Below are 72,089 nucleotides of genomic sequence, written 5' to 3' on the forward strand. Positions count from 1 at the left end.
CCGGGTCATCAGGTGTGAGGTGCTCTCAGGGCTGCTGCACTTGGCGCAGGTGTGGCCCGTCCCCCACTCCAACAGCTCGGAAATCACCCGAGCTGTCTTCAGATTCGTCTGGGGATCCAAGATAGAGCGGGTGAGACGGACCGTCATGCACAAGTCCCTGGACAATGGGGGCAAGAACGTCCCCAATGTCGCCCTCACCCTAATGGCCAGCTTCGTATGTGTGTAGACTACAGGTATGTGGGCACCAGGTTGTGTGTAGAACCCAGGTATGTGGGCACCAAGTACCACTATGTGCCCAGGCTCTACCTGTCGCCCTGGCTACGAAGGATGGGTCTGGCCCCACTCCTACGCAACGCCCCAGTCAGCTGGTCGTTGCTGGCATACCTGTCCTACGTAGCAAAGTTCTTCCAGGAGAACGCCTTTGACCACGGGGCCATCAGGCAGTGGTCGGCACGTAATGTCCTGCAGGCACTGCAGGAGAAGGACGTGATGGACACAGTGGTGTGGTTCCCTAAGCAGACCGTCCAGTTCATCTGGCAAAATGCCTCATCGCCAGATCTCACCAACAGGCACCAAGACCTCGCCTGGCTGGCGGTGAGAGGGACCCTCCCAGTCAGAGCCCTCCTATATGCCCGGAACGTCGTCTCCGCACCCCACTGCCCACGGGAGGACTGCAGTGAGGAGGAGTCTGTGACAGTTCGCAGAGAGGGTGTGGAGGAGGATGGACGGGCTAGTGTCACGTTTCATCCCCAGCAGCTGCGTAACAGAGGACTCTCTGATCTACGGGCTGTTCCCGGGGACGCACAGGGAGACCAACATCCGGTGCTGCTGGCAGATCATCAACTCGGTGAAAGACGCTCTTTGGTCGGCCCGAAACTTGATGATCTACCAGCACATGGAGATGTCCGTGGGAGAATGCTGTCGACTGACACATTCTCGGCTGCAGGAGTACGTGCTGAGGGACGCACTGAAACTCAGTGCAGCCACCGCAAGGGCCGGGTGGGGAAGGACCACAGTATAGAGTTCTTCTCCCGTGGGAGTGGGAGGGGCCGGGTGGCGGGGAGTATACCCCTCAACAATGATACGGTAAGGTGAACAACTGGAGTGCCACGTGGGTGGCCATAAATGTGGATATGTACAGACTATAACGGAAACGTATGTAAAGGATGGGAAGTTATTGAATGGTTTATTGTATATATTTATTTTTGAATATAGTATATTTTGAAACATAAAAAAAACCCTGCACTTTCAGGCATTGGATCTGGTGTTTTATAAGGAATAGGATGGGAGGTAGAAAATAGCATTACTGGTCAGGGATAGTATCACAGCTGTAGGAAGGGAGGATGCTGCAGAGGGAGTGTCCACTGAGTCGGTGTGGCTGGAAGTCAGGAATAGGAAGGGATCAATCACTGTGCTGGGAGTAGTCTATAGGCCCCCAAATAGCCCTCGGGACACCGAGGAGCAGATAAATTCCATATCATCCAGGAGTTGGATGGGTGATAGATATGTCACGAAGAGAGGTGATTTAAACCAAAATGCAGGACATAAGAAACTGGGTGACAGTCAGGTAGGGGAATGAGGTTAAATAGCCATTGCAGAGTACTCCTGTGGCCATCCCACACAACAACAGGTAGACCACTTTAGACACAGTTATGGAGGATTACCTAGCAGAGGAATGTCAAAGGGTTGATAGGGGATTTGTTAGTTAGGGAATTAAAACTAGCAGAGGTCTAATATCCTAGTGGTAAGGCTTGCTGGTGCTGGTGTGTGCTGGGGTGGGTGGGGAGGTTAAACTCAAGTTGCAGGGGGGATTGGAGTCAGAATGCCAGAAAAGGCAGGAAGGAGGTCCCAGTGCAGGTAGTTACATTAGACAGCCTGAATGTTTTTTCACCATTGACTAGGTGGGCCCCTGTTTCTGTACTGAACTTCTCCAAGTTTGGGTACTGTTGATGGGGACGACCTGCCAGGGACAAGTTGTAGTGGTCGCGTCTCTGGCACTGAGACCGGACCCTTACCTCAGAAAGGAAGGAGTGAAAAGAGGAGAGCAGTAGTGATAGGGGATTTGATGCTATGGCATGAGTTGGTGAGGAAGGACAGGCAGGGGACAAAACATAAATGTAGCCAGTTAAAGGGGTTGAAGTGTGTCTATTTCAACAGTAGGAGTGTTAGGAATAAAGGGGATGAACTTGGAGCATGGATCAGTACATGGAACGATGACGTTGTGGCTGTTACTGAAACTTGGCTGGAGGAAGGGCAGGATTGGCTGATGCAGGTGTTTTATAAGGAATAGGATGGGAGGTAGAAAAGCGGGGGAGTAGCATTACTGGTCAGGGATAGTATCACGGCTATAGAAAGGGAGGATGCTGCAGAGGGAGTGTCCACTGAGTCGGTGTGGGTGGAAGTCAGAAATAGGAAGGGATCAATCACTGTGCTGGGAGTAGTCTATAGCCCCCAAATAGCCCTCAGGACACCGAGGAGCAGATAAGCAGACAGAGTTTAGAATGGTGCAGATTTGTAGTTATGGGTGATTTCCACTTCCCTCGTATTGACTGGCACCTCTTGACTGCAAGGGGGAGAGGTGGGGCTGAATTTGTCAGGTGCATTCAAGAAGGATTCCTGACACAGTACGTGGACTGGCTGATGAGAGGAGAGGCCATACTGGATCTAGTTCTGGGTAATGAACCTGTTCAGGTGGTAGACCTCTTGGTGGGGGAGCATTTTGGTGAGAGTGACCACAACTCCCTTAGCTTCAGCATAGCTATGGAAAAGGATAAAAACAGACAAAATGGGAAAGTGCTTAACTGGGGAAGGGCTAACTATGAAGGGATGAGGCAGGAACTAGCGAGAGTAAATTGGAAACAGATGTTCAAGGGTGAAAGCACAGAAGTAATGTGGAGGAAATTTAGGGACCACTTGTGCTGGGTTCAGGATAGGTTTTGTCCCTCTGAGACAAGGAAAAAATGGTAGGAAAAGGGAATCGTGGCTGACGAAACACGTGATTCAACTTGTCAAGAGGAAGAAGGAAGCATATGTTAGATATAAGAAGCAGGAAGCAGGAGGGGCTTATGAGAAATATAGGGTAGCCAGGAAGGAGCTTAAGGACTTAGGAGAGCTCGAAGGGGGCATGATGAGAAGGCCTTGGCATGTAGGATTAAGGAGAACCCCAAGGCGTTCTATGCGAATGTGAAGAACAGAAGGATGGCAAGAATGAAGGTGGGGCTGCTCAAGGATGAAGAAGACAACATGTGCCTGGAGGTGGGGGAGGTTGGGGAGGTCCTAAATGAATACTTTGCTTCAGTATTTACAATTGAAAAGGATCTTGATCAGGGTGAGGTCAAGTTAGAACAGGCCTGTGTGCTGGACAATGTGGAGTTTAAGGAAGAGGGAGTGTTGGATCTTCTTAAAAAAAAAAGTAAAGAGCTTTTCCAAATGTTCCCGTTAAATTTTCACTTCCCCACTTATCCATGACCTCTGGTTGTCATCCCACCCAACCTCAGTGGAAAAAGCTGCTTGCATTTACCCTATCTATACCCTTATAATTTTGTATACTTCTCACAAATCCTCAATGCAATGTATAATTTCCTTGTTTATGTTTAAAGCCATTTTTAGGTGTATAAGATGATGAGGGGCATTGATCGTGTGGATAGCCAGAGGTTTCTTCCCAGGGCTGAAGTGGCTAACACAAGGGGGCAGAGTTTTAAGGAACTTGGAAATAGATACTGAGGGGAAGTCAGGGGTAAGTTTTTTACACAGAGAGTGCTGGGTGCGTGGAATGCACTGCCAGCTATTTGTGTGAGAGTGTTTCAGTTACTGTGGGGCCAGGCACCCATGCAGCTCAATGGGAACAGGGAATAATACCAATGGAGAGAGTCAAACTGAGCCAGGTCACAGATTGGCAGAAGTGCCCCATTCTTATACAGACAGGAAGAGCATCAGAATTTGATGGTCATTCCAGATACCAGCACAGTGCCCAGTTAGAAGATGATTTCTCTCTCCAACTTGGGTTGAACTTCACTGTAACAGTGTGATGGCAGATCACACCTTGACAAATCAAGTGATCTCATCTGAAATGTTGTCCTACACCCATTGATGGATTTTGTAAATCTTTTTACAGGTTAAAAATGACAAGGAATTTGTCTGCGGGAATCTCGAACACAACACGCCAGTTTTGCTGTCTCTGTCCAGATATTTAAGAAGTGGAGCAAGGGATTCACTCGATCATCCTTCCTGCTCAGACAGTGGGAATGGATTCAGTCGGTCATTTCAACTGAAGGTACATCAGCAAGTTCACACTGGGAAAGGCCATTCGTCTATTCTGTGTGTGAGAAGGGATTCAGTCAGTCTTCCCACCCGTGGACACCAGAGGCTGGTCATCTGCTGAATTTGTGGGGTAGGATTCACTTGGTCATCTGACCTAATGGCTCACCAGCAAATTCACACCGGGGAGCGGCCGTTCACCTGCTCAGACTGTGGGAAGGGATTCTCTCGGTCATCTTACCTAATGGTACACCAGCGAATTCACACTGGAGAGTGGCCGTTCTCCTGCTCGGATTGTGGGAAGGGATTCACTTGGTCATCTCAACTGAAGGTACATCAGCGACTTCACACTGGCGAGAGGCCGTTCACCTGCTCAGACTGTGGGAAGGGATTCACTTCGTCATCTCAACTGAAGGTTCATCAGCGAGGTCACACTGGAGAGAGGCCATTCACCTGCTCAGCCTGTGGGAAGGGATTCACTCAGTCATCTGACCTAATGGCTCACCAGCGAGTTCACACCGGGGAGAGGCCATTCACCTGCTCGGACTGTGGGAAGGGATTCACTTGCTCATCTCACCTGAAAGTACATCAGCGAGTTCACACCGGGGAGCGGCCATTCACCTGCTCAGACTGCGGGAAGAGATTCACTATGTCATCTGATCTACTAAAACACCAGTCAGTTCACACCAGAGAGAGGCCATTCACCTGCTCAGACTGTGGGAAGGGATTCACTCGGTCATCTTACCTGATAGTACACCAGCGAATTCACACTGGAGAGTGGCCGTTCTCCTGCTCGGATTGTGGGAAGGGATTCACTTGGTCATCTCAACTGAAGGTACATCAGCGACTTCACACTGGCGAGAGGCCATTCACCTGCTCAGACTGTGGGAAGGGATTCACTCTGTCATCTCATCTGAAGGAACATCAGCGAGTTCATACTGGAGAGAGGCCATTCACCTGCTCAGACTGTGGGAAGGGATTTGCTTCGTCATCTCCACTGAAGGTACATCAGCGACTTCACACTGGCGAGAGGCCATTCACCTGCTCAGTGTGTGGGAAGAGATTCACTTTGTCAACTGATCTACTGAGACACCAGTCAGTTCACACCAGAGAGTGGCCATTTGCCTGCTCAGACTGTGGGAAGGGATTCACTTCGTCATCTAAACTGAAGGTACACCAGCGAGTTCACACTGGGGAGAGGCATTTTTATGCTCAGACTGTGAGAAGGGATTCACATCGTCATCTAAAGTGAAGGTACATCAGAGAGTTCACACTGGGGAGAGGCCTTTCACCTGCTCAGACTTTGATAAGAGATTCTCTCAGCCAAATCAACCAAATGTGCATCATTGAGTTCACACTGGGGAGAGGCCGTTCACCTGCTGTGAATGCGGGAAGGGATTCACTCAGTCATCTATCCTTGTGTAAATCCCGTTTTGGCTAGCAGCTTAATATAGGGGGTGATAGCCCCCCAGCCTGGGAAAACTTAAGAAATCTCATTTGGTTGAATGCTGCGTGATGTGTCCCCTGTTACAAATCAGTACCCCGAAATAACAAAAACAGTACAGAGTATGTGATTATACGATTGAGCTTTATAATTCTTACTTTGACTATAGGGTCAGGAAGGAAAACCAAAAAAAGAAAAGGGGCCCACTCTCTCCATTCGTGTCTTCTCATTTCTCCCCGGCAAAAGACTGGGAAAATCTCTCTTCCAGACTCACATGAAAGAACAACATTTCTCTCACTGGATAACCCCGCATTCCAAAATCCTGTTATCTGTAGTCATAACCTAAACATTGCTGCTACAGAGAAACCATTACCTCAGCAGTGAAACATTACAGAGAGGCCATTACATTAGCAGTGAAACTTACAGCTTATTCAGCATATTACACTTGTGACACACTGCCGGGTTCACACTGGGGAGAAAGTTTCAATCGGCTACATGCTGGATATTTGTCCATCACCATTGCTGAATGCAATTTCGAGGGTGACTGTTGGTGCTGAACTCTGTAATTATTGCTGCTGGTCACCACACCCAGTTCTGCACCCTGGTCACTGGGTACGGGGGGACTTTCTTCTGCTGCATATTCACCTTTAATGGGACTGGAGTTTAATATTCTGGATCTGAGACATATAAATCAGTTCTATTTTAAACTCTGTCTCTGGTACTTAGTGAATTTATGACACACCTAGTGTACAGTAGGGAGTCAACTCAGGCCGGCTGGACCCGGCCAGTGATTCTGTTCCACGACAGTCCTTTTAAATCCACCCCTGTTGTTCATCTCTCGCTCTCCCTGTGGGATGGGTTCCAAACAGTCACCACTCTGTGGGTGAAGAGGTTTTGCTTGAATTTTCTGCAGACTGAACAAGTCGAGCTGACTGCAGTTCTGTCTGAGATGTTCTTTGCCCCTCAAATCTCTGGGCTGAGGAAGAATGTCATTGGGAGTTAACCTCTTTATTCAGGGTTCATTCCCACATTATGGGTCATTTTCTCTGCTTCTGAAGGGTTGTAAGGAAATACCACTGTCCTCTAAAGACTGAAATCAGAATGGGAAACCATCAGTTGGATGCTCAACAGAACAGGGTCAGAAACCAGAGGCGGGTCTGCACAGGGCAGAGTTTGGGGCTCTGGACGATGGTCGGGGTAAGAACGTATGATGAGGAGAAGGAAATCAGCAGCGGGGCATGGCAACGAATGACAGAGCAACAACATTTGGAAGCTGATTGACAGAGAAAATAATTTGTTTGTCTGACTGGTGACACAAACAATGCCCGTGGTGAGGTGCTCCACTGGTCGAGGAACATGTGTGTGTTGGGAATGGTTTTATCTATTGAGGGAGTTGTTCCTGCTTGTTTATCCTGTAATATTATATCCGGATGGTTATTATGGGTTGTCTTATCTGTAATAATGTATTGATTATCATATAATTTGTAAGATTTGGACTCTAAAACTGGATCAGGCTTGAATTTATGGTGCCTTTATGAAGTGATGAAGGGCATTCATGAGTTTGTATTTTACAGCAAGATTTTGGTGAATGATATTTACCACTTGATTGTACCTTTGTAATTAATCAGATTGAGTTAAACTGCTGCAGGATCCTGGAATGTGTTGGATTGTGTCTCGTTTCTCTTGGCATTTTCTACACTTGCTGCCTTGTTTGTTTGTATTTCCTGTATTTTTGATTTTTTTCCCCCCTTTTGTTAACCAGCTTGTCCTGTATTTCTGGAAGGACTCCCTCTGTTTCTGGGAAGAGGTCTCCAACTCTCAGTCAGGTGCTCGATGCTTCCTTGTCACCATCCCGTCTGCTTAGATCGTTGGGATGTCTCCCATGGAGGGTCATACTCATTCCACTGGTTAATGTTTTCTTCCATAGTGATGATTCATTTTTCTGAGTTGGCCTCTCATTGAAGTTTTCTGGTCTGTATTCCTTATCACGATGGCATAGACACACCTGGAGTGCTGAATCCTGTTCATTTTTGATGAAAGTGTATACTTAGAAGTTTTATCTGACTGTTGTGTGATTTTTTCATGTGTGTTAATTCTCTTCCTCCTTCTGTCCAAGGTAGTGTTAATCTAAATGGGTTTGAGTGTAAATAGTCTTTTCTAAAGTTGTCATTTATCTTTGTAAATTTTACTGATTGAAATGGGACTAAGGTATTTTTATATTAAAAAAAGTTAATGTCGGTTTTGATGAAAGTATTTATTGCCTTTGTTGTATTTGTTAACAATTGAGCTCTGGTTGGCAGGTTTTTTTAAGCTTTGAACTAAATTTTGTCAAAGGTTTTCCCTATTTCACACTACTTTCTATTTTCCTTGCTTGTTGATATTCCAGATACGTGGGTATCGAGAGTCCCAATGAATGGTCTTGGCCCGAAATGTTGATTCCCATCTATAGATGCTGCCGGACATGTTGAGCTCCTCCAGCACTTTGTGTGTAGTTCTATAGATTTCTAGCATCTGCAGGTCCTCTTGTTTCCCAGATACTTATACATTTCTTGAAAGAACAAGCTGGTAGTGGGGTTGTGTGGGTCTGTCTTTAAAATATTAAATAAAATCATTAGAAAGAGCTGGCATAGGATTGGAAGGTGTAGAATCTGTGGGTAGAATTAAGGAACCGCAAAGGTAAAAAAAATCCTTGACGGGAATTGTATAGAGACCTCCAAATTACAATCCACAAATTACAAATTACAATGGGAGATAGAAAATGCGTGCCAAAAGGGCAATGTTACAATAGTCATGGGGGATTGTCATGCAGGTGACTAGGAAAATTAGGACAGTGTTGGTCTCAAGAGGAGGAATTCCTAGAATGCTTACAAGATGCTTTTTTAGAGCAGTTCATGGTTGAGCCCGCTTGGGGATCAGCTATTCTGGATTGGGTGTTGTAATGAACCGGAATTAATTAGGTCACTTAAGTTCAAAGAACCCTTAGGGGCAGTGATCTTAATATGATCAAATTCACCCTGACATTAGAGAAGGAGAAGCTAAAGTCCGATGTGGAATAAAGAGAATTACAGTGGCATGAGAGCAGAATTGGTCAAAATTGATTTGAAAAGAACACGGGCAGGGATGAAAACAGAACAGCAATGGCAGGAATTTCTGGAAGCAATTTGAAAGGCACAGGATATACAAATCACAAAGAGGAAGCAGTATTCTAAAGGTAAGGTGACAAAACCGTGGCTGATCAGAGAAACCAAAGACAACATATAAACCAAAGAGAGAGCATGGAGCAAAAATTACTAGGAAGTTAGAGGATTAGGAAGGTTTTAAAAACCAACAGAATGCAACTAAAATAATTAAGTATGAAACGATGGGATACAGTGGTGAGCTAACCAGTAATATTAAAGAGAACGCCATTTTTTCTTCAGGTTCATTTAGTGTACAAGAGAGGTGGAAGTGGATATCAAACCACTGGGAAATGATGCTGGAGAGATATTAATGGGGTGGGGGTGCAAGGTGATGGCAGGTGAACTGAATAAGTATTGTACATCACTCTTATCTGTCGGAGACACTGGCAGGAATATGAAAGTCCCAGATGTCAGTGGTCAGAATGTGTAAAGTTAGGTTACTCGGGAGAAGGTTCTTGGGAAACAGAGATGGTCTGAAGGTAAATAGATCACCTGGACCAGATGGTGAACACCCCAGAGATCTGAAAGAGGTGGCTGAAGGGATGTGGAGGCATTAGCAACGATCTTTCGAGATCTTACCCCCGCTATCCGAAATCTCCTCTCCTCACCCACCCTCCCAACTCCAGTCCTGTCCCCGCTTGCAGGGCAACAGTCTGCCGGTGTTTGCCCCCAATGTGGTGAATCGCCACCACCGTGGGCTCAGACATTTCCACAGATGAGCCCCTCCTGTCCCCACCGGGACAAACATCCTGTCCGCCCCCTCTCTCACCGTCTTCATCCTCTCCCTCCCCGGGGAACCGGCATCAAACCGACGGGCCGAGCGGTCTCCTCCTACCTCTCAGCGATACATCAGATTCCGGCCGCAGGAGACGCTTCACAAACGCCCCAACTTCCCTCGGAGGGAAATGGAAATAAATTAAAAAATGGGACATTTACTTTGGGATTTGTTCCGCTCGAACAGTGAGTCCGCCGTCGGCGTGGAATACGATTTCATCAGGGGTAACGCCCTCTCGACTGGTCCGCCTCTGCTATTGGGTGCAAACACTGATCGACATTCCTGTCCACCAATGGGAATAGAGCAGCTCCTGAAGCGTTGGTTTTCAGCGGTGCAGGAGGGCGTGGTTACGCGATTAGCAGCTCAGCCGTTAAACCGATAAAGCTCGAGCTCACCAGCGCGTGGGTGATTTAAGACACAGCGCACGTGAGGGCAGATCCTGGTGTGGGGAGCCCATGTGTGATGTTAGGCGCGTGGGTGCGCCTATGTGACGTCACCTGTGGGGGGATTGATCGTATTTAAAAGCACCTTAATGGACGTTTCTTATGATTTCAGTGGGACAACATTAATCATGGGTTTCATCACTGAATCCAGTGTTGTGAGATGTAAAATCCCCTGTTATGTGTCCGGCTGTGCCGTGTTGTTGGTGGAGTGGGCAGCGTGGTGTTTGTCTCGATTCGGGTCACAACACCAGAATTGCCAGCGGGGTCCACACACAGTGTATTAGTGACCAGAAAACCTCCCGTCCCTGCAGTCTTTGTCTCCTGGTAAACTCAACACCCTGACAATGTGGACCATAGATACCCCTTCCTCTCAGAGTCAGGGGATCATTCAGACAGTGATCGCTGAGAGGAATTATATTTAGCTCCTCCGCAGTTGTGCGGGGTAGGGTTGTTTTTTTTGGGGGGGGTCAATATTAATTGTTGCGTTTTGTGCGGTGAGACGGATTTTTTTGAAGGTGAACCATTGGGATGCCGTTATTTTTTTCATGCTGGGGAAGCTTGATGTTTCTCTCTGAACGACTTTCATGTTCTTTGTTTCGTGGCTCTCTGGAGAAGAACAAAAACTCAGAGTTGTATATGGATACCTGCTTTGATAATAAGTTAACCTTTGAACTATCTGCTCCGAGCGGGACTTCCCGGTGTATAAACATTTTCACTCCGATTCCCATTCCGGTTGCGACGTGTCAACCCATCGCCTCCTCTTGTGCCAAGATGAGGCCACCCTCAGGGTCCAGGATCAGCACCTTATATTCCGTCTGAGTACCCTCCAACCTGATGGCATGAATATCGATTTCTCCTTCCGATGAACAAATCTCCCCCTCACCCCTCCCTCTCTTCCTCTCTGACTTTTCACGTCCTGTCACCTGCTGATCACTTCTCTCCGGGTCCACTGCTCCCTCCCTTTCTCCTATTCTCCACTCTCCTCTCCTATTAGATTCTATTTTCTTCTGCTCTTGAGCTTTCCCACCTACCTGGCTTCACCTATCACCTTCCAGCTCGGCATTTCCTCGCCCGTCCCGATTTTATTCAGATTTTTCCCCCATTCCATCTCCGTCCTGAAGGAGGGTTCAACTGGAAACGTCGGCTGTTCATAGATGCTGCCCAACCTGCTGAGTTCCGCCAGCATTTTATGTGTGCTGCTCTGTATTTCCAGCATCTGCAGACTTTGTCCTGTTTGTGATTTACCTCTCCGTCGTCCATCCCGCCTCCGGCCGCCGGTGGCGCCGCATGGACCTCCGGCCACTGGCGGCGCTGCATAGACCTCCGGCTACTGGTGGCGCTGCATGGACCTCCGGCCACCGGTGGCGCCGCATGGACCTCCGGCTACTGGTGGCGCTGCATAGACCTCCGGTCACTGGTGGGATGAGCAGACCTCTGGCCACCGGTGGTGCTGCGGAGAACCTCCTGCTATACGCATGCGCAGTGCCGACAGCAGCTATAGCCGGTGTGTGCTGTTTGGGCGACGGTGAGTTGGATACCCTCAGGGTTGTGTAAATCTGGGTTAGGGCATTGGGAAATCAGCGCTAGCTCTGCCGGACGGCCGGAGCAGGGGTGCCGTGGCAATTTTTTGGTGCCGGAGTTGTACGAGGGGTGATTGATAAGTTCGTGGCCTAAGTTGGAAGGCCTAAAGTTATACAGCTCTCGTTACATGCACGTGTAGTTCAACTCTTTGAGTGATTATGCAGAAAGTTTGGAGTTAATAACTTTTGTGGTATTTCTGTTTCAGATAATTGGAAAATGCTAGTTTTTCTGAAATTGGCTCCTTCCACCTCAGGTCACGAACTTACCAATCACCACATGGCATTTCAGCAATGATCAGCTTTATGTATGAGGAGCATTTGATGGTTCTGGACCTGTGCTCAATGGAGTTCAGAGGGACGGTGGGGGTGGTGGGGGGGATGTATAGTTAAGTAAACCTACCGAATGCTGAAAAGCCTGGATACAGTGGACGTGGAGAGGATGTTTCCATTAGATAGAGAGTCTGTGATCTGACAGCAGAGTCTCAGAATAAAGATGCTTACCTTAAAAACTGAGATGAGAAATTTTTTCTGGCGAAAGTATGTCTGATCTGTGGAAGTTGTTGCCACAGAGGTTGGGTGAGGCTGTCATTTGGGTATATTTATGACAGATTAATATATTCATGATTGCTAATTAGCTTCAGGGTTACAGGAGGAAGGCAGGGTCTTCTCTCAGACCCAGTTGCAATCATTCCAGGTCTGGTAATGTGCTTCCAGCAGCCCAGCCCTTTAAAACCACTCCCATTCTGTGGAAGTCGAATCCGGATAAAGTCACTCAGAGACCATATAAGTACAAACTCTTTATCCCAAGCACCCAGGGCTTACTCAGTCCAGGACTGTTCCTGCCCAATCCACCAACTGACTAACAATTCCCCTTATGCCACAGGTGTATCCATCCAGATACCCCACACACAAGACAGGCTGGAGCTAAAGTTATTTACTACATGACAGCCCCTAAAGACAAATTACAAAGTAGTCATAATGGCTTACACACACAGAACAGACTGAAGCTGTCCTATCTCTATGCATGAGTGCACAGGGAGATAAGCATCCTGAAACCCCAGCTAGCTACCCTGAAGAAGAAATATGGCTCAGCATGGCTCAGCACATCTGTTGATCATCAGCAGTTTCTTTCAGAAAAACAGGCTGCTATTGTTTAACGAAGTGTTAACCCTTTTACATACTTTATCATTCCCTCCTTTTCATCATTACATCATCAACAAAGCAATATTTTTTTTACAGAGAAAGCAACCGAGTACGGCATTGATTTATCAGAGGGTAAAAACAACTATTAGGCCATAATGCAATATCTCGTCCCACATATTACCGAACAGACCTCTGAAGACCACCATTTCGACCCTTTGGTGAACCCGTGTAAATCCTGCCCTACTTCCTTGATGCTGTCAATCTCCTTGGCAGTGTGCAGTCGACTCATCAGGGATATAGGTGCAGCATTCTGTGTCAATAATAGCACAGGTTCCCCCTTTCTCAGCTAGGATAGAATCTAAAGCCATATGATTCTGTGGGATTGTTCACCAGATTGCAATCATTTCAGTGGATATTTCTGTTACTTGGGCCTGTGTTTCTGTCAGGGCCCCTGCAGTATTATTGGCCAGCTCCTCAAGTGCTGTAGCCAAATTGATTATCTCTCGTGAATTCCTGGCTACTCCATCAGAGAGAAAAGCGATCATCCAAAATCGCTCAGTCTCAGTTATTCCTCTCCGCTGCTGGGCACTTGCAAGTATGGCCAGGATGCATGTCTCCCAGTATAGGAAGTTCCGTTTGGTGGGGGCCTGAGATACCATCCCTCAAGACACTGACAGCCACAGTCATCTCTGACTGGACCACAGTTCCACACCTCTCTTCCCCGGGTGTTATTTGAGAAAGCCCAGGCTGAGAGTTCCTCACTCTGGTTGAGTGGGATTACTGACATTGGAACCATAGTTTTACCATGCTGGGGAATTTCGGCACAAACCCAGCAGGCCCCTAGTTCCACCTGTTTGGCACAGGTGTGACAGAAAGGTGTTAACATGGGGGCCCCCGGATGCTGGGGTGAGCCCTCTCAAAGACATAAACACGAACACCACTATCAACCAATACATTTTCCTTTAGTCGAGAGAGTCCTTCTACTCAGTTCCTTCAGTAACACGTTTGTTGTCTGTTCGATGTATCCACCGAGATTGCCCCTTCAGTTTCACAGCCGTGGGAGTGGTCAGTAACACCTGATATGGTCCTCTCCACCGAGGTCTGAGTTTCCCTCGATCCCAGTTCTTGATCAGGACAAAATTCCCAGGTTTTATGGTGGGATAGTCACTCCTGTCTGTGGGGTAGTTCTCTTCCTTGTAAGCCTGTTGTACCTGTGAATGTAATGCTTGGAGAATTTTGGTTAGTTGGCATATATATTTCCCCGTCTCTTCCCCTAGGGTATGCATATCCAATTTTGCTGGTAGACTTTCTGGGAGCAATGGTTGACAAGATCTTGGTCCCCAGGGTGTCCTCATGGACCGTCCATAAATGATTTCAGCTGGTGACAACCCTGTTTTCCCCTGTGGGGTAACCCTCATGTGGATTAGGGCTAGCTTCAACCAAGTGAGTCCAGTCTCCGCTGTTAGTTTGGCCAATTCACTCTTCAGAGTGCCATTGGCTCTCTCCACTATGCCAGCGGCCTGTGGGTGGTGTACACAGTGGAATTGTTGCTTGATAGCTAGTTTGTTACAAACCCCTTTGTTTACTTTCGCCACTAAGTGTGGCCCATTGTCAGAGCTCAGCATCTCTGGCAGGCCGTACTTGGGAATTATTTCCTGTAATATACCTTCACAACAGTCATAGCAGTATTATTGGTAGTTGGAACAATCAAACATGGGCTGATCCAATTCTTCCAGTATCCCCACTCCCCTGCCTTCACCCCATACACTTTGATGCCCTGGCTAATCAAGAACCTATCTATCTTTGCCTTAAATACACCCAATGACTTGGCCTCCACAGCCACTGGTGGCAACAATATCTACAGATTTACCACCCTCTGACTAAAGTAATTTCTCTGCATCTCTGTTCTAAATGGATGTCCTTCAATCCTGAAGTCGTGCCCTCTTGTCCTAGAATCCCCTACCATGGGAAATAACTTTGCCATATCTAATCTGTTCAGGCCTTTTAACATTCAGAATGTTTCCATGAGATCCCCTTTCATTCTCCTGAACTCCAGAGAATACAGCCCAACAGCTGCCAGACGATCCTCATACGGTAACCCTTTCATTCCTGGAATCATTCTTGTGAATCTTCTCTGAACCCTCTCCAAAGTCAGTATATCCTTTCTAAAACAAGGGGCCCAAAACTGCACACAATACTCAAAGTGTGGTCTCACCAGTCCGTTATAGAGTTTCAACATCACATCCCTGCTCTTATATTCTATAGCTCTAGAAGTGAATGCCAACATTGCATTTGCCTTCTTCACAACTGACTCAACCTGGAAGCTAACTTTTAGGGTATCCTGCACAAGGACTTCCAAGTCTCTTTGCATCTCTGCATTTTGAATTCTCTCCCCATCTAAATAATAGTCTGCCTGTTTATTTCTTCCACCAAAGTGCATGACCATACGCTGTCCAACATTGTATTTCATTTGCCACTTCTTTGCCTGTTCCCCTAAACTATCTAAGTCTCTCTGCAGGCTCTCTGTTTCCTCAACACTACCCGCTCCTCCACCTATCTTTGTATCATTGGCAAATTTAGCCACAAATCCATTGATCCCATAGTCCAAATCATTGACATACATTGTAAAAAGCAGCAGTCCCAACACTGACCCCTGTGGAACTCCACCGGTAACTGGCAATCAGCCAGAGTAGGATCCCTTTATTCCCACTCTCTGTTTTCTGCCAACCAGCCAATGCTCCACCCATGCTAGTAACTCCCCTGTAATTCCATGGGCTCTTATCTTGCTAAGCAGCCTCATGTTGGCACCTTGTCAAAGGCCTTCTGAAAATCCAAGTACACCACATCCACTGCATCTCCTTTGTCTACCCTCCTCATAACTTCCTCAAAGAATTGCAGTAGGTTTGTCAGCAGGGCTTTCCTTTCAGGAAACCGTGCTAACTTTGGCCTATCTTGCCATGTGCCTTCAGGTATTCCGTATTCTCGTCCCTAACAATTGATTCCAACAACTTCCCAACCACTGATATCAGGCTAACAGGTCTATAGTTTCCTTTCTGCTGCCTCCCAGCCTTCTTAAATAGTGGAGTAACATTTGCAATTTTCCAGTATTCCGGTACAAAGCCAGAATCTATCGATTCTTGAAAGATCATCATTAATGCCTCCGCAATCTCTCCAGCTACTTCCTTCAGAACCCGAGGGTGCATTCCATCAGGTCCAGGAGATTTATCCACCCTCAGACCATTAAGCTTCCTAAGCATCTTTTCAGTTGTAATTTTCACTACACACTTCACTTCCCTGACACTCTTGAAAGTCCGGTATACTGTAGGCGTCTTCCACTGTGAAGACTGATGCAAAATATGTATGCAGTTCCTCTGCCATCTCTGCATCTCTCATTACAATATCTCCAATGTTATTTTGTATTGGTCCTACAGTATATCTACCCTCAACTCTCTTTTCCCCTTTATATACTTAAAAAAACTTTTGGTATCTTCTTTGATATTAGTCACTAGCTTCCTTTTATAATTCATCTTTTCCTTCCTAATGATCTTCTTAGTTTCCTTCTGCAATTTTTAAAAGCTTCCAATCCTCTATCTTCCCACTAGCTCTGGCTTCCTTGTGTGCCCTCTCCTTTGCTTTTACTTTGGCTCTGACTTCACTTGTCAGCCACAGTAGGGTCCTTCTTCCCTTTGAAAATTTCTTCTTATTTGGAATATATTTGTCTTGCACTTCCCTCATTTTTCACAGAAACTCCAGCCATTTCTGCTCTGCTGTCCTTCCTGCTAATGTCCCATTCCAGTCAACTTCAGTCAGTTCCTCTCTCATGCCATTGTAATTTCCTTTATTCCACTGAAATACCAATACATTAGATTTAATTTTCGACCCTCTCAAATTTCAATGTGAACTTGATCATATTGTGATCATTGTTCCCTAGGGGCTCCTTAACCTTAAGCTCTCTTATCACCTCCGGATCATCGCACAACATCCAATCCAGCACAGCTGATCCCCTAGTGGGCTCAACAAAAGCTGTTCTAAAAAGCCATCCCCTAGACTTTCTACAAATTCTCTCTCTTGAGGTCCAGTACTGACCTAGTTTTCCCAATCCACTTTCATGTTAAAATCCCCAACGATTATCATGACCTTGCCTTTCTTACACGCCTTTTCTATCTCCTGCTGTAATTTGTAATCCACATCCCGGCTGCTGTTTGGAGGCCTGTATACAACTGCCATTAGGATCCTTTTACCCTTGCCATTTCTTAACTCAACCCATAGAGACTCTATATCTTCTAATCCTATGTCATCTTTTTCTAATGACTTAATATTATTTCTTATACACAGACCCACACCACCCCCTCTGCTTACTACCCTATCTTTCCAATACTCCATATATCCTTGAACGTTCAGCTCCTAATGGCAGCCATCCTTTAGCCAAGTTTCAGAGATGGCCACAACATCATATTTGCCAATCTGTAGCTGAATTTCAAGATCATCCATTTTATTCCTTATGCTGCGTGCATTCAAATACAACACTTTCAGTCCAGTATTTGTTGCTTTCTGTTTTAACTGCACCATGCCTCTATTGCCCTGTAACTCATGTCACTGGCTGTGATTAAGTCTCATCTCCTGCCTGTTCTTTCTTTAATCTCTGTTGCACACTATCTTTAATTTATTTCTGCTTTCCTTTTCCTCAACCCTATCACTTTGGTTCCCATCCCCCTGCTAAATTAGTTTAAACCCTCCCTAACAGTTCTATTAAATATGCCTGCTAGGATATTGGACCCCTTTGGGTTCAGGTGTAACCTGTCCTTTTTGTACAGTCCAAAAAAAAACACTTGAACTCCTTTGTAATTTAGGACTTACATTGTGCGATGATAAAATAGTTCTTGGAAATCTAACATTAATTTTTCTCAGGGTGTATTGACTTAGCAAACATTTCGAAGTGAATTGTGAGACAGGAACAAGAACTTCCGTTTGAGATCGACATTGTCACATCCAGTTTTATCCCAGTATAAGATACGTAACTAATGGCATCCGTGACTTCTTCAGATTTGATGGGCCAAATGGGTTAATTCTACTACTTGGTTCTCTCTCCCCAATTGCCCTCATGAACCCATCAACCTGATTATCTTGTTTACCCAAGGAAGTTTGAGCTCCCTTTGTCCTGTCCATTTCTATCTCCCTCCCTACCAGCAACATAATACAGTGGATTCCAGTTAATTTGGCCATCAGTTAATTAGGGCAGGCGCTCATTTGGGACAACTCTTAAAAAGCAAAAACAAATTGAGAGAATGGTTCTGTTCATTTATCTGGGACACTTTGCCACTTAGTGAGGACAGGAGACTGTTGCCAAACAGTTTCTGACTAGCAACAGTTGTTGGCACTTGCGTGCTGACGGACATTACACTGTGCTTAGAGTGAAGCTTTTAAATAGCATCTCATGCGTGTGTTTGTGTTCAAAAAGCAGTGAGTTTTATCACTGGTAGTTGGTGAGTATTAAGCAGTAAGACAATTCTGAATTGCTTTGCCTTCTGCAGCTTCAAGCATTCAGGCTTGAAGATGCCAGAAATGGCCAGGGTTGAAAATGAAATGATTTCACTACTTCAACAAGTTAGGCACTATGAAGAATTTGAAGGTATTGACAATCATCTTGAATGTTACAGTGAACTTGAGGGTTTGCGGGATGCAATAGGAAGGCAGTCTTTTATCTGCTCTTGGCATCTACACTGATTTACGGTCAATTTACCATCAATCAAAAGAACGTGGCATCACACCTCCGTCAATAACTACTAAGACCTAATATACACTTTTTAGTAATGTAGTAGTTTTAGTACTGTACTAACTTGTTCTGTATTTCATTTAAATGTATAATTTGTTATTCAGTTAAATGGTAGTTTTAAAATAAAATCTTTTTAACTATATCCATGAAACTTCAGCTAATTGGGACAGTTGCTTAATTGGGCCAAAATATACTGGTCTCGATGAGTCCCAATTAACCAAATCCACTGTACTAATTTAGTTTCTTTCCTTCCTTCCTAGTTCTGACCAAGGATCTTCACCTCTTTATCTCTTTCTGCCTGACCTGCGGAGTTCTTCGTTGACAATCAACACTAGTGCACCTCAGGGTGCTCTACTCCCTGTATACACATGACTGTGTGGCTAGGCAAATCACAAATACCATCTACAAATTTTCTGACGATACAACCATTGTTGGTAGAATGGTGGTAATGACAGGGCGTACAGGAGTGAGATATGCCAACTCAGCAGGTGCCGCAGCAACAACCTGGCATTCAACATCAGTAAGACAAAACAGCTGATTGTGGACTTCAGGACGGGTAAGACGAAGGAACACATACCAGTCCTGGTAGAGGGATCAGAAGTGGATAGAGTGTACAGCTTCAGGTTCCTGGGTGTCAAGATCTCTGAGGGTCTAACCTGGTCCCAACATATTGATGCAGTCATGAAGAAGGCAAGACTGCGGCTATACTTTATTGAGTTTGAAGCGATTTGGCATGTCAACAAATACACTCAAAAACTTCTATAGTTGTACTGTGGAGAGCATTCTGACAGGCTGCATCACCGTCTGGTATGGAGGGGCTACTGCACAGGACCGAAAGAAGCTGCAGAAGGTTGTAAATCTAGTCAGCTCCATCTTGGGCACTAGCCTACAAAGTACCCAAGACACATTTAGGAAGCGGTGTCTCAGAAAGGCAGCATCCATTATTAAAGACCTCCAGCACTCAGGGTATGCCCTTTTCTCACGGTTACCATCAGGTAGAAGATACAGAAGCCTGAAGGCACACACTCAGCGATTCAGGAACAGCTTCTTCCCCTCTGCCATCCGATTCCTAAATGGACTTTGAAGCTTTGGACACTACCTTACTTTTTTAATATACAGTATTTCTTTTGCACATTTTTTGATAATCTATTCAATATATGTATTTGATTTACTTGTTTATTTATTATGCTTTATTTCACTTATTATTATTATTATTTTTTTCTCTCTGCTAGATTATGCATTGCATTGAACTGCTGCTGCTAAATTAACAAATTTCACGTCACATGCCAGTGACAATAAACCTGATTCTGATTCTTCAAACATTTTCTGTTTCTATTTCTCTATTTCAGATTTCCAGCATCTGCACCATGCTTGACTTTCTCGAAGCACAGACCTGTTGTGTGAGAAATGATGAGAAGGTGCATGACAGACTAAAAATTAACTTCGTGGAGGGAGGAAGCAACATCAATACTAAAAAAAGTTTCTATAATCTAAGCATTAACCACTAAGGACCAATGAAAACTTCAGGAAAATGTTTTGTTTGTTTACAAAATATTAATTTCTGAGTATTTCTTAAGATTCTACCATTTCCTACAGCCCACCTTCCAATTTCCCTGAATAATAATTCAGTAACATGTTCAGTGCTATTACATAATTAGAAAGAAATTCAGGGGAGTTCAGTATTGCTGCAATCAATAAGCAATTTATTGCTCCAGTTCCTTCGGTTGACTAGTCACAACTTTACTGGAATGATATCCCAAAGCACAGTTTTTCCAGTAACTTACTACATCACAGAGACAAAACCAGCTTCATTAGCAGTTGGGAAGAAACGATGCACTTTTGATTAGCCATCAAGCAACGAGCATGAAATGCAAGTAGAGCTGCTTTTGCACCATCTGCATGGATTCCAGGTAATTTGCATTCAGTAAAAGCATGATTCAGTCCTAGAAAATTCATATGGGAGTAGCTGCAGTTCAAGTTAGGATGAGCAACTGCTATATATTAAGTAAGTGATTTTATATAACCTTTAAAATCAACATTCTTGGTCACTGCTTGAAGACCACCCTCGTTTCTCAATAGCCAATGATAACTAACAGTGTTGACTGGTGAGAGGTTATTTTCTTGCTGTCATTGGTCATTTTCAGCTTGGGAAATGTTTCCTGCATCAAGATATCTAAGGGAGCTTGTCATTATCATATTTTCCCCTCCTATCTGATAGATGAAAAAGATTAGATCAGTCCAATCTATGGAATGCTCTGCCACAGACTGCAGTGGAGCCAAGTCCGTGGGTACATTTAAGGTGGAAGTTGATTGTTTCTTAATCAGTCAGGGCATAAAAGAATATGGTGAGAAGGCAGGTGTATGTGGTTGAGTGGGATCTGGGATCAGCCATGATAGAAAGGTGGAGCAGACTTGATGGGCTGAACAGCCAAATTCTGCTCCTATGTTTTATGGTCTTATATAGATGAGCGAATCTCATGCCATTGGTAGGGAAGTTACCAGTAAGAATTCTAAGGGATAGGATTTCTGAGCATTTGAAAAACCATGACCTAATTAAGGCCATGGATTTGTGTGTGCCAAGTTGTGTCTTGCTAACTTGATTGACTTACTTGATGAGGTGATGAGGGTGACTGATGAAGGTAGAGCAGTGGATCTCCTCTACATAGATTTTAGTAAGCTGTTTGACAAGATCCCTCATGGGAGGCTCATCCAGAAGATTAAAATGCATGGGATCAATGGTGAATTGGCCATTCTGATTCAACTGGTCTGCCTGTAGAAGACAGAAGGTAGTGGTTGAAGGAACTTATTCCAACTGGAGGTTTGTGATTAGTGATTTCTGAAGGGATCTGTACTGGGACCTCCGCTGTTTGTAATGTATATAAATGACCTGGTGATTTAGTAAGTTTGCAGATGATATGAAGATTGGTGGTGCTGTGGATAGTGTAGAATGCTGGTAAAGCGTACAGTGGGATATAGATCAATTGCTGATATGGGCAGAGAAACGGCAAATGAAGTTTAACCCAGCGTTACAGCCTGGTAAGTCAAATGTAAACAGACAATATGCTGTTAAGAGCAAGACCCTCAATAGTGTTGATGAGCAGAGGGATCTTGGGGTCCAAGTCTTAGCTCCCTGAAATGACTACAGAGTTTGATAGGGTGGTTAAGAAGGCATATGGTATGCTTGTCTTTATTATTTGAGATAATTGAGTTCAAAAGTCAGCAACTTTATAAAACCTTAGTTAGGCCACATCTGGAGTATTACATACAGTTCTGGTTGCCCGATTGTAGGAAGGATGCTGAGTCTGTAGAGAGGGTGCAGAAGAGGTTTACCTGGATGCTGCCTGGATTAGAGCCAAGTGCTATAACAAGAGGTTGCACAAACTTGCGTTGTTTTCTTGAGAGTGGCAGAGGCTGTGGGGAGATCTAATAGAGCTTTATAAGATTATGAGAGACATAGATACAGTGTCTTTCTCCCAGGGTTGAAATGTCTAATAGCAAAGGGCATGCATTTAAGATGAGAAGGGTTCATCTCAAAGTAGATGTGAGAGGCAAGTTTTTTTTTTTACACAGGGAGTGGTGGGTGCCTGGAATGCACTACCTGGGGTGGTGGTAGAGGCAGATAAACTGAGACTTTTAAGAGACATTTGGATAGAATGTGAGAAAAATGGAAGGATACGGACAGATATGTGTAGGCACAAGGGATTAGTTTAGTTGGCCATCTGATTCCTAATTTATTTGGCTCGGCACAACATTGTGGGCTGCAGGGCCTGTTCCTGTGCTGTACTGTTCTATGTTCTGAACATCTCTTCATGATATACCACCCCCCCACCAACCTCAAATGAAAGGGCAATGGGCACATAGGAATCGACAGACACCTGCAGCTTCCCTTCCAATTCAGACACCATCCTGATATGGAAATAAAGCTCCATTCTATGTCACTCATTCCAAATCCTGGAACCCCACTAGCTACATTATGGCAGAAACGTCAGCCAAAGGATTATAACAGTTCAAGAGGCTGAATCAGCATTTTCTAGAGGAAGTATCCATTGATAATAAATGCTGTCCATACCAGCAATTGCTATAACTTGCAGATCAGTGTAAATTTAACAAGAGAAGGAGTCAACATTCTTCAGTAAGCTGTCCTGTCTTCCTGTTACATTATGAAGATTTGCAGCCATTTGAGTCATTGTTTTATACATGCTCATTCTAACCCAGAAGCCAAATATATCAAGCATCTACCTGGCATATTTATGATTTGCCAGTAGCTTGGATATATTGGTCTAATTGGTCTTACCAAATTGGCACCCAGCTTATCGGGCCACTGTAATGATTAAGCAGTCCAACAACTCATTAAGACAAAGTGTTATTCACAAGCGGCATCCCTCGAACATTAGTCTCACACAAAGATCAGCTCAACTCAACCACTTCGTGACTTTGCAACACACACAAAACTCAGTGGACCAGGCAGTATCTATGGCAAAGAGTACAGTCAACGTTTCGGGCCAAGACCCTTCGGCAAGACTCTTTGCACATGATGAAGGCAGTACTTAGTAGTGCAGGCAGCTTCTTAATAAAGAGATTTAGGTCTCTACAATGTCATGCAACTCACCTGCACCACTGCACACACACCTCTCCCCCTCCCCATTAAAAAGTAATTGAAATTATCAAGTTTCATTTCTGCTGGTAACAAATTGTTGCTAGAGATTTAAAGGAAATTAAATTACAAAAAGTTAAACTCTCCTGGTTCTCCTCACTCCTTCTCAGCCTAATCTACCTTTTCCTTTCAATTTTTTTTTCTGTAGTTGATTTGACACTAATTCAACTTACTTCTTTCTTCATTATTTCTTTTATTTCCATCACAATTAATGGTACAATATGAAGATCTCCAGAAGAACGAAGTGTACAGTACATCCACAACTCCATGAAGTAAGCATGCAGCAGATAGGGTGGTTAAGGTGGCATTTGGGGTAACAGTGTTAATGGGCTATAGCATGTAAGACGAGTAGGCCAAAGAAATTTAGCCTGTTCCTGTCGACTTTTACACTTTTCACCAATGCATTCCTTCTGGATACATAATAGTGTGGTATGGCAACTGCTCTGTCTGTAAACCAAAGAGCCTGTAAAGAGTTATTGACACAACTCAGCACATTATGGAAACCAGCCTCCTCTCTGTGACTGTGACTATACCTCTCGCTGCCTCAGTAAGCAGCCCACATAATCAAGCACCCCACCCACCAGATATTCTGTCCTCTCCCTTCTCCCATCGAGCAGAAACAAAAGCACGAAAGCACATACCATTGGGCTCAGGTACAGATTCTATCCCAGTGTCCTCAGACTCTTGGATGGACCTCTTGTACATTGAAATTGACTCTTGACCTCATAAACTACCATGCTATGGTCGTGCATTTTATTGCTTACCTGCACTGCACTTTTACACTTTATTCTGCATTTTCCATTGTTCTACCTCAATACACTATGTTACGATTTGATTTGTATGAATAGGATACAAGACAAGCTTTTCACTGAATCTCGGTACATGGTGACAGTAATAAACCAATACCAATACATGTTGGATGTTGTCAGTTCCGCCGGGCTTAGTAGCTAAGCCATATGAGAAGGCCAGAAGCTGGACTTTGGTATCAGAGGATATTTGAGGCACAAACCAATACCAATACATGTTGGGTGTACACAAAACAATGGTTAAACCACAGCTGGATTGCTGTGTACAGGTGTGATCACCACTTTGCAGGAAAGATGTGATAGGACCTGAGAGGGTTCAAGAAGACTAATGAAAATTTAACCAGTTTTGAAAGTTGAGTTTAAGGAGAAATTGGCTAGACTAGATTGCTTTCTTTGGAACAAAAGTAATTCAGAGGACATTTTATTGACATGTATAAAATTAGGAGAAGCCTTGACAGAAGCCTTATTTCTATTTTTGCAGAGATTTCATCAACTAAGAAACATATACTTAAGCCATTTGCTGAATGGAGGTAGTTTGATAGAGGCAGGTTTTACTGAGGAAAAAGAATTCAACCCAATGTTTGTGATGATTTGGAGCTCACTGCATGAAAAGAGATTAAATCTGGAATGCCCATCACATTTACAAATTCCTGTTATGAACTCAAAATTCCAAAATGTGCACAATTGCTAGACAAGAACTGGAAAGCGGAATGAACTCAAATAGCTATTAATGTCAGCTATGATTCTAATATGAAACTATAAAACTATATGATTGTAACTTTGAAATAATGCTGTTTAGAGATCACATTTTTGGAGTTAAGCCCAATTCCAGAACAAGATGGTGAACAGTGGAATTTCTCATCTTAAAAGAATGTTTAAGATGTTTAAAAAGCACAAGTATTCCTTTTATTTCACTACGGCTTCAGAAGATGAAACCCTTTGTCTATTATACTATCATACAAGACTATCTGGCAGTTGGAGGTCTGCTGCTACTCAATCATCCATTTTCCTGTACATCACATCCATGTTGTCCAATATTCAACACAAAATCCCAAATAATTAATCAAAATTAAGTGTGGGTTCAGAAACTTCAAATCAAATGGATTGAAATTTAAATCTTTTCTGCCAAATAAATGATTGAACCAATGCCAACGAAATTTATTGACAGCTGGTTGAAACATTGTCAGTGCAAATCAGTAATATCTCTTCATTGACAACCACCTCAAAGATGTGTGCTTAGCTGACTAATCTACTCTCTCTGTGCTCAATACTATGTGGCTAAGAAGCATATCAAATGCCATCAATACATTCACCAATGACAAACAACCTCACACTCAGCATCAACAAGACCAAGGAACTGACTGTGACTTCATAAAGTAGAAATTAGACCATAAGTCTATAAGACATAGGAGCAGAAATAGGCCATTGGCCCTACAGCTACTCAATGAGTAAACAACAAACGTTGCTTCGGAGTTTTTTGGAAGAGGTGGTAGGGGACAGAAAAGGCCTAGCGATGATGATAACGCAGAGACAGCTGAGGCCGAGACTACAAAAAAAAAGAAAGCTTCCTGCAACAGAAAATACGACAAGTCGTACATAAAACACGGATTTATTGCGACCGGTGACTTGCACACTCCAAGCCCCCTGTGTGTGGTATGTGGAGACAAGCTGTCTAATGAGGCAATGAAGCCCTCAAAACTGCTTCGGCACCTTGAGACCAAGCACCCTGCACTTAAAGACAAACCCGTTGAGTTTTTTGTGCGGAAAAAATGTGAGCAAGCGGGACAGGAGCAAGTGGGACAAAAGGAAGTGCTGAGAGCCACCACCTCCACAAATGCTGCTGCTCTGAGAGTGTCGTACTTAGTGGCTAGCCGGATTGCTAAGGCTAAAAAGCCTTTCACTGTTGGTGAAGAATTGATTCTGCCTGCTGCCAAGGTCATGTGTCGTGAACTGTTGGGCGAAGCTGCAGCTAACAAGATGGCACAGGTTTCTCTTTCAGCTGCCACAGATTCAAGGAGAATCGATGACTTAGCGGAGGACATTGAAGCACAACTGTTGGAACGGCTTAACAAGTCACCATGGTATGCTATCCAGGTCGACGAGTCTACCGATGTCGACAACAAGGCAATACTACTGGTTTATGTGCGATATATATTTCAAGACGATGTGCACGAGGATATGTTGTGTGCACTGCCATTGCCAACTAACACAACTGGGGCAGAACTATTCAAGTCTTTGAATGACTACATGTCAGGCAAACTGGACTGGTCATTCTGTGTTGGAATGTGCACTGACGGGGCTGGAGCTGTGTCTGGTTTCACTACCTGAGTCAAAGAGGTTGCTCCTGAATGCCAGTCTACACACTGTTACATACACAGCGAAATGCTGGCTAGCCGAAAAATGTCACCTGATCTTAACAGCGTATTGAGTGACGTTGTTGAAGTTATCAATCACATCAAAGCAAAAGCCCTCAACTCACGTCTGTTTGAGCAGCTTTGCGAGGAAATGGATGCAGAACACAAACGCCTTCTCTTGCACACTGAAGTCAGGTGGCTATCAAGGAGGAGAGCCCTGGCCAGGGTTTTTGAGTTAAGAGAGCCGCTACAGAGATTTCTTTCAGGAAAAAAGTCACCACTGGCAGCACACTTCAGTGACGAGGAGTGGAGAGCAAAACTCGCTTATCTGTGTGACCTCTCCAACCTGCTCAATGAACTCAATTTGTCACTTCAAGGGAGAATGACAACTGTCTTCAAGTTGGCAGATAAAGTGTCTGCTTTCAAAGCCAAACTGGAACTGTGGGGACGGTGAGTGGACAGGGGCATATTTGACATGTTCCCAACATTAGCTGGGATTTTGGGAGAGACTGAGGCTGCACCGTCCCTCTCACAGCTGGTGCGCGATCACCTATCTTCGCTGGCGACAGAATTCGAGTGTTACTTCCCAACCGCAAATGACCCGAGACGTGCAAAGGAATGGATCCGTGTCCCATTTGTGAATGTTCCCAGTGAATCATCCATGTCAGCGCGGGAAGAAGATCAACTCCCCGAGCTTGCAAGTGACAGTGGGCTGAAAAGTATGTTTGACATAACATCTCTGCCGGCATTCTGGATCAAAGTCAAGGCTGAATGTCCTGAGATAGCCATGAAAGCACTGAAAACGTTGCTTCCATTTACAACATCATATCTCTGTGAAGCGGGGTTTTCTGCAATGAATGCAATGAAAACTAAATTGCAGAATAGATTGGACATAAGGAACTCCCTTCGAGTATCGCTGTTTCCCCATCACCCCTCGATGGGACAGTCTTGTTGAAACAAGCCCAGGGCTCCCACTGATTCAGCGATATTGGTGTGTTGCAATGATTTTATATGTTCATACGAGGAAAATATGTGCTGTGTGTTTAATATCCAAACGTTACTTAAAATGTTATGAAGCTATTGACTTATAAGTGACTTATAGTTGAGTTATCACTATATTCATGCAAGGAAAATATGTGCTATGTGTTTAAAAATAAATTCATTACATAAACCCTTTTAGAAACGAAATTAAGTGTATTAGCCACTTATAAGTGACTTATAGTCGACTTATCACCTATATTCTGGTTGTGATTAACACCCCTCCCCACCCCCGTCGGCTGGTCTGCAAGAATATTGTCAATATTAAACCGGTCCGCAATGTGAAAAAGGTTGGTGACCCCTGGTTTAAAATGAGAGAAAGTCAACATGATTTGAGAGGAACGTGTATATTTCAAAAACAAAGGATAAAACAAATGTAAAAAATCATTGTATTTCAGTCAGAGGGGTGAATTTACGGAACAGTTGTAGTGAGAATTTAAAAACATGCACTACACTTAAAAAGTTAAAAAAGTATTAAGAATAATTTAATGAACAAATATAAAACACATGATTTAAAATAAACGGGAGTAATGTAAATTAATGATACTTGGAACTGGATTTTGTGTTAAAAGATTATGTTTTCATTTTGATGTGAAGATTGACACCAAATATGTTTTTGTATAAGTAAGAGGGGTAGGTGTAATAAGCTGTAGCTTCAGCCTACACCCTTTCGGTCTGTGTTAAAAAATATCTATGTTTTTGTTGTTTTATGAAATCATTATTGAGAATGATGTTTTTTGTTGTTTGTACTGACCAAAAAATAAAATTTCATTCATTCATTCATATTCTTTCCACCATTCAGCCCACACCCGTACACGTAGACAGATCGTAAACACAAAATAATCTGCAGATGCTGTGACAAAGCAACACTTACAGTACGCTGGATGAACTCAGCAGGTCCTGACGAAGGGTTCCGGCCCGAAGCGTCGACTCATCGTTTACACTGATGCTGCCCGAGTTCATCCAGCGTACTGTAAGTGTCACGTAGTCAGATCCCCTTTACCCACATCCACCCTTCCAGCTAGGGGACCCACAACTAAATGATTCCACAATCCCAGCTCAGCGCAAAATAAAACCGGGGCTGCAAGACCGGAGAGCCCGGAGCCTCTGACTGTCTGGCAGAGCTCGTACTCGAACATTTCCCACTGCAACCGGCCCTCGATTTACACAAACCCGAGATCAGCCCCTTCCTCACGGCCGCCCGTACAGGAGGAACACCGGCGACGGCTGGGGTCTGCACCGAGTCTGCGTTTTGCAGGAGGTTCGCCGCGGCACCACCAGTCTGCAGATGCTGGAAATCCAGAGCAACACAAACAAAATGCTGGCGGAACTCGGCAGACCGGGCAGCATCTATGGACAGTCAACGTTTCCAGCTGAACCCTCCTTCAGGAATGAGAAGGAAGGGAGGAAATATCGGAACAAAAACGGGGCGGGTGAGGAAGGGGTATTGATAATCCACAATGAACTTTAATGACCAATAAATATAATTCCTCTCTTTGATCAGCTGTCTGAATGATTCCCTGACTCTGAGAGGAAGGGGTATCTATGGTCCACATTGTCAGGGTGTTGAGTTTACCAGGAGACAGAGACTGCAGGGACGGGAGGTTTTCTGGTCACTAATACACTGTGTGTGGACCCCGCTGGCAATTCTGGTGTTGTGACCCGAATCGAGACAAACACCACGCTGCCCACTCCACCAACAACACGGCACAGCCGGACACATAACAGGGACTTTACATCTCACAACACTGGATTCAGTGATGAAACCCATGATTAATGTTGTCCCACTGAAATCCTAAGAAACGTCCATTAAGGTGCTTTTAAATACGATCGATCCCCCCACAGGTGACGTCACATAGGCGCACCCACGCGCCTAACATCACACATGGGCTCCCCACACCAGGATCTGCCCTCACGTGCGCTGTGTCTTAAATCACCCACGCGCTGGTGAGCTCGAGCTTTATCGGTTTAACGGCTGAGCTGCTAATCGCGTAACCACGCCCTCCTGCACCGCTGAAAACCAACGCTTCAGGAGCTGCTCTATTCCCATTGGTGGACAGGAATGTCGATCAGTGTTTGCACCCAATAGCAGAGGCGACCAGTCGAGAGGGCGTTACCCCTGATGAAATCGTATTCCACGCCGACGGCGGACTCACTGTTCGAGCGGAACAAATCCCAAAGTAAATGTCCCATTTTTTGATTTATTTCCATTTCCCTCCGAGGGAAGTTGGGGCGTTTGTGAAGCGTCTCCTGCGGCCGGAGTCTGATGTATCGCTGAGAGGTAGGAGGAGACCGCTCGGCCCGTCGGTTTGATGCCGGTTCCCCGGGGAGGGAGAGGATGAAGACGGTGAGAGAGGGGGCGGACAGGATGTTTGTCCCGGTGGGGACAGGAGGGGCTCATCTGTGGAAATGTCTGAGCCCACGGTGGTGGCGATTCACCACATTGGGGGCAAACACCGGCAGACTGTTGCCCTGCGAGCGGGGCCGATGGTCCGGGCAAAGTGGGGATGGGAGCGTGTTGGGTGGGTGAGGAGAGGACTTTTCGTATGGTGTTTGTAGACATAACAGCGGGCACAGACTCAAAACTTCGGAGAGACCTTTTAGAGTAGTTAGGGAGGATTTTACTCAGTCAGAGAGCAGTGAATCTGTGGAGCTCATGAAAAATCTCCTTAAGCCCACCAACCGTCCCCCCCACCCCACCATCTCCAGTTTAAACTCCATGCGGAATACTTCGAAGGATCAAGAACCAGGAACCAGGAATTCTCTGACACAGACGGCAGTGGGGACCAAGTCTGGTGTACATTTAAGGCAGAAGCTAATAGTTTGCTGATCAGTCAGGGCATTACAGGATATACCGAGGAGGCAGGTGCATGGGGCTGAGTGAGAACCGGGATCAGACATGATAGAACAGCGGAGCAGACTTGATGGGGCTGAATGGCCTAATTCTGCTCCTATGTCTTATAGTCTTATACTGCTAGTGTCTTACACAGTGAAAATTGACACAAAATACTTATTACACTCAGCCGCTATTTCTTAACTATTACTGACTCAGCAGCATCATCTTCCAGCGGTACAATATCAACTCTTCAACTCCTGCCTCTCTTGAACTCTTTATATATCTGAACTTTGATATCATTGGCTCACGTACCTTAATTATTCATCTTGTCTCTCCTGTGTTTTTCTAAAGTTGTCTCCTGTTGGTTATGTAAAAGCTTTCCAATCCTCCAACTTCCCACTATTTTCTTGTTATATTATGTCAGCCTGCTTTTGCTTTTATCAAGAACAGGAGAAAATCTGTGGAAGCTGGGAATCCAAGCAACACATACTCAAAATGGAAGGTTAATGTAAAGGAACCATTAGAAGGCAGGGACAATAATATGATTCAATTCCTACTACAATTTCTGAGGGAGAAGCATAGGTCACATGCATAGTATCGCAATGGAATAAAGGGAATTACACAGGCATGAGAGAGGTGATTCTCCAGGTGGATTGGAGAAGGATACTCGTGGGGATGATACCAGAGCAGAAATGGCTGACGTTTCTGAGAATAGTTCATAATGTACAGGACAGATATGTCCCAATGAAGTAGCTCTCAAACAGCGGGGCTAGGCTACCGTGGCTGACAAAGGAAGTTAAGGACTGTATAAAAGTGAAGGAAAGTGCATATAAGGTAGCAAAAGTGAGTAGGAAGTTAGATAATTGGGTAGCTTTTAAAATCCAAAACAGGCAACGAAAAATAGATAAGAATGCTAAAGGTAAAATAAGAGGGCAAACTAGACAATAATATAAACTAGTTATAAAAATGCGAAAGGGAGGCGACAGTTGACATTGCTCCGCTGGAAAATGATGCTCATGAGGTAGAAATGGGGAAGAGATGGTAGATGAACTTGATAGGGACTTTGCATCCGTCTTCTCTGTGGAAGACACTAGCACTGTGCCAGAGATCCAATCCGTGAGTGTCAGGGAGTCAGAGTGAGTGCCATTGCTATTACAAAGGAAAATGTGCTAGGCAAACTCAGGTTCTTAACATGGATAAGTCACCTGGACCAGATGGACTACATCCCAGAGTCCTGATAGAGGTTGCTGAAGAGATAACAGATGCATTGGTCATGACCTGTCAAGAATCACTTGATTCTGGCATGGTCCCGGAGGTCAGGAAGATTGCAAATGTCAATCCACTCTTTGAGAAGGGAGGAAGGCAAAAGAAAGCAAGGTATAGTCCTGTTAGCCTAATGTCAGTGGCTGGGGAAGGGTTGGAGTCTATTATAACAGATGAGGTTTTGGGGTACTAGGAGACTTATGATGAAATAAGTCAAAGCCAGCATAGCTTCTGTGCAGGGAAATATTGCCTGGTCAGTCAGGGCAGTACAGGATATGCCGAGGAGGCAGGTGCATGGGGTTGAGTAAGAACCGGGATCAGCCATGATAGAACAGCGGAGCAGACTTGATGGGGCTGAATGGCCTAATTCTGCTCCTATGACTTATGGTCTGATACTGCTGGTGTCTTACACAGTGAAGATTGACACAAAATACTTATTACATTCGGCCGCTATTTCTTTGCTTTATTAATAACTCGCCAGCATCACCTTCCAGCAGTACAATATCCATACTTGCCTCTCTTTTACTCTTTATATATCTGAAAAAGAAATTTTTATACTTGATATTATTGGCTCATTTATCTTAATTTTTCATCTTGTCTCTCCTGTGTGTCTTTTTTTGTTGTCTCCTGTTGGTTATGTAAAAGTTTCCAATCCTCTAACTTCCCAATATTTTCTTGCTATATTATATGACCCCGCTTTTGCTTTTATTATCAAAAACAGGAGAAAATCTGTGGATGCTGGAAATCCAAGCAACACATACACAAAATGCAGGAGGAATCTAGGAGGCCAGGCAGCATATATTGGAAATAGCAAACAGTTGACGTTTCAGGCCGAGACCCTTCATCAGGAGTGGGGGAAGAAAAATATGAGACGTCAGATGAAGAAGTGTGGGGGTGAGAGGGGTGGAAGAAGTGGTAGGTGATAGGTGAAATTGGGAGGGGGGAGTAGTGAGGGAAAAGACTTCTGAGGACATAATTTCCTTAACGATTCTCAAAAGATCATTGCTAATGGCTCCTCATCTCTTCAATCACCTCTTTCCGATATCTGGGGTGTACACCATCTGTTCCAGGTGACCTATTAACCTTCAGTTTCCCAAGAACCTTCTCCCGAGTAATGTAACTTCACATATTCTGACCACTGACAGCTGGGACTTTCATATTCCTGCCAGTGTCTCCGACAGATAAGAGTGATGTACAATACTTATTCAGTTCACCTGCCATCACCTTGCACCCCCACCCCATTAATACTTCTCCAGCATCATTTTTCAGTGGTTTGATATCCACTTCCACCTCTCTTTTACACTATATGTACCTGAAGAAAAATTTGGTATCCTCTTTAATATTACTGGCTAGCTCACCTATGTATTCCATCTTTTCCTTCTTATTTATTTTAGTTGCATTCTGTTGGTTTTTAAAAGCTTCCCAATCCTCTAACTTCCTAGTCATTTTTGTTCTGTGCCCTCTCTTTCGTTTTTATGTTGTCTTTGGTTTCTCTTATCAGCCATTGCTGCTCTGTTTTCATCCCTGCCCATGTTCTTTTCAAATTAATTTTGACCAGATTTTCTCTCATGCCTCTCTAGTCCTTTTTTGTTTCGACATCTGACTTTAGCTTCTCCTTCTCCAATGTCAGGGTGAATTTGTTCATATTAAGGTCACTTGCCCCTAAGGGTTCTTTGAACTTAAGTGACCCAATTAATTCCGCTTCATTACAACACACAATCCAGAATAGCTGATCACCAAGTGGTCTCAACCACCAGCTACTCTAAAGAACATCTTGTAGACATTCTAGGAATTCCTCCTCTTGACACCAACACCATCCTAATTTTCCTAATCACCTGCATGACAATCCCCCATGACTATTGTAACATTGCCCTTTTGTCACGCACTTTCTATCTCCCATTGTAACTTGTGGACCACATACTCACTACTGTTTGGAGGTCTCTGTACAATTCCCATCAGGGATTTTTTTTTACATTTGCTGTTCCTTAATTCTACCCACAGGTTCTAGACCTTCCAACCCTATGTCACCTCTCTCTAATGATTTTATTTACTATTTTACCAACAGATCCACACAACCCCACTACCAGCTTGTTCTTTCAAAAAACACATGTATCCAGGAAACAAGAGGACCTGCAGATGCTAGAAATCTAGAGAACTACACACAAAGTGCTGGAGGAGCTCAGCATGTCAGGCAGCATCTATGGATGGGAATCAACATTTCAGGCCAAGACCCTTCATCGGGACTCTTGATACCCACGTATCTGGAATATCAACAAGCAAAGAAAATAGAAAGTAGTGCGAAATAGGGAAAACCTTTGACAAAATTTAGTTCAAGGCTTAAAAAAACCTGCCAAACAGAGCTCAATGGTTAGCAAATACAACAAAGGCAATAAACACTTCCATCAATACCGACATTGACTTTTTTAAAAAATATCTTGCTGCCACTTCAATCCGTAAAATTTACAACGATAAGTAAGAACTTTAGAAAAGACTATTTACGCTCAAACCCACTTAGATTAACAGTACCTTGGACAGAAGGAGGAAGAGAATTAACACACATGAAAAAAAAATCACACAACAGTCAGATTAAACTTGTAAGTATACACTTTCATCAAAAATGAACAGGATTCAGCACTCCCTGTGTGTATATGCCATCGTGATAAGGAATACAGACCAGAAAACTTCAATGAGAGCCCAACTCAGAAAAATGAATCATCACTATGGAAGAAAACATTAACCAGTGGAACGAGTATGACCCTCCATGGGAGACATCCCAACGATCTGAGCAGATGACAGGCGACAGGGAAGCATCGAGCACCTGACTGAGAGTTGGAGACCTCTTCCCAGAAACAGAGGGGCTCCTTGCAGAAATACAGGACAAGCTGGTTAACAAACAGAAAAAAAAATTCAAAATACAAACAAACAAGGCAGAAAGTACAGAAAATGCCAAGAGAAACCAGACACAATCCAACACATTCCAGGATCCTGCAGCAGTTCAACTCAATCTGATCATTTACAAAGGTACAGTCAAGTGGTAAATATCATTCACCAAAATCTTGCTCTAAAATACAAACTCATGAATGCCCTCCATCACTTCATAAAGGCACCATAAATTCAAGCCTGATCCCGTTTCAGGATCAAAATCTGACAAATTCTGTGATAATCAATACATTATTTCAGATAGGACAATCCATAATAACCATCTGGATATAATATTACAGGATAAACAAGCAGGAACACCTCCCTCAATAGATAAAACCATTTCCAACACACACATCCTCGACCAGTGGAGCACCTCACCACAGGTATTGTTTGTGTCATCAGTCAGAGAAACAAAAGATTTTCTCTGTCAATCAGCTTCCAAATGTTGTTACTCTGCCATTCGTTGCCATGCCCCGCTGCTGATTCCCTTCTCCTCATCATACGTTCTTACCCCAACCATCGTCCAGAGCCCCAAACTCTGCCCTGTGCAGACCTGCCTCTGGTTTCTGACCCTGTTTCATTGAACATCCAACTGATGGTTTCCCATTCTGCTTTCAGTCTTTAGAGGACAGTGGTGTTTTCTAACAACCTTTGAGAAGCAGGGAAAATGACCCATAATGTGGAAATGTGCAGTGAATAAGGAGGTTAACTACCAATGTCATTCTTCCTTAGCCCAGAGATTAGAGGGGCGAAGAACATCTCAGTCAGAACTGCAGTCAGCTCGACTTCTTCAGACTGCAGAGAATTCAAGGGAAACCTCTTCACCCACAGAGTGGTGACTGTTTGGAACCCATCACCACAGGGAGAGCAAGAGAGGAACAACAAGGGAGGATTTAAATTGACCGTCATGGAACTGAATCACTGGCAGGGTCCAGCCGGCCTGAGTTGACTCTCTACTGTACAGTAGTTGTGTTATAAATTCACTGAGTACCGGAGACAGAATTTAAAATAGAACTGATTTATTTGTCACAGATCCAGAATATTAAACTCCAGTCCCATTAAAGGTGAATATGCAGCAGAAGAAACTCCTCCCATGCCCAGTGACCAGGGTGCAGAACTGGGTGTGGTGAGCAGCAGCAATAATTGCAGAGTTCAGCACCGACAGTCACTCTCAAAATTGCATTCAGCAACGGTGATGGACAAATATCCAGCATGCAGCTCATTGAAACTTTTTCCCCCAGTGTGAACCCGGTATTGTATCACAAGGTTACATTACTGAGTTAATCGCTTACCACATTCACAGCAGGTGAACGGCCTCTCCCCAGTGTGAACTAAATGATTCACATTTAGTGGAGATGGCTGAGAGAATCTCTTCCCCATGTCTGAGCAGGTGATCGGCCTCTACCCAATGTGAACTCGCTGGTGTCTCAGCTGATGAGATGACTGAGCGAATCCCTCCCCACATTCTGACCAGGTGAACGGCCTCTCCCCTGTGTGAACTGACTGGTGTGCCAATAGGGAGGATAATCGAGTGAATCCCTTTCCACAGTCTGAGCAGATGAATGGCTTCTCCCCAGTGTGAACTCGCTAGTGTCTCTGTAGGTGAGATAATAAAGTGAATCCTTTCCCACAGTCTGGGCAGGTGAATGGCCTAACCCCAATGTGAACTTGCTGGTGTCTATGAAGGTTGGATGATCGATGGAATCCCCTCCCACAGACTGAGCAGGGGAATGGTCTCTACCCAGTGTGAACTGACCGGTGTCTCAGTAGATGTGATGATCGTGTGAATGCTTTCCCACATTCACAGCAGGTGAACGGCCTCTCCCCAGTGTGAACTTGCTGGTGTGTCACTAGATTGGATGATCGATAGAATCCCTTCCCACATTCACGGCAGGTGAATGGCCTCTCCCCAGTGTGAACTCGCTGGTGTACCTTCAGATGAGATGACGAAGTGAATCCTTTCCCACATTCATGGCAGGTGAACGGCCTCTCCCCAGTGTGAACTCGCTGATGTACCTTCAGTTTAGATGAGCAAGTGAATCCCTTCCCACATTCTGAGCAGGTGAATGGCCTCTCCCCAGAGTGATCTGACTGGTGTTCCAATAGGGAGGATGACCGAGTGAATCCCTTTCCACAGTCTGAGCAGGTGAATGGCTTCTCCCCAGTGTGAACTTGCTGGTGTCTCTGTAGGGTGGATGATTGATGGAATCCTTTCCCACAGTCTGAGCAGGTGAACGGTCTCTCCCCAGTGTGAACTCGCTGGTGCATCTGTAGGTTGGATGACCGAGTGAATCCCTTCCCACAGTCTGAGCAGGTGAACGGTCTCTCCCCAGTGTGAACTCGCTGGTGACTCTGTAGGTGGGCTGACTGAGTGAATCCCTTCCCACATTCTGAGCAGGTGAATGGCTTCTCCCCAGTGTGAACTCGCTGGTGACTCTGTAGGTGGGATGACTGAGTGAATGTCTTCCCACAGACTGAGCAGGTGAACGGCCTCTGCCCAGTGTGAACTGACCGGTGTCTCTGTAGGGTGGAAGAGTGAAGGAAACTCTTCCCACAGTTTGAGCAGGTGAAATCCCTCTCTGCAGTGTGAACTGCCTGATGTATCAGTAGGTGAGACGCCTGAGTGAATCCCTTCCCGCACTGTGAGCAGGTGAACGGCCTCTCTCCAGTGTGAACTCTTTGATGTACCTTCAGTTTAGATGAAAAAGTGAATCCCTTCCCACAGTCCCAGCAGGTGAATGGTCGCTCCCCGGTGTGCACTCGCTGGTGAGCCATTAGGTCAGATGACCGAGTGAATCCTTCCCCACAAACTCAGCAGATAACCAGCTTCTACCCAGTGTTAACTGACTGGTGTGTCTACAAGTGAGAAGACCGACTGAATCCCTTCTCACACACAGAACAGGTAAATGGCCTTGTCCAAGTGTCAACTTACTGATGTACCTTCAGTTGAGATGACTGTCTGAATCCATTCCCACTGTCTGAGCAGGAAGGATGTTCGAGTGAATCCCTTGCTCCACTTCTTAAATATCTGGACAGAGACAGCAAAACTGGCGTGTTGTGTTCGAGATTCCCATAGACAAATTCCTTGTCATTTTTAACCTGTAAAAAAGATTTACAAAATCCATCAATGGGTGTAGGACAACATTTCAGATGAGATCACTTTAGTCACCAAGGTGTGATCTGACATCACACTGTTACAGTGAGGGTCAACCCAAGTTGGAGCGAGAAATCATCTTCTAACTGGGCACAGTGCTGGTATCTGGAATGACAATCAAACTCTCTGATGCTCTTCCTGTCTCAAGAATGGGGCATTTCTGCTGTCTCCAATCTGTGACCTGGCTCAGTTTGACTCTTCCACTGGTATTATTCCCTGTTCTCACTGAGCTGCATGGGTGCCTGGCCCCACAGTAACTGAAACACTCTCACACAAATAGCCTTTGTTAACGTGCAGCTGGGATTTTCTTTTATCTACTGTTAACTTAAAGTGCCACAGTTTTAACGCCATGTAAATATCTCCTACTCAGATGTATGGTTGGTCTGCACGGCTGTTAAAAGGAATTAGAGTGAATGTTAGTATTACTTAAGGTTCTTGTCTCAGTCATACAAAAGAACAACACAGAAACAGACCCTTTGACCCATCTAGTCTGTGCTGAACTATTTAAACTTTCTACTCCCATATCCCTACCATCCAGGTACTTATACAAACCTCTGAAATGTTGAAATTGAGCTCGCATGCATCACTTGTGCTTTCTGCTCATTCCACACCTGGATGACCATCTGTGTGAAGAAGTTTCCCCTCATGTTCCCCTTAACTTTTCACCTTTCACCCTTAACCCATGGCCTGTGGATGTAGTCCCACCCCATCTCAGTGGTAAAAGCCAGCTTGCATTTACCCTATCTATACCCCTCATAATTTTGTTACACCTCCATCAAATCTCCCTTTATTCCTTGGAATGTTCTAAAGTCCTGACCTGTTCAATCTCCCCTTATAACCGAAGTCCTCCAGACCTGGCAACATCCTTGTGAATTTTCTCTGAACTCTTTCAACCTCTTTTATATCTTTCCTGCAGGTTGGTGACCAAAACTGCACTCCAAATTAGATCTCACCAATGTCTTGTACAACGTTATCAAAACATCCATCTCCTGTACTCAGTACTTTGGTTTATGAAGGCCAATGCGCCAAAATTTTTTTCTTTTTTCCATCCCTATCTACCTGTGACACCATTTTCAGTGAATTATAGAGCTGTATTCCCAGATCCCTTTCTTCAACAACACTCCTCAGTGCCCATCCATTCACTCTGTAAGACCTAGGTCCTATCAAAAACCGCACACTTGTCTGCATTAAATTCCACTTTCCATTTCTCAACCCATATTTCCAGCTGGTCCAGATCACACTGCAAGCCATGATAGCCTTCCTCACTGTCCACTACACCCCTAACCTTGGTGTCATCCACAAATTTGCTGATCCAGTTAACCACACTATCATCCAGATTACTGATATAGATGACAAGCAACAACAGATCCAGCACCGATCCCTGTGGCACACCACTAGTCACAGGCTTCCAGTCAGAGAGGCAACCATCTTCTACCACAGTCTGGCTTCTCCCAAAGCCAATGTCTCATCAAATTTACTATCTCATCTTGAATGCTGAGTGACTAAACCTTCTTGACCAACCTCCCATATAAGACTTCATTAAGTGCCTTGCTAAAGTCTATGTAGACAACGTCCACTACCTTGCCCTCATCCACTTTCCTGATAACTTCCTCGAGAAACTCTATAAGATTGGTTAGCCATGACCTACCATGCACAAAGCCACACTGTCTATTCTTAATTGGTCCACATTGATCCAAATACTTATATATCTGCTTCCTGCACATATGTTCCAATAACCTTCCCACTACTGATGTCAAGCTCACCAATGTATAATTTCCTAGTTTATTTTTAGAGCTTTTCTTGAACAGCAGAACAACATTGGCTGTCCTCCAATCCTCCAGTACCTCACCTGACACTGAGGGTTATTTAAATATCTGTGTTTAGGTCCTGACAATTTCTGCACGTGTCTTCCACAGAGTCCCAGGGAACAACTTGCCAGGCCCTGGGGATTTATCCACGCTAATTTGCCTTGAGACAGCAAACACCTCCACCTCTATAATCTGTACAGGGTCCATGAAGATGATACCGTTTTGCCTCACTTCTATAGACTCTGTGTCCATCTCCTGAGCAAATACGGATGCAAAAACACTATTTAAAATCTCTCCTATCTATTTTGACTCCTCATATAGATTACCATTCTGATCTTCCAGTGTGGGCATGTTTCTGTGTTAGAGTGGATTTCTTTTTGGGTAGATGATTTGTTAACACTTAAATGACTTTGGCCACCAGACTTCTATTTTAACTGTTTGACAAAGGACTGTGGATTGAGTCCACCACGATGGGCTTCCTAAAAGGTGTAAATACCAGATGCTTCTGGTGCCTGATGCTGTAGTTTTGAAGACAGTCTTATCTATACATTATAAATATTAATTGTCTTCTATGTTAGCGCGTAAAATGCCAAATAAATGTATTGTGGATTGAACTAAAGGCTGTGGACACCAACACAGACATGTTGGCGTCAGAAGGAAAGGATGAAATCGAAGGTGTGATGTTTGTATGTAACTTCAAAAGGAAGCATTGTCTGTAACTTTTTAAGTAGCAATTGCCTTTGTGTTTAGCGTATAAATATCGAGCCCACATTTTAGCTAGCAGACCTTTCTGCGGAAAGCGTCTCCGTCCGTAAGATGCCTGCTGTACCTTGTTGTGTCGAATAAAGAAGCTGCTTTGTATCTACCAGTGACTCTGTCTCTCCCGTGATTTCATCCACTCTACAACATTTGGTGTCAGGAGTGGGATACCTTCGTGACCCGTCGTGTGGCCAGTGTTCCTAGCAGTCTAAGTTGGTGAGTATTTTTCTAAAATAACACTCACACTTGGATCTGTTCAGTCGGTGGACACACGGGAACATGAGGTATCACGAACGTGGAGAAATGACTGGTAGATATTAAAGTAGTGTGTGCGTGTGCATGTGTGTTTATGTAAGTGAGGAATCTTTGCATGTTAACTTGGTGAGAGTTGAACCACCAGTTGCGAAAGGTGGTAACCAACGGTACGGTTCGAGACGTCAGCGTGGGGGTGTGTATACTTGTTCGGGGAGCTGCATTTTAGTGTATGCGTGTGCAAGTGTGATGCAAGGGAATACAGCAGGCATCAAGAGTTCGGGTACTCAAAAGTGGCAGATTGTGGAATATGTACTCTGCAGTTTTATATTTTGCGTAGTGTGGAAATTAGTATGGAGATATCTCAGGGAGAGGTTTTACCCAGATAAGTCTACCAGAATGGCACCTATTGAAGTCAGGCAACGTCAGGCTGAGAACCCTGATGATCCGAGCCAGCCCTTGACCTTGATTACAACTATTCATAAGCCCTTCACCCCTGGGGAGAAACAGAGCATTTTGTCCGAGTTGCCCTCACTTAAAGTCGCCTGTGGGAATTCAGAATTCTGGCGCAAACTCGAGGAAATGGTTGAAATTCACCAGATGCACCCTAAAGATATACTGTGTTAGTGAAAGCCAAGTGCCTGAGGAATATGTGGGACAGGATGGCCCAGGGGGTGCGGGATGGTACATGGGCAACTACCGGGAGCACCAGTAATGAAGAAAGATATCGCTCCTTTAAAGAGGAAGTGAGGCAGCGCCTGGGGGGAGGCAAGAGTAGCTGGGGAATGATAATGGCAGTGATTCAAAAGGCTGACGAGACAGCCATGGATTACGCAGAACGTAAATACCGAGTGTACGAAGAGTATTCAGGGTTGGATAACCCAGGGAGGGACGACCCAGTCTTCCTAAAAATGCTGAAGGAAGGGCTGAGTTCAGCCCACCAAGAAGTTTTAGATTTAGGTATAATGGTAGGGTCCAACAACTCTGAGATAGTTTTGTGAGCCAGTGAGATTGACCAAAGAAAAGGCAAGATAAATCGTAAAGTGGGTATAGTGGATGCAGCTGCTGTGATATCCCGGAGGGTTTGCTTTGCTTGTCAGCAGCCAGGGCACTTTGTAAAGGACTGCCGGACCAGGTATAAGGCAGTGAAGGAGCTGATATGCTACAGCTGTGGCCTATCGGGACATTGCTGGAGACAGTGTCTAAAAGGGAGGGGGAAAACCCAGGCGAAGGAGACAGCAGACACCCAGTCACTCACCCCACCAGTCTGACTGTTGATCAGATCAAGGAGTTAGTGACAGCGCTTCTTAAGGCAGAGAAGGATGTGGCAGCAGGCTTCACGGCCAGTGCTGGTGACTCACCGATGTACATAACGGCATTGTTAGGGGGACGGCAATGCAATATGTTAGTGGACACAGGGGCATCTGTCTCGATAACAGACTTGCCCTTACCAACGACCGGACAGGCCAGTTATATCAGGGGTGTAGGAGGGAAAACAGTAAAAGCAGAAAGAAGCGAGATGCAAATACTAGAAATCGGGGGAGTACAGCTTCCAGTGTATTTTTGGGTATGTCCAAATAATGAGGGCACGATCCTTGGAACAGACATCCTCAGGGAAGCAGGAGCTGTTATAGATTCAGGAAAAGGAGAAATCCACTCTAACATTCTGCACTGACCTTCTCCATGTCTCTATGACAGAGAAGCTGGGCAAATTTGATTGTCAGGGGAAACTGGCAGGAATGACAACAGAGCGGCAATGGCTGGAGTTTCTGGCAGCAATTCGGGAGCTGAGTGATAGACACATCCCAAAGAAGTGGAAGCATTGTAAAGGCAGGAGGGCATAACCGTGGCTGAAATGAGAAGCCAAAGCCAACGAGAGGCAAATAATAGAAAAAAAACATTGGGGAGCTTTTAGAAACCAACAGAAGGTAACTAAAGAAAGTCAGATGAGCTCAGGGTGTGGAATTATGATATTGTAGTAATTAATGAGTCTTCTTAGCACCCAACAGTCTGAGGCATTTCGGGGAACAAAACATCTGGAGTCTCAAAATCACTTGAAAACCAAGGTTCCCTGCACCAGTTACCTTTCAACTTTTATTTTGGAAGGCACATACAAACTCTACACCCTCAAAATTCACCTCTGAAGAACTCCCACTTACCAAGTACACCTTTCAAAAAGATACCTTTCTCCAATTTAGAATCTCAAGAGGGGTCCAGACCTCTCTGTTTCCATATTTACTTGGAATCTCATTGCATTATGATCACCAGGTACAAAGTGTTCCCCTACACTAATTTCTGTCACTAGCTCTGGACCATTTGCTAATAGCTTATTGCACACTTCTACATCGGGAATTTTACCGACTGACTAAGGTCACATTTGACAAACTCTACCCCTGCTAGTCCTTTTACAGTATGGGAGCCCCAGTCAATATATGAAAAGTTAAAATCACTTACTGTATCAACCTTTGTTTCTTGGCATAGTCTGCGATCTCTCTACAAATTTGTTCCTCTCAATCCCTCAGACTGTTGGGTGCAACCAAGTCCCAGTAATGGCTACAACATCATAATTCCCTGTCCTGAGCTCATCTAGCTCTCCTACGATGCTTCTTGCATTGTGATATACACAGCTCAGCACATTCACCGCACCATGCTCAACCATTTGATTGCTGACTCTATCTGAGGTCTGAACAACATCTGACTGGTGTCAAGAAAACAAACTTTCTCTTATTGTCACAAAAAACAAAGGAGCTGATTGTGGACGACAGGAGGAATGGAGACAGGCTAACCCCTATTGACATCAATGGATCTGGGGTTGAGAGGGTGAACAGCTTTAAGTTCCTCGGCATAAACGTCACCGAGGAACTCATGTGGTCTGTACATACTGGCCACGTGGTGAAAAAGGCAGAATAGTGCCTCTTTCACCTCAGATGATTGAAGTTTAGTGTGGGCCCCCAAATCCTAAGAACATTCTACAGGGGCACAATTGAGAGCATCCTGACTGACCGGATCACTGCCTGGTATGGGACCTTTACTTCCTTCAATCGCAAGACTCTGCAGAGAGTGGTGTGGACAGCCCAGCGCATCTGTAGATGTGAACTTCCAACTATTCAGGACATTTACAGAGACAAGTATGTAAAAAGGCCCCAAAGGATATTGGGGACCCAATTCACCACAAACACAAACTGCTCCTGCTGCTACCATCCAGGAAACTGTACCACAGCAAAAGGACCAACAGGCTCCAGGACAGCTTTGTCCAGCAGGACATCAGGCTGATTAATTCATGCTGACACAATTATATTTCTATGTTATATTGACTGTCCTATGTACAAACTATTTATTATAAATTACTATAACTTGCACATTTAGCTGGAGAGGTAACATAAAGATCTCTACTCCTCATGTATATGAAGGATCTAAGTAATGAAGTCAATTCAATTCCATTCACCCTCTCCACTATCTGTTCTAGCATTCTCCCTCCCACCTCCCCCCTGCAACTTTAGTTTAACCAACACCCCCGACCCCCCACACTCGCACAAGCCAGCCTTACCACTAGAATATTAGACCTCTGCTAGTTTTAATTCCCAAACTAACAAATCCCTTGTCACCGCTTTGACTTTCTTCTGCCAGGTAATTTCCCCCTCCCCCCCAAAAGTATCTAAAGTGGTCCACCTGTTGTTGTGTGGGATGGCCACAAGAGTACTCTGTGATGGCTATTTAAACTCATTCCACTTCCTGACGCTCACCCAGTTTCCTATGTCCTGTACCTTGGGTGAAACCCACCTCTCTTCATGTCATAGCTATCACCACCTCCCCCCCACAAACTCCCGGATGATCCAGAATTCATCCATTTCCAGCTCCAACTCCTTAGAGTGAAGGGTTACAAGCTGCAGCTGGATGCACATCTTGTAGGTGAAGGCATCAGGGACACTGGAGGTCTCCCCATCTTCCCACCAATGTCCCCTCTAAATTGTAATGACAAGTGTGTGCAAAAATATCTTGTGCTGTCCAATTTTTACCCAGTGGCAACAAGATGTGCACACTGAATTTTATATAGAGAGGTATTCATTTTAACAGCTAGCAAATCACTGTTAATAAAAAGTTTGATCTCCTCTGGGTTCGATTCAGTTCATCCGCACTCTCACACAACCTATGTAGCAGGCCTGCAGCGGGTAATGAAGGATTTTCTCGCCAGAGCTTTTGTACACTGTCCATACGTGATTTGCTTGTTAAATGATGTTTTAAAAACTCAGATATCCAAATATCACTCCACTTCTTCCCACTTGCAAATTCTCCAGCAATTTTTGCATCGCCACAATACACACAGGTAACACCAGTTTCTGTATCGTACATAAATATTTCCCCTGAACCCTCCCCCAGGTGACTGACGGTGGTGAACTCATTGATGGCAATGCCAATGAATATGAAGGGAAGGGCAGTAGTCTGTCTCATTGGAGTCTGGCACATTTGTGATGTGAAAGCTACTTGTTGCCCAGGGCAAAGGTGTTTGGTATCATTATGTACCCAGAAAGAATGGGTCAAAACATGTTCTCACGGACAGACAACAGGAAATCTGCAGATGCTGGAAATTCAAGCAACGCACATCAAAATTGCTGGTGAACGCAGCAGGCCAGGCAGCATCTCTAGGAAGCGGTGCAGTCGACATTTCGGGGGTCTCGGCCCGAAACGTCGACTGTACCTGTTCCTAGAGCTGCTGCCTGGCCTGCTGCGTTCACCAGCAACTTTGATGTGTGTTGCATGGCGGTGTAAAACGTGGTTTTGTTGCTGTCAATTAAAAGTTCAATTCTGCCAGAATATGTTTGTTATTAGTAACCCACGGTACGTATAAAGAACACAACACCCCTGACATCTCCTTCGTACCTGCTTCCAAGCACCTTAAAACTGCCCTCTCTGCAGATTTCCTCTTGTTTGTGACTGGAGGCAGAACAAAGGTGATTTTCTCAACAGCTGATGTAAAAGATTTTGTTCCCTTTCTCCGAGTTCCCAATCCTTGCATTTAGATAGCTGGAGCTCAGCTCTGTCTGAGAGATCCATCGGTTCCCATTCCCTCATCAGCCGGAAGCTCCCCGGGTTCCGTGCAGGGATCGTGGGGCTGAGAGAGAGAGAGAAGAGAACAGGACTATCCCGGGATCGCGGGGCACAGTTTCCGGATGTCACAGCAATTGCCCCTCAGTCGGTAGTGAAAACAGTCGCACGGAGAAACACTCACCGGCAGCGATATCCAAGGCCTTTTGTACACTGCGCGCATGCGTGATATTCGGGACCATCCACAACCCTGACGCCTGCGCATTTGATCGGTGCTTCAGCGACAGCGAAAATTGCAGCGCAGAGCTTTCAAGTCAGTCACAGAGCCATTGAAAGTTTCTGCAAGCACAGGTTCCATGTCCATATCTCAGGTTTTTTTTGTGTAGAAAACTCAGCAGCTCTTTTAATGTAGAAAGCAGCTCCCATAAACAATGCAGTTAATATCAGCAAACTTTCTGCGTGTTTAATACCAAAGTAGAACGTTCTTACAAATGCAGATAAGAAACACAAGAGATTCTGCTGTTGCAGGAGATGTGGACACAAACACATAAAATGCTGGAGGAACCCTGCAGTTCAGGCAGCAACGAAGCAGAGGAGTACACAGCCAATGCATGCTGAAGGGGCTCGGCCTAAACGTTGTTTATTTGTTCCTCTCCACATTTGCGGCCTGATCTGTTGATTTCCTCCAGTATTTTGCAGAAATTCACCACCTTTTCTTTCAATCAAATAAACAGTTTCAAAATGTTTCTGGTCTTTCATTTGTAGCCACATCCTGCTGGTCTGATTCCTCTTCTTCCTCTTCCTTGTAAACTCTCGGCCCCATCTCTTTCTGGAGCCCCAAAGCCCTGACTCAGGCTGATTTCGGACTGTGCACCATCGAAGATTCACTTGCTAGTCCGCTGTCAGACTTTCGAGGCACATTGCAACAACCCAACTGTCTGAGACACAGTCCTTTGAAATGAGTGAAAATGACAGAAAATGTTGAAAAGAGCGGGGAAGGAGGCGTTTAACCAACTTCATCCAGAGCTCTGAAGGACATCAAAACCACAGTGAGCTCATCGTCTTATTCAGCCTAGAGAGAAGCATTAAGGAAATCCATGCAGGTGTATAGGATGATGAGAGACATTGGCCATGTGGATAGACAGAGGCTTTTTTCCGGGGGCTGAAATGGCTAACATGAGGGAGGAATAGGTTTAAGCTGCTTGGAAATAGGTACAGAGGAGATGTCAGAGCTAAGTTTTTTAAACAAAGTGTGGTGTGTGTGTGGAATGCACTGCCAGCGACGTGGCAGAGACGGATACAACAGGGTCTTTTAAGGGACTCTTAGATAGGTACATGGAGATTAGGAAAATAGAGGGCTATGCGGTAGGGTAATTCTAGACAGTTTCTAGAGTAAGTTACATGGTCAGCACAATGCTGTGGGCCAAAGGGTCTGTAACATGCTGTAGATTTCTATGATTCTATGAAATTCAAGGGAAATCTCCTATCCCACGGAGTGGTGACCGGTTGCAACCTGTCATCATAGGGAGAGTGAGAGGGGAGCGGCAGGGATTGGTTTTAAAATACTGATATGGAACAGAAACATGGGCAGGGACAAGATGGGCCGAGTGGCCTCTCTAGTGTACATTGTGAGGGTGGTAGATACAGTAAGTATCTGAGACACAGGATTTGATTCAGAACTGATTTATCTTTCACAGATCCACAATATTAAACACCAGTCTAGTTTAAGGCTAACATCAGCAGAACAGACTCCTCCAATGCTCAGTGACCAGGGTTCAGTCTTGGGTGCGATGAGCAGCCACAAGAACTGCAGAATCTGACAGTAACAGTCCCTCATGAACCTGCAGCTGCCTTCAGTCACTGTGATGGTTAAACATTTGACACAGAGCTGATTTGAACTTCCTCCCTGATGTGAAGTTGCTGGTGTTGCAGCAGTTGGGCTGATTGAGTAAAACTCTTTGCTCATTCCGGACAGAAATGTGGCCTCTATTTATTGTGAGCTCACCGGAGCATCACAAGATGGGTTAACTGAATGAGTCTCTTCGCACACACGGAGCAGGTGAACGGCCGCTTCCCAGTGTGAAGCTGTTGGTGTATCTGCAGGAACACTGAAACAGAATCTGTGGCCATTCAGCCCCTCAAATCATCAACAAGATGGTGGCTGCTCTCCCATCGCAGCCACGTTTCTGTCCGATCCTCATTTCCTCGATCCCTTCACTCTCCACACATCTGTCGGCCTCTGTTTTATGTGAGGACGATTGCTGAGTCTTCACTGCCCTCCGTGGTGGGGATTTACAGACATTCATCACCCTCGGAGTGGAGACATTTCCCCTCATCTCAGTCCCGGACAGTCCACCTCCTTTTTCAGAGACTGGGATCCCTGGTTCAACCGGTAATGATGTTGTGCATTTCAATGTGTTCACCTCTCAGTCCTCGATTCTCTAAATGAAAGGGTTATCACATTTGATCTTTCTTCATATGATGACCCACCACTCCAGGGATCAGTCTGGTGAATCTTCATTGCACTCTCTATAACAAATACTCTCTAATCTCTTTGTTAATCCTCTATGGAATTAATTTCCATCTTCTGCAGCCCCGTGTTGCCCCAACCACTCACCTCCCAACCCTGTCACTATTTCCACCTTCCCACCTCCCCCTCACCTGGATCCACCTCTCACTCCCCAGCTCTTGCCCCATCCCCACCCCTCACCTCTTTTCTCTGACTATTTCCCGTCCACTCTCAGTCCAGAGGGAGGGTCTCGGCCCGAAATGTTGACGGTCCATTTCCCTCCACAGATGCTGCCCGACCCACTGAGTTCCTCCGGCAGTTTGTTCTTTGGTCTGTATAACCCGTGTTAGTGTGGGGAGCGGGATTTTACACCATATTCCCGGTACAATCTCAACAAAACACAAATAATTGTCACTTTGCCCGGACCATTGGCCCCGCTTGCAGGGCAACAGTCTGCCGGTGTTTGCCCCCCAATGTGGTGAATCCCTCTGCTCGCCACCACCGTGGGCTCAGACATTTCCACAGATGAGCCCCTCCTGTCCCCACCGGGACAAACATCCTGTCCGCCCCCTCTCTCACCGTCTTCATCCTCTCCCTCCCCGGGGAACCGGCATCAAACCGACGGGCCGAGCGGTCTCCTCCTACCTCTCAGCGATACATCAGACTCCGGCCGCAGGAGACGCTTCACAAACGCCCCAACTTCCCTCGGAGGGAAATGGAAATAAATCAGAAAGCGGATATTTACTTTGGGGTTTGTTCCTCTTTAACGGGCAGTGCGCCTTCCAACAGGAGACGGGGTAACGCCCACTTGGCTGGTCCGCCTCCACTATTGGGTGTAACCGGTGATTGACATCGCTTCGCACCAATGGGAATAGTGCAGCTCTGCAATGAGTTCAATTCCTCTGTTGACTGCTCGGGAGGGGCGGGGGGTGCTCGTGCTCAGTAGCTCAGCCGTTAAACCGAAAAGGCTCGAGCACAGCAGCGCGTGTGTGACGTAAGGCACCGTACTCGTGACAGCAGATGCAGATACGGGGAGACCATGGGTGACGTCAGGCGCGTGCGGAGGGGCTGCTGGGTGACGTCACGTGACGGGGAGCGCTTCAATTTTAAACACGTTTTGTTGGGTCCGATCTGGAACAACAAAATTAAATTCGGGTTTCATGACCGCAAGAGTACTCTGCGATGGCTATTTAACCTCATTCCCCTTCCTGACTCTCACCCAGTTTCCTGTGTCCTGCACCTTGGGTGTAACTCACCTCTCTTAATGCAATACCTATCAACTCCACCCCCCCCCCCCCCACAAACTCCTGCATGATCCGGAATTCATCCATTTCCAGCTTCAGCTCCTTAAAGTGCAGCGTTTTTTTTCCAAAAATACTTTATTCAGAAATATTACAAAATAAAAATAATTACATACAAGAAAAAAATCATTCGTTGACTGTGAGTCCTTATTCAATAAAGTTATTAAGAATAAAAATTTTGCATGGACTCTGTTCATTTACAAATGAAAGATTACAAGCTGCAGCTGGATGCACATCTTGTAGGTGAGGGCATCAGGGACACTGGAGGTCTCCCCACCTTCCCACCAATGTCCCCTCTAATTTGTAATGACCAGTGTGCACATAAATCTTGTACTGTACATTTTTTTAATCCAGTAACAACATGTGCACAGTGAATTTTATATAGAGAGGTATTCATTTTAACAGCTAGCAAATCACTGTCGATAAGAACTTTGATCTCCTCTGGGTTTGATTGAGATCATCTGCACTCTCACACAAACTATGTAGCAGGCCTGTAACGGGTGATGAAGGATTTTATCACCAGAGCTTTTGCACATTGTCCCTATGTGGTTTTCTTGCTAAATGATGCTTTAAAAAGTCAGATTTCCAAATATCACTCCACTTCCTCCCACTTGTAAATCCTCCAGCAACTTTTGCATCACATTATACACAGGTAACACCAGTTTCTGTACTGTACATAAATATTTCCCCTGAACCCTCCCCCAGGTGACTGACTGTGGTGAACTCATTGATGGCAATGCCAATGAATATGAAGGGAAGGGCAGTAGCCTGTCTCATTGGAGTCTGGCACGTTTGTTATGTGAAAGCTACTTGTTGTCCGGTGCAAAGGTGTCTGATATCATTATGTACCCAGAGAGAATGGGTCAAAACATGTTCTCACCGGTAGAAAAGTCCAGAACAAGAGGAGATGGAACAAACAACACACACAAAACTGGAGGAACTCAGCGGGCCAGGCAGCATCTGTGGAAAGGAGTACTCATGCTGAGTTCCTCCAGCAATTTCTGTGTGTTGCTTGGATTTTCAACATCTGCAGATTTTCTCTTGTTTGTGATCGGAGGGAGAACAAAGGTGATTTTCTCAACAGCTGATGTAAAAGATTTTGTTCTCTTTCTCTGAGTTCCTAATTGTTCCCTCATCAGCTGGAATCTCCCCGGGGCCCGTGTAAGGATCGTGGGGCTGAGAGAGAGGGAAAAGAACAGGACTGTCCCGGGAATACGGCCACAGTGTCCGGTGATCACAGCAATTGTCCCAAAGTCCGTTTTGAAAATCCCCACCCGCAAATTCTCTCCTACCTGGAGCCGATTTCTGACTCTTCCTTCAGTTAGTTCTGACGAAGGGTCTCGGCCTGAAACGTCGACTGCACCTCTTCCTGCTGCGTTCACCAGCGACTTTTATGTGTGTTGCTTGAATTTCCAGCATCTACATAATTTCCGCTGTTAGCCGATTTCTGAGGCCTTTTGTGTACTGCGCATGCGCGATATTCGGGACCATCCGCAACCCTGACGCCTGCGCATTCGATCGGTGCTTCAGCGACGGCGAAAATTGCTGCGCAGAGCTTTCTGGGTAATCACGGTGCCATTAAACGCTTCTGCAAGCACCATTTTCATGTCCATACCTCAGTTTTTTTTTGTGTGGAAAACTCAGCAGCTTTTTTTAATGCAGAAAGCAGCTCCCATAAGCAATGCATTTAATATCAGCAAACTTTCCACGTGTCTAATGCCAAAGTAGAACCTTCTTACAAATGCAGATATAAAACACAAGAGATTCTGCTGTTGTTGGAGATATAGGCACATACACAAAATACTGGAGGAACTCTGCAGTTCAGGCAGCAACTAAGCAGAGGAGTACACAGTACACACATGCTGAAGGGGCTTGTCCCAAACATTGTCTATTTATTCCTCTCCACATTTGCTGCCTGATCTGTTGATTTCCACCAGTATTTTGCAGAAATTAAATACCTTATTTTTCGATCAATCAGTTTCCAAATGTTTCTGTTCTTTCATTTGTAGCCATATCCTGCTGGTCTGATTCCTCCTCCTAGTAAACTCTAGGAGGAGTTTACTAGATGAGGCCGGATTGGTGAGGCCGAATCTGGAGTATTGTGTTCAGTTTTGGTCACCAAATTACAGGAAGGATATAAATAAGGTTGAAAGAGTGCAGAGAAGGTTTACAAGGATGTTGCCAGGACTTGAGAGACTCAGTTACAGAGAAAGGTTGAATAAGTTAGGACTTTGTTCCCTGGAGCGTAGAAGTATGAGGGGAGATTTGATAGAGGGATATAAAATTATGATGGGGAAAGATAGAGTGAATGCAAGCAGGCTTTTTCCACTGAGGCAAGGGGAGAAAAAAAACAGAGGACATGGATTAAGGGTGAGGGAGGGTAAAGTTTAAAGGGAACATTAGCGGGGGCTTCTTCACACAGAGAGTGGTGGGAGTATGGAATGAGCTGCCAGATGAGGTGATAAATGTGGGTTCTTCTTTAACATTTAAGAATAAATTGGACAGATACATGGATGGGAGGTGTATGGAGGGATATGGTCCGTGTGCAGGTCAGTGGGACTTGGCAGAAAATGGTTCAGCACAGCCAAGAAGGGCCAAAAGGCCTGTTTCTGTGCTGTAGTTTCTATGGTTCTATGGTTCTAGACCCCATCTCTCTGGAACCCCAAAGCCCTGACTCAGGCTGGCAACTCGTTGGTTGCTCACCCTGCTCCACCGAAGATTCAGTCGCTAGTCTGTTGTCAGACTTTAGAGGCGCCTTTTGGAACAACCCAGCTGTCTGAGGCATAGAAATTAGTGAAAATGACCTGTGATGAAATCTAAGGTTTATTCATTATGGATGGTGCCTTTAAAAGGAGAGAGAGTGTGCCGCTGATTCAGAGACAGAGGCACAGAGCAGCTCGTGAGTTGCTATGGTGATAGAAGGGCGGAGCTGTATGATGGGCAGCTGGTGTTCAGCATGTTTGGATATAGACGCTGTCTTTCTGGTGAACACACAGAGACACAGAAGAAACGGACACTGGATGGGCTTTGAGTGCCCACAAAAGGGTGGGTTTTTGAGGATCGTTTGGGAGAATCGATGAGTGGCTCTCGCAGTGTGGGGAAGGGGTGACCTGTGGAAAGCAATCAGTGTGTTTAACCCTTGCCTGGGTTGATAGCTTTACCACGTGAAGACGGTACCATTAGTGTGGTCACATTCGGTGACCTTGAGGATTTCGGAGGACAACGGGAAGAATCGATGGTATCGGCTGAATTGGATAACAAATCACCTCTCTCTCTCCTGAATTTTTCTCAACTCCATATTGCGAACTGAACTGACTGTTTACATACCATCGTAAGACTGTGTCACTTACCATCTTGGCTTGAAGAAGTTTGTGTTTTATATTTACAGACCTATAGATGCATAAACTCCGCTAACCTGTTTGATTTATCTAGTTTTATGTTTTTTTTTTATTTCAAAATATACTTTATTCAAAAATAAAATGTATAATAATCCATTCGATGACTCGCAATCCTTTACAGATGTTTCCATTACGGGCTTTACATTTCCACTTTTAGCCACCCACGTGGCACTCCGTTGGTTCACCTTTCCACATCACTGTTGAGGGGTATACTCCCCGACACCCGACCCCTCCCACTCCCGCGGGAGAAGAACTCTAAACCGCTGGCTGCACCGAGTTTCAGTGCGTCCCTCAGCACGTACTCCTGCAGCCGAGAATGTGCTATTATTAAGGCGGTAAAGACGGTGGGGCGTGCAGCAAAGACGCCAGTACAGTGTACAGATCGGTTATTTTAACGATGGTGATGGGGATTATTAAACCTGATAATATACAACAAATCGTTCACTTAATCTCAATCCAATCTTTGGTCTCTTATTGGAAGTGAGAAAATGCTTCAGTCGTTGGAGAGTTTGTGACGTCGTGACGTCATCTTTTAGGAATGTTGGAGAATAATTTGCGGACGATACATACCTTTCAGCGTTACTTTGCTCTTGTTGTATCATTCTAATTATAGAATATTTGTTGACTGTTCAACACTTAAAATTTCTGCCATAGTTTAAAGTGCGTATCCATTGAGAATGTAAAATATTGCACGGGGACTGGACATTAGAGATCAGTTGAAAAAGAAACAGAGGTAATGCGTGCGAGAATGAAGGGAAGGCAGTCCTGTGATTTTTAGCAAGATGTTTGAATTAATCTTTTCATTCACAAGGGGATCTCTCTGTCTTCAAATGCCTGCTTCATTGGTTGAGATAAATTTGCAGGACATGTGAATATCAGAGACTGCTTCTTTTTCCGAAATTGTATAAGGTCTTAATGTATGAGGGCCGCAATCACCCACATCTGGTTTCCCTTTCTTCTTTGGAATACTTGATACGGATTTTCACTCTGGGAATGAACTGTAAATTCTATATCCGCCTGTTACTAGTGACAGTTTTGAAGGAAGAAACGTTGGAGCTTAGGTTTTTGTTCTACTTACCTGTGTATTTCGATTGCCTTCTTGTGTTTGTTTGCTGTGGCATTGATTTCAGAGAGAGACACGGATTCCGCACTGGCCATGCGAATTCAAGGTTAAAGTGATCGAGGTATGAGTGTGTCTATTCCGGGTACGATAAACCCGCAGTTCAAAGGTCAAGTGACATGAGACAAATTCGTGTGTACTTGAATTGGGAATTTGAAATTCGCTTTCTGGGAGGCTGGTTCATTTGGAAAGCAACAAAGGATGCTGCGGAATATTTTGAAATTCTGATCTTGAGTTGCAGGGATCCACTGGAAGAAAAAATGCTTTGACGTAATCGTAGCATTTGCCCTGTAATATGTAAACGTGATTTCAGTTTAGATAGCGAGCAGTTTCAGTCCAAATTCCGTAGTTTGCAGGGTCTCGGCCTGAAACGTCGACTGCACCTCTTCCTACAGTTGCTGCCTGGCCTGCTGCGTTCACCAGCAACTTTGATGTGTATTGCTTGAATTTCCAGCATCTGCAGAATTCCTGTTGTTTACAGCAATGTCTTCGCTCGCTTTCTCTAACTACCCTGATTGCATACCTTCTAGCACCGGGAAATGGTTTATTTTCATGTATTCCCAGTTTCCAGATCGTAATTCTAAGCGTCTGTATGCCTGCGCCGCCATTTAATAAAGTCATGGCCAATCTGACCATGGATTCATCTCCAACTACGTGTTTTTTTTTTCTCTCCTTAACCCTTAATTCCGTTACTTTGCAAAAATCTATCCGAACTTGTCTTAAATATATTTTCTGGGGTAGGCTGCAGTGCTTCATTGGGCAGAGAATCCTGCAAAATCACCGCTCTCTGGGAAAAGCATTTCCTCCTCATCTCCGTCCAAAATTTACATTGCCTATCTTGAGGCTATGTCTCCCAGTTCTGGTTTCATCTACCAGTGGAAACTAATTTCCTGCGTCCATCTTATCCTCCCTTTCATAGTTTAAATGCTTCTATATAGTGTAACTCCAAGCCACAGCCCTCAAAAGAACTCCGAAAAGGAAGAAAAAGAGATATTAAAGATGGAAATAGAGCTGAATCAGAAGATGCAATCAAACGAGTCTCCGTTAGGTGCCATCATCCTAAGCTTCTCCTTCCGATGATAAGGGAGGTAACACACTAAAGGAATATGCCTTCAGCCCATTATTAAAGCAGTAAAGACTATAGATCAGGGTTGGGGGTGGGGGTGCCAAAGGCGCCAGCACAGTGCACAAATCTGTTACTTAAACGGTGGTGATGGGGATTATTGAACCTGATGATAAACAAACAATTGTTCATTCAATCTCAATCCATTCTTTGGTCAGTGATTAGAGGTGAGAAAACGTTTAAATCGTTGGAGATTTTGTGACATCGTGACGTCACCTTTAAAAATGTTGAGGAATAATTTGCGGACGATACATAACATTCAGCTTCCCTTTGCTTTAGACTCGATAGGATTTTTTCAATGTTGTATGATTATAATTATAGATTACTTCTTTACTGTTCAACACTTAACATTTCTGCGATAGTTTAAAGTGTGAATGCATTGAAGATGTAAAATATTGCACAAGGACTGTACATTCGTTAGTTGAGTTGAAAGAGAAGCAGGTAACGCGTGCGTGAGTAAACGGAAGGCAGTCGTGTGATTGTTAACATTGTATCGAAAGGATGCTTGAATTAATCTTTTCATTCACAATAGGATCTCACAGCCTGCAAATGTCTGCTTCATTGTCTGAAATAAATTTGCAGGAACATGTGAATATCAGAGACTGCTTCTTTTTCCGAAATTGCATAAAGTCTCAATGTGTGGGGACCGCAATCACCCACATCTGGATTCCCTTTGCTCTTTGGAATATTTGATAAGGATTTTCATTCTAGGAATTAACTGTTTATTCTATATACGCCAGTTACTAGCGACTGTTTTAAAGGAAGAAACGTTGGAGCGTAGATTTCTCGTCTGCCTTCCTACGTATTTCGATTGCGTTCTTGTGTTTGTTTGCTTTGGCATTGATTTCAGAGGGAGACACGGATTCCACACTGGCCATGTGAAATCAAGGTTAAAGTGATTGAGATATGAGTGTGTCTCTTCCGGGTACGATAAACCCGCTGTTCAAAGGTAAATTGACATGAGACAAATCCGTGTGTTTGAATTGGGTATTTGAAATTCCCTTTCTGGGAAGCTGGTTCATTTAGAAAGCAACAAAGGATGCTGCTGAATATTTTCAAATGTTGATCTTGAATTGTAGGATTCCACTGGAAAAAATTGTTTTGAAGGAAGCGTAGTATCTGCACTGTAATAAGTAAACGTGATTTCAGTTTGGATAGCGCGCAGTTTCAGTCCAATTTCAGTATTTTGCTTTCAAAATCAGCCCTAACTCAGTAAATGACGCAAGTCCTGCAGGGTGGTCAAATTAAAGTTTGTCTCTCAGGACTCTATAATAACAGAGCCGAGATGTCGTTCTAAAGTGTACTAAAGATTATACCTTCCTTGAGGAACATCACTAGCCACTGTCCTCCAGGCCGAATACACTCGATCCACTATCTCATCGGCCTTCCCTTGTTTAGCCAGTTCTGAATCTATGCAGCCGGGTTTCACCAGATCCCAGGCCACATGACTTTCTGAAAGTGTGCACCATAGGGAACCCAGTCTAATACTGTACCTCACAAAATTAATATACCCCACTTCGACTCTTCTGCTTCATCTGCTCTATTTTTCACTTATTCATGGATTTTTTTTTTTTTCTGGCGCATAAGGGATACAAAACCATGCTGACTATCCCCAAACAGAATAGGTTTCTTCATAAATGTCCTCTCTAAGAAGACTCTCCAATATCTTGCCCAAGAATGACTGAGGACTCACTGGTTTGTAATTCTCAAGACTATCCATATTACATTCCTTGAACAACAAAAAAATAACATTTACCATTCTCCAATCCTCCCTTACTACCTCTGTGGCCAATGATGACGCAAATGCCATGTCCAAAAGCGCAGCATTATCTTCGCTCGCTTTCTCTAATTACCGGGATTGCATACCTTCTAGCGCCGAGAAATTGTTTATTTTCATGTATTCCCAGTTTCCAGCTTGTAATTCTAAGCGTCTAAATGCCTCAGAAGACCTGCCTTATTTTTCGCTGTATTCATATTCAACAAGGTCTCACTCACTGGTAAATACCGAAGCAATGAGTCATAAAGGGCTTTCGCTGCCTGATTGCATTTTCAGATACATGTTTCCTCTTTTATCTCTTAACTCTCCCAGTCGCTCTCTCTCGACATCATCCTGTTTTTCACCTACTTTAATGCAGCTTTCACATGCCTTCTCGTGTCCCCTTTTAATTTTTCTAAGTCCATTATTAAATCCCTCCTGGCTGCATTATGCCTTTCCATAGCCCTGCCTGATCTTTTCTTCCAAAACCTTATGTATATTTCTTTCTTCTTCTTGACGAGGTGTTCCAGATCTCTTATCAACCAGAGTTACTTTACGGGACCATCCGATGCCCGCCTCAATGAAACAAGCCAATGCTGAACTCCAATCAAGTGCTCCATTAACAATCTCCACATTTCTCTTGTGCATTTGAAGGAACAAATCGCCTCCCTAATTCGAATCCTACGTTCCTGCCAAATAGTATCAATAAGTACATTCTATATTGTCTGCTGCTATGCCAGTGTAAGGTATGTCGAATAGTTGTGCTCTATCGTTCTGTAATGCTGACACGCGGAGAGATCAGTTACCTGACCCATTTCACTTTTTAGTATTAGCACAGGATCGACTGTTCACTAGTCCGTCTGCCCGCTACTTGTACCAGGTCTCCTTTCTGTACACAACTGAGAATGTCCGTCACATCTAAACATTTTAAACAGAGGAATTGCCGATGAATATCAGTGAAGTTTAAGTTGCCTGTGACAAACGCCGTGTTAATCTAATTACCTGTGCAACATCTATCTCCCGATGTGACACTGTCTCTGTCTGTTGTTTTCGTTTTGGTGATGAGAACTCTGTACAGAATGTTCTCAATCGAGTGCTTGTTCCCTTCCTACTGCTGAGTTCCACTCACAGTCTATTAACATGCAATCCCACCGCAGTAGCCATCTTTCCGCAGCTGTGGTATTATCACACTCTCCCTGTGTTGAAAAGGTTTTTCCTTTACGCTCTTTTACCCGACTACGAACATTTTGAAACATCTGAACCCCGATAAGTCCGGAAGTCACTCCTCCCCTTGTGATTGAATTGACTTTATTCCTTACACCATTCGTATACATGAGGAATAAAAATCTTTAGGATACGTCTTCATCTAAATGTGCAATGTGCAATATGGTTGGGCCCGTCAGCAAAAATGATGAAGCTATGTACAGGGAGGAGGTCAAACACCTAGAGAGCTGGTGCAGGGATAACAACTTGATGCTTAATGTCACCAAAACGAAGGAGATGATCGTCGATTTCAGACGGTCTCAGCCTGAGCACACACCCCTCAGCATCAGCGGCTCCACAGTGGAGCGAGTGGAAAACATCAAGTTCCTTGGGGTGCAGATCTCAGACAATCTCACCTGGTCCAGGAACACCACTGGGATTGTGAAACGGGCCCAGCAGAGATTGCACTCTCTGAGGAAGCTTAAACAAGCATCACTCCCCACTAACACCTTAACTACATTCTATAGAGGCGTAGTTGAGAGTGTGCTGACCTTTAGCATCACAACCTGGTACTCCAGCTGCACTGCTGTCGACAAAAAAAGCCTTGCAGAGGGTGGTTAGGGGAGCAGAGAAGGTTATTGGGGTCGCCCTACCTTCCGTCCAATACCTTTTTCAGAGTCGATGCCTCCAGAAGACACGGTACATCATTAAAGACCCCCCACACCTTCTCCATGAACTGTTTGTTCTTCTGCCATTAGGCAAACGTTACAGTAGCATCAAACTAAAACCACAAGGCTACTAAACAGCTTCCTCCCACAGGCAGTCATACTGCTAAATAGCTGCTCTACCTGACTCCGCTTTGGACACTTTTAACTTGCACTGGACACTTATAACTGATTTTACCTGACATGTGGCTGTTGTGTTTTACTATTTATTGTTATGTTTACTATTTAGTGTTGCTTTTGTTATGTTATGATTGCACTGCCCCTGAGAAACGGTGTCTCATTCTGCCCTGCAGAGCTGATGTATGGTTAGAATGACAATATTTTTTTTTAATCTTGAAGCTTTTGAATCCTAGTAATTTATAATAAGTTATAATAAACAGAAAAGTCAAAGTAACATTGAAAAACACTCAAATCAGCGTGAGTTAAGCAGTTTTATGGTCTGGTGAGTGAAGTTGTCCTGGAGCCTGTAGCAGCTGGCTTTTATGCTGTGGTAACTTTTCCCGGATAATTGTGAAATCTCTGCCATAGTTTGGAATTTAATCATTTCAGGATGACCAGGCACATAACTGTTTGAATTTATGACATATTTGCCAAGTTTAGTGATTTGTTGAACTGTTTTATTCTAAAACTCCGCTGAATTGCAATTGGAGTGGGCGTTATCTACACAGGCGGCCATTTAACGTAAACACATACTTCATTCCATCCGTCAACTCTTGTCTGAATTTCCTCTGGGTCAGTGTATAGACACAAGTATTGGTGCACACACTGAGAGTTTGCAACATGTACCCAAATTGCTGTAGTATATATACCGGGGAACTCAAATATTTTTCCAGGTAATAGTAATTTTCCAATTGCCATTTCAGGGAACGAGCTGTATAGGGCATCCAAAACAATATGAAATTAGCTGAAATTGCAACCAATAAAATCATCGATTTTCTGCGGTTTTCCACTTCGGTATCTTTCTGTTTATAGCTGCTCTTCCGAAGCCCCCTGCGGACTCTATTTGCCGCAATTATATATCTTACTGTTAACCCATTGAAGACAAGAATTAAGCCTATTGGTGGCAACGGTGTTAAAATGCCATCTAGTAATTCTACTCCTTTCCACACGGATAAAGTAGCGTATTCATGTGTGAGGACGCAACGCCACGGCACGTTGTCAACAACGACGTAAGGTTCAACAGTAAAGTAATACGGGACACTTTTCCCGCAACTCACTAAAACCACGGTCACCATAATCACCGTTGCTGTTCTCTCAGTGCAGTAACGTTCCCCGAGCTTTCGACAACATATTGCGATGAAACGATCAAAGGTAAAACTGACCATAAACCAAACAGAACAGTCCCTCGTCATAACAAATAATACACCTGTCACTGCGCATACAGGAGTGATGAGCAGGGATCTGGAAAAAATATAGATATTGTTGGTCTGTTCCACTAAAGCGAAAACTATAACCACCATTATATCCGCTGCTGCCATTCCAACCAGGTAGCGGGTGATGCATTTGGAGAGTCCACATTTTCCCCGAGATAGGATTACAATCGCCGTTAAATTAACTACAAGAAATTCGGAGAGAGAAAAAAAAAAATCAACAGATTTATCGTTAGCTGCAAATGTCTGAATGCCCACTTTATTTTTCCCGATGCTACGCCGGGTATATTTTTTTGGAAGTGAAAAGCATAAATTCAATTTGTGCAGACTCTGTCAGTACCCAACGACTGGACAATAATGGATGAAATTAGCAGTGGGTTGGCGCCCTTCGGACAGATTAGAACCGAACATCTGATTTCCAGACTCACGGTCCGGTGAAGTCCGATCGCTCCGTAAACAAAATCATTTGCATTATTTGAGGTGAAATAGCTGAAAGGCTTATTTGTAGTGAAATCATGAGATTTAATGCATAAGTTACAATTTAACGTTTTATCCAAGAACAGACCTGAGTATCGATATTCGACTGGCCGGTCAGTTGAAAAAGCTTCTGATCTGGAAATGCGACCACTGTCGGTTCAGAAAGCCGAGCGAAGTGAAACTATGGAATTATGGCAATATCGGCACCAACGTCATTGACAAAGGAAAAAAAAACACACACACACATAAAAAAACAGTATGGAAGCTGAATAACAAAACTATCAGATGCTTGAATCCTCAATTCTGGAAACACATTTCAGACGAAGGTAGCATCTGTGCTTAGTAGAAGTGCAAACAGTGCAACCGAACGAAAGCAAGACGACGGCACCATACATAGAGTGACTAGTTCCAGTATCTTACCAGGGATACCGATCGCTACAATTGCAGGATAGAAAACGCCGGCGATGTAGTAAATTGCTGGATATCCCATATTCCGTCAGAGACAGCGTTCAGTTGCACGTTCCAACTGCTCAGCTGCACTGGTGACAGGATTTACAGAGTTATATGAAAGTCAAAGTAATTCCACTGAGGCAACTAATGTGGTTATGAAACCTGTCGCACGAGGCTCAACCAGCTACATAAACAGTTACATTACAGTGTTTTTCTCACTTTGTAACAGTGACATGAATTTGTATCCCCAATGGATGTTACAAGTTATGAACTTTTAAACAAGAAATAATACGAATGTTACCAATGTACTTTCCAAGACATCAGACGTCAGCTGCTGAAACAGGACATTTTCTGATCACAGTTGTTTCTAATGTAGACAATCATCCTGAACAATCAACATGGATAATCAACTTCAGACAGATTTATTTTATTACATCCAGCAGAACACGTTTGCTTCTGATATTGAGGGCCCGACATTAGCTCGGCAGGTGAAATAGAGTACAATTAATTGAAGGGGATTGGTGTCAGGCCCATTGTTTTTTTTTCATGCATGTTAATGACTCAGATGTTGATGTAGAAAACTGAATCAAAAGAATTGCGGACGACTCCTAAGTTGGAGGCGTTGTTCCAGCCAGTACCTCTGTCCAAGCTTGTAGCTTGATGTTGACTGGCTAGGAAATGGGCTGAAAAATCTCACATGACATTTAATACAGACAAGTGTGAGATCGTCTGTGTTGTGAAGAAAAATACAACAGGTGGTGACGCATATATTGAATATGTAGACATTAGTGCGCAGTATTTGAAAAGAGACCTGGCGATACAGATCGATAATTCCAGGAAACCGGCATTACCTGCAGATCAGCTCGTATAGAGCTCTATTTACAGTGGCCTTCACAATCAGATCACTGATTATAGGAGTTGGGACGTTATGTTGAAGCCGTACAACACGTTGGTGAGGCCGTAGATAGAATATCATGGGCTGTTCTGGCCACATACCTACAGTTTTGAAATATCAATAAGCTTCTAAGACTACAGCGATAAACTAAAACGAAGAGTTGAGGCAATGAACAGGTGAATGCACGCAGATTTTCCCCATCCAGGGTCTATATTATGGACTCTATTGGGAGGATCAGTGGATACTAGAGATTTACAAGGATGTTTCCTGGATCGGAGGGCGTACCTTTGGAGAACAGATTGAGTGAACTTGGCCTTTTCTCCCTGTAAAGACGGATGAGAGGTGACCTGATAAAGGTATATAAGATGATGAGAGGCATTGATCCTGTAGTTAGTCAGAGGTTCTTTTTTTTTTCTCTAAGGCTGAAATGGCTAACACAAGGGGGTATAGTTTTAAGGTGCTTGGAAATAGGTACAGAGAGGAAAGCAGGGGTAAGTTTTTTTCACACAGAGAGTGGTGTGTGCCTGGAACACACTGCCGGTGGAGGTGGTGAAAACGGATACAATGGGGTCTTTTTAGAGCCTTTTAGACAGCCACATGGAGCTCAGAAAAATCGAGGGCTATACGCTCAGGAAAGTCTAGGCAGTTTTTACAGTAGGTTCATGGTCGGCACAGCATTGTGAACCGAAGGGCCTGTAACATGCTATAGATTTCTACATTCTCTATTCTATCCTTTGAGTGATTCTACAACTAGAGTTCATATGCTTGGGGAGAAAGTTGAAATACGCAAGAAGTGTATGTAGTAGAAGTTATTCCGTCAGAGGGTCGAGCGAGTGTGGAAGGAACTGCAAGCGTAACTGGTAGATGCGGATTCAATTTTATCATTTCAGTGAAGGTTGTGTAGGCACGTGGAAGAGAGAAGGACGGAGGGTGCAGATAAATGGGACAAGGCAGAAAATCACAAAGGGATAACCTAGATGAACAGATTTCTCTGTAATAATAATGTGCGACACATGACTATCTCGGTCGCATTTCCTTATTCAGTGTCTGCTCATTTTCCACTTCGTCACCAATCTAAGTATTTGCAGAGCAGAGTGCGTTTTCAAGCTCATCCTTCCATCTCATTTCCTTCTGTTCTTTAAGTAAAAACTACTCTGTACCTATTGTGGAACTCGCACCGACGTGCGGACCTCGGCCTACTGAAATAAAAACAAAGTCTCACCATTCTGCATCCAGTGTGGAGCTTGTACCAATGTGCAGCCCTCGGTTGGCTGGAGAAAGTCTCATGTCTGTATCCATCGTGGAGCTGGTATCGATGTGCGATGTGCGGGATTGTTATCATCACTGTGGGCTGACTCACCACTCTGTATCTATTGCGGAACTCGCACCGATGCGTGGCCATTCAGCTTCATGAGAATCTCTCAGCGCTGATAAAACGCTTATCCCTTTCACACCTCGAATACGATTTGTGAGGCTGACTGCACTACAGTTTCCGTATGATCCACTTTTTCTGTAAATTTCTGTCTATCAGCAACTCGGAAACAGCTGCCTTTAGTTGGGACAGCCATTTATTTCAATTCCAACTCCGCAATTATATTGTCATCTGCGCCATTAATCAATACATCCAGTTCATTGATCAACACATCAACGCTCGTACTAGTTTTGTTGACTTCTGCGATATTTATGTTGTTACCAAGGCATCATTTATTATCTGTCTCTAATTGCTCCTCCGACGGCATTGATTAAACTCTCCTTTATACGATTGCAGCATCTCAAGCAGCGAATGTGAGGAGGTGGAGAAGAACAGTGATGGACAGCGATGTACTGTATTTCGGGGAAGCTCAGGTTTCTGACACACTGGGACTCTGAGATGGCGAGTTTCGCAGACGTGGAGGTGCTGCCTGGACTAGCACTGAACACGGTACACATGGCAGAATGAAATGCAATGAAGTGGAGTCCTTTGCTGGATGGCAGCAGCATTCCTATTGACTTGCCGAAGATTTAAGTGTGGGATATCCCATGGTACTCTTGTTCTTTGTCATCTGTGGACAAAAAATAGGATATTTTAAGAGGCGAGTAGCAGAGCAAGTCTCCAACGTGAATCTTCGAATCCTGTTGCAAGGCAGTTTCAAACTCATTTTGCCAATCTACCTGGGATTCAGTGGGCTCCGTTCTTATATACCGACCATGGATCTATCTGGATAAGAGTACCGGGGAATGTTCACACGTTCATTCGCTAATGCAAAAAGCCATGGATTGTAGAGGGTGAATGCGAAGCGATAGTGTTTCACAATGCGGTACCGGAATCTATATTGGGTCTCACCAACGTGGAATGAGGGAGGACGTGTAGATGCAGGTAGGGCACTTGTAACGCTTGCAGTGATAAGTGCCAGAAAGGAGATTAGTCAGGAGGGATAGTGGACAAGGGAGTGACGTGATACCTGCAGAAACCGCAGAAGGAGCTGGGGGCCGTGTATGGAATTGTATTGTCGTAAGATTCAAGTTGAAAACGGAGGATGCTACGGAAGAAGATTGTTGAAGTTGTGCTAGGTAACAACATGAAGACCTTTTCTTTTTCTCCAGCTACAGGAAGGGTGTGGAAATCGTGGAAAATGTGCAGAGGAGATTTACAACGATATTGCCTGGGTTAGGGAGTCTGCCTTTTCAGAATAGGTTGAGTGAACTCGACCTTTTTTTCCTTGCAGCGACAAAGGATGAAAGGTGATCCGGTAGAGGTGTATAAAATGATGAGAGGCTTTGATCGTGTGGATAGTCAGAGACTTTTATCCAGGACTGAAATGGCTAACACGAGAGGGCACAGCTTGGAAGTTGGTACAGAGAGATGTCGGGGTAACTTTTTTACGCAGAGAGTGGGGAGTACGTGGAATGCACTGCCGACGACGGTGGTGGAGACGGATACGACAGGATCTTTTTAGAGACTCCTGGAGAGGGACATGGAGCTAGGGAAAAATAGAGAGCTATATGTAACCCCTGGTAATTTCCAAGCTAAGGACATATTCGGCAGAGCTTTGTGGGAAGAAGTGCCTCTGTTGTGCTGTACGTTTTCTATGTTTCTTTGACGATGGAAGAAGGTAAGGGTAAATTCTCCAGAAAGTGAGATATAGATATCATATAACCATATAACCATATAACAATTACAGCACGGAAACAGGCCATCTCGGCCCTTCTAATCTGTGCCGAACTCTTACACTCACCTGGTCCAACCGACCTGCACACGGTCCATGTCCCTCCATTCCCTTCCGGTCCATATATCTATCCAATTTAACGTCAAAAGACAGCACAGAACCTGCCTCATCCACTTCTGCTGGAAGCTCGTTCCACACAGCTACCACTCTCTGCGTAAAGAAGGTCCCCCTCATGTTACCCCTAAACGTTTGCCCTTTAACTCTCAACTCATGTCCTCTTGTTTGAATCTCCCCCATTCCCAATAGAAAAAGCCTATCCACGTCAATTCTATCAAACCCCCTCATAATTTTAAACACCTCTATCAAGTCCCCTCTCAACCTTCTACGCTCCAAAGAATAAAGACCTATCTTGTTCAACCTTTCTCTGCGACTTTGGAGATGAAACCCAATTTTGGTAAATCTCCTCTTTACTCTCTCAATTTTATCGCCATCTTTCCTATAATTCGGAGACGAGAACTGTACACAATACTCCAAATTTGGCCTTACCAATGCCTTATCCAATTTCAACATTACATCCCAACTCCTATACTCAATGCTCTGATTTATAAAGGCTAGCAAACCAAAAGCTTTCTTCACCACCCTATCCACATGAGATTCCACCTTCAGGGAACTATGTACCATTATTCCTAGATCCCTCTGTTCTACAGCATTCTTCAATGCCCTACCATTTACCATGCATGTCCTATTTTGGTTAGTCCTATCAAAATGTAGCACCTCACATTTTTTCAGCATTAAACTCCATCTGCCATCTTTCAGTTCGCTCCTCTAACTGCCCTAAATCTCTCTGAAAGCTTTAAAAACCTACTTCATTATCCACAACACCACCTGTCGTAGTATCATCTGCATACTTACTCATCCAATATACCACACCATCATCCAGATCATTAATATATATGACAAATAAAACATTGTACCCAGTACAGATCCCGTGTTTCTACTTCGAGGCACCCGCACTTTTTATTTTTAATTCGTATGTCTAAATGAAAATGCTGTTATTTGTATGCAAGTCCAGTTACACTCTTATATTTAGTCAGTCCGCATAAAAGGAGATCGGAACATTGTTCAGTGGGGTCGCGGATAAAGAACCGCAATGAGGAGAATAGGTGCGGTTTCTGTTCAGTGGGTTCAGATGATGGAAACCAGCGGGGAGTATGAGCATGCCCAGTCCTCATCAACGTTACACAACCGATATAATCTCTGATGTCTCATAGCAACAATAAAATAGTGAATTTATTGTTTTAATACCCTGTATACGTGTAAACATATGCTAGCTAATCTTCATCTTTGAAAAAAAATGTACAGTATGCTGCGAATAAATATGTAAACTTTCTGTTGTTTCAAGCAGGTGGTGTAGAACAACAAGAGAGAATTATTGCAGATCTCTAGTCAGATTAATTACAGTAGTTTACCCATTACGAATCGACACCTGCAGAATAAAGAGATACGCTCAGTTATATGCTTGCACACAATAAAATTGAGACCTTTTTTTAAGGACTTTGAAATAATTTGTAAATATTGCTCGGATGAGACAAAGCATTGCAGGGAACAGAATGAACTGGTCTCTGCAGGATGAGCGGTAACCTGAAACACAACCGGATGAGCATGCACAAGCTCTGGAAGATGAGAAGTGAAAACAGGTGGAGGAGATACCTTTGCTGTTCAGTTCTTTGCCTTTTCCTCCTGCCATTTCGCAGCTTCCGACACATATTTTCATTTGTAAGACTAGACGGAATTTGGAACACTTACAATGAAGTCAACACAGAAACATTGTATTGAACTATCCGTTCAAATTTAAATCTGGACTCGTATGCGGATTCGTGGAAACAGAATCGGAGGTTGCATAAGCATGTGCGCGTGTGTTTAGTGGCTAGAAGTAATTGTCTGGGAATCGAGAATTGTTTTCATTGAATCACATAATGTGCCATGATGGGTAGAGCTTGATATTGTACAACCTAACTTTACTGCGGTTTCCTGTCATGAAGAATATTTTAATTGCTGCTTTTCCAGAGCAGTGACGGCACACACACACACTGACAATGTCATTGCTGACCATGATGATGACAACATTGGTAATCCAGGCCTATCACGGACCCGACTAATAATACTGTCTCTGCAGACTTACCGGTGACAAACAGTTTATAGATTCAGTTACTAATGGACATTGATCTACGGTGACGCGAGAGAATTTTAGGAGGTGGAGGGACCACTTTGACCAATTCAGTGGGTAAGAGGTACCCGAAGATGTGTTTGAGGTGCCCACTTTCAGAACATTCAAAATGTAATTGGACAGTCCATGGATAAGAATGCCTCAACGGGTTAGGGTCCAGAGAGGGGCTAATGAGGATAGCTTAGATAGCAATAACCGCTTGGGCCGTCATTTCTACATCCCGTAACTAAGACCGTTTACTTTAAGAACTAGGTTCTGGGATTCTGTACCTGAGTTGTGCTTCATTTCCGATTTCGGGCACTTGCAGCAGTCGCATTCTGTGATCTTTCATAGAGGGAAAATTCTGGAAAACCACAATGATCACAGGAGGTGATAACATACAAGCTCAGTTCGAAGAACGGGACGGATGTACCTGGATAAACCTGTCCTCTCACACTGCTTCTTTGCATCCAGGGGAACAGCACCAGGTGCTTTTTGTACAACTGTGGTGTGATATCATGTACGGGTTCTGTTGTAAAGAACGCATTTAAAATGCATTCTTATTCCTTTCTGATTCAACAGCTGCATGTTCTCAAATGGAATAACGCACCGTGGAAGTGTTGAAGTCCGTAACCGTACAAATTTATCAGGATGACATGCAATCCACTCATCAGCCACTTGAAGCAAATCAGAGAAAGATAGATTGTGAGCAATCCCTTTCGGCCATTTAGTGATCTGACCCATTAAATACAGGAGGAAAACCACTTGCCGAAGGGTAAACCCACCAAAGCACATTTATTCTAACGCCACTATCTCTTCCTGCCCACAATTTTCATTACCCGTTCTTAGACATAACAAGTAAACCCAAATATAATTATTGACATTTTTTTTTATTTCCTTTAAAGGTCGTAATAGAAAAACAACGACATATTGCGCTGTTTAATTCCAATTTCCTTCTATGTTAAATATGATCATGTCTGCCATGCCACGATTTCATACATGTTCTGAGACGTTTTGTGTGTCATTCAAATATATCTAATAACAGGAGCATTTATTTACACAGATTTCGCTCCACTACTGTTCAAATGAAGGGTAAACATTTCATCTCATTTCAAGAGCTTGTGGCCGCGCTGATACTCAATGAGTGAAAGTAACACGTTGAGTCGAGCAGGGTCTGGTTGAACTGTTTACTGTCGGGACTGGAGCAAGTGTTCCAAGCCGCTCCCGGAGTTTAGTTAGGACCGCCGTAGGTGTGTCCTCCTGGCCACGGGGTGCTGGCAGAAGCTCATCGGGAACTGTGAGCGGGGCACCGTAGACAAGTTCGGCCGATGATGCAGCCAGGACTTCCTTGGGTGCCGTGCGCATGCCAAGCAGCACCCAGGGGAGTTCGTCAATCCAGTCTGGCTCCCGGAGGCGTGCCATCGGGGCCGACTTCAAGTGCCTGTTGAAACGTTCCACCAGGCCGTTAGACTGCGGGTGGTAAACAGTTGTTCGGTGGAGCTGGGTTCCGAGGGGTTGTGCCAGCGCAGACCACAAAACCGATGTGAATTGCACACTCCTGTCTGAAGTGACGTGGGCTGGGAGTCCGAACCGTGCCACCCAGGTGGTAATCAGGGCTCTGGCGCATGTCTCCGTGGCCGTGTCAGCGAGTGGGATAGCTTCTGGTCACCTCGTGAAGCTGTCCACCATGGTGAACAGGTATCTCGCTCCTCTCGAAACCGACAGTGGGCCGACGATGTCCACGTGGACATGTTCGAACCTCCTATGTGTCGGCTGGAAGGGTTGCAGTGGGGTCCTCACGTGCCTCTGGATTTTGGATGTTTGATAGTGCGTTCATGTCCTGGCCCAATTCCCGACCTCCTTGCGTAGGCCGTGCAACACAAACCTGCCTGCGATCAGACAGATGGTCACCCGGATGGCAGGGTGGGCTAAACGGTGCAAGGTGTCGAAAACGCGGCGCCTGCAAGCGGTCGGGACAATGGGCCGGGTAGGTCCGGTGGACACTTCGCAACGGTGCTCATTACCTTCGAGTCCTATGGGTAAGTCTTCGAGGCGGAGTCTTGGGACTGCGGTTCGGTACGCCGGCATATCGCTGTCCAGTCGATACGCCTTAGCTAACGCCGCACAATACACCCCTGGAGACAGAGAGTGCACTGATTGGACGGAAGTGCGTGACAGCGCGCTGCCACCACGTTGTTCTTCCCGGAGATGTGCTTGATCGTGGTGGTAAACTCCGAGATGTATGGCAGATGGCGTTGCTGGCGGCCCGACCACGGGTCCGACACTTTGGCAAGCGCGAAAGAGAGGGTCTTGTGTTCTGTGAAGACCGTGAACTCCCTCCCTTCCAGGAAACACCTGAAGTGCCGGATGGCAAGGTACAGGGCCAGCAGCTTCCTGTCGAAAGCGCTGTACTTAAGTTCCGGCGGTCGTAGATGCCGGCTGAAAAAAGCGAGCGTCTTCCACTGGCCTTCGAGCTGCTCTAGCACGCCGTCAACTGCCGAGTTGGAGGCATCCACAGTGAGGGCAGTGGGGACGTCGACCCGGGGGTGGACCAGAAGGGTGGCGTTTGCTAGCGCGTTCTTGGCTTGTTCAAATGCCGCCTTCTCCTCCTCTGTCCATTTGACCTCTTTGACCTTTCCGGACATCAAGCCGAAAAGGGGCCGCATGATCCGGGCCGCTGAGGGCAGGAAACGGTGGTAAAAGTTAACCATCCCAACAAATTCCTGCAGGCCTTTAATAGTGCTGGGTCTGGTGGATGGCTTCACCTTTTGTCTGTAGGGGCACAGCTCCACGGTGGACGATCCGGTGTCTGAAGAAGTCGATGGCGGGTAGGCCAAACTGGCACTTGGCGGGGTTGATAGCCAGGCTGTAGTCACTTAGGCGGCGGCAGAGCGGGTGTAGATGTGCTAGATGTTCCTGGCAGGAGCGGCTGGCCATAAGTATGTCATCCAGGTAGATGAACAGAACGTCCAGACCTCGTCCTACTGCGTCCATCAAGCGCAGGAAAGTCTGCGCCGAATTTTTGAGCCCAAACAGCATACTGAGGAACTCGAACAGGCCAGTGGGGGTAATGAGTGCCGTCTTGGGTATATAATCCGGCTGAACTGGGATCTGATGATACCCCCGGAATCTTCGAAATGATGCGCGCCTCGCGCAGATTGGCCGCAAAGTCCTGGATGTGCGCTACCGAATAGTGATCGGACGTGGTGGCGTCGTTCAGCCTCCGATCGTCGCCGCACCGTCTCCACCCCCCCGCAGACTCGGCCACCATATGGAGCGGGGAAGCCCATGGCCTGTCGGAACGCCGCACAATCCCCATCTCCTCCATCTTCTTGAATTCCTCTTTTGCGAGGCGGAGCTTGTCGGGCGGTAGTCTGCGGATCCGGGCATGAAGGGGAGGTCCCTGTGTGGGGATGTGGTGCTTCACGCCGTGCTTGGGGTTTGTTGAGGAAAACTGCGGCTTGATGATAGATGGGAACTCCGATAGCACTCTGGCGAACTGGTTGTCGGAGTAAGTAGGTGCGGGGCCGGTAACCTGGCCTCACCAAGGGAGAAAGTTTGGAACGGCTTCGCCTCGACCAATCGTCGTCCCTTCAAATCCACGAGCAGGCAATGCGAGCGGAAGAAGTCCATATAAAGCCGCTGGAACCGAACAGCAAGGGGATGGTTCTTGTGCCGTAGATGCGGATGGTGCTGCTGTTGGCTGCCGTAAGTTCCGGTTCTGTTCTTCTAGTTCAGGTATCGTGGCTCGAGGGAGGTACAAAATGATTTCCGCCCCCGTGTCCACCAGGAATCTACGCCCGGAGTGCTTATCCCAAACGTAGAGGAAGCTATCACGGTGACCAGCCGCCATAGCCATCAGCTGCGGCTGGTCCTGGCGTTTCCCTCGAACGAGAATGGCGGTCGGCGGTGGTGGGCCCGGGAACACAAAGACTCAGAAGTGGTGCCGTCGCTTGGTGTGGGTATGATGTGTTCCGCTGCTGGGGGTGGGAGAACTGGGTTTTCGGCTGTACCACAGCACTAATTTCGATGGTGGTTCCGCTATTTTGTCTGGCGCGCCAAAGCAGTTCCGCGCGGACAGCCACGCTGCGCGAGTCTCTGAAGTCTTCACCTGCTAGCAGGAGGCGGGTGTCCTCTGAGAATTGCTCCAAGAAGATCTGTTCAAAACGCAAGCAATGCTTATGGCCGTCTGCCAGTGCTAACATGCTGCTCATCAGGGCTGATGGCACGCGGTGGCCCAGGCCGCCCATATGCAGTCACAGCGCGGCCCTTTCGCGGCGGGAGAGGCCAAACGTGCGGATTAGCAAGGACTTGAGTGCCTCGTACATGTCTGTTTCCGGGAGCTGATGCAGAAAGTCGATAACGCGGTCCGCTGTCTCCTGGACGAGGGCGCCCACCACGTAGTAATACTTGGTGGCGTCTGAGGCAATTTGCCTGACCTGGTATTGGGCCTCTGCTTGCTCGAACCAGACCAGGGGTTGAGTGGTCCAGAAGGTTGGCAGTTTAAGGGAAACTGCGTTCTGCAGAGCGGAGTCGGTCATGCTGGGTCCAAATAGCATTGGACTGTCGGGGTCACCAAGGTCGTCGCGCTGATCCGCAACGAGTGAAAGCAACAGACTGAGTCGAGCAGGGTCTGGTTGAAATGTTTACTGTTTCAATCAGCGCGCGCGTAAGTGCCCGCTCCCGGCAACCTCCGCGTTTTGCGGAACGGAAGTGACGTCGGCTTCCGGTGCGCGGTCTGCCCCGCATCAGAGCCCTCTCGGTTGCGGCAGGCTGCGGACGAGCCCACGACTGCCGGAGCAGGTTCGCTTGCCGCGTTGGCGAGCCGCCACAAAATATAACTAACATCATTTCAAGTGTGGCTGTAATATCACCGGAGAGATGACTTCTCTATTTAACACGCTTGCCGTTCAATCTGTCAGCAAAT

General features: G+C 45.0%; 1 protein-coding gene across 3 annotated transcripts; it reads right to left on the reverse strand.

The window, feature by feature from the left end:
- Positions 1-35,499: 35,499 nt before the first annotated feature.
- Positions 35,500-50,737, reverse strand: LOC140207548 (uncharacterized). Of its 3 annotated transcripts, XM_072276086.1 has the most exons (3): positions 50,586-50,737; positions 45,668-45,822; positions 35,500-37,566 (listed from the first exon to the last, which is right to left on the reverse strand). In XM_072276086.1, the coding sequence occupies exon 3, from the start codon at positions 37,240-37,242 to the stop codon at positions 36,205-36,207; it is 1,038 nt and encodes a 345-aa protein (XP_072132187.1). In that variant the 5' UTR covers positions 37,243-37,566; positions 45,668-45,822; positions 50,586-50,737; the 3' UTR covers positions 35,500-36,204. The 3 variants fall into 3 exon arrangements, with proteins under 3 accessions (XP_072132187.1, XP_072132186.1, XP_072132188.1); XM_072276085.1 differs by lacking the exon at positions 45,668-45,822; XM_072276087.1 differs by lacking the exons at positions 45,668-45,822; positions 50,586-50,737 and adding an exon at positions 45,319-45,661.
- Positions 50,738-72,089: the final 21,352 nt, after the last annotated feature.

Source organism: Mobula birostris, chromosome 13, assembly GCF_030028105.1.
Source record: "Mobula birostris isolate sMobBir1 chromosome 13, sMobBir1.hap1, whole genome shotgun sequence".
NCBI classification, from domain to species: domain Eukaryota; kingdom Metazoa; phylum Chordata; class Chondrichthyes; order Myliobatiformes; family Myliobatidae; genus Mobula; species Mobula birostris.

Excerpts from the sequence above, each read along its gene's own strand:
- LOC140207548 (XM_072276085.1), bottom strand. The coding sequence starts at position 37,242 with ATGGCTCACCAGCGAGTGCACACCGGGGAGCGACCATTCACCTGCTGG.